At 37.3% G+C, this 72,089-nt stretch overlaps 3 protein-coding genes across 3 annotated transcripts; 2 read left to right on the top strand and 1 right to left on the bottom strand.

Annotated features, from left to right (window-relative positions):
- The first annotated feature begins 25,473 nt into the window (after positions 1-25,473).
- Positions 25,474-27,192, top strand: LOC147509159 (thaumatin-like protein 1). The gene is made up of 2 exons (XM_086601461.1): positions 25,474-25,634; positions 26,423-27,192. The coding sequence occupies exons 1-2, from the start codon at positions 25,583-25,585 to the stop codon at positions 27,094-27,096; spliced, it is 726 nt and encodes a 241-aa protein (XP_086457587.1). The 5' UTR covers positions 25,474-25,582; the 3' UTR covers positions 27,097-27,192.
- Positions 27,193-34,507: 7,315 nt separating this feature from the next.
- LOC147509158 (uncharacterized) lies at positions 34,508-34,966 on the bottom strand. The gene has a single exon (XM_086597727.1). The coding sequence runs from the start codon at positions 34,964-34,966 to the stop codon at positions 34,508-34,510; it is 459 nt and encodes a 152-aa protein (XP_086453853.1).
- A 7,678-nt stretch (positions 34,967-42,644) lies between these two features.
- LOC147509157 (uncharacterized) lies at positions 42,645-43,492 on the top strand. Its single transcript, XM_086597726.1, has 2 exons — positions 42,645-42,964; positions 43,186-43,492. Exons 1-2 carry the CDS (start codon positions 42,645-42,647, stop codon positions 43,490-43,492), a joined length of 627 nt encoding a protein of 208 aa, XP_086453852.1.
- Positions 43,493-72,089: the final 28,597 nt, after the last annotated feature.

Raw genomic sequence — 72,089 nt, 5'->3', positions numbered from 1 at the left:
TATCATTTGCGACACTATCGACCCACCAATAGTATTATTCGATCTTTCCGTGCAATGACTTGGCAAGGGTGGAGGATACAACCTCATCTGGTTGCACCCTACACCCCGTCAGACCAAGTGGCTCTTAATAGGTTAGCAATAATAGATGATAAATGGCGGGAAGCCTGACAAATTATCATGGCATGGCAGGACGCGAAGGAACCTCACTTCTTTATGGAAGAAGAGGATGAGGAAGATGATGAGTAATGCAGGGGGATAAGGTAAGTTTTCATTCTAGTTAGTGTCTGCGTATGTCCCAAGCAATTTCATTCTTGTTAACCCCATAATGGGTAGAACTCGTATAGAGTTGTGTCAGTTTTTATTTCCTATATTAGTACGTTCTAACCTTGTTTTACAGATGTTCCTGAATTTCACGCGCTTCAATGGTATTTTTCCTACCCTCTTTATTTAAATGCTTTGAGGACAAAGCATGCTACTTGTTTGGGGGGGTCATAGAAACACGTGTAATTAAGGCATCTGTTAGGATATAGATAGAGTTAATATGCATTTGTTTTCTAGTTAAAATTTTAAAAATTCAAAAATATAAATAAATAAGTTCATGCTATACACTTAGGAATAGTGGTATTGTTTTCCTTCTCTATGCTCTTAACAATCTAGAAGTCTCACGTAGCTTTTGTATTAGAATAATTGTTAGAAACTTAGGTTAATATGTAGGTAATAATCTTTGCATCTATCTATAAATATATTACATGAGTATCTATGATTGTTAGCAGTAAGTTTCTGAAATCTAGGCTAGAGTACTTATTCTACAAATCCTGTGAGAATATAGCCTAAAGCCTTATATGAAATAAACATTTGAGAAATGACACAAGGGAGAAGTAAAATCCGGATAGAGATATCCACACGCCCACTTGCTTGATCACTATGCCATATCCTAAGCGAGAATTTAGGCCCTCTTTGGATCGATATAGCCAGAAATTCAAACCTATGAATTATTTTCCGCTAGTCGCCCCTCTGAGCTTTTCTTTAGCCTTTCATAGACCACAATCCCTTTACCCTATTACAAAAAAAAACAAAATAAAAAAAAAACGAGAATTAACCCACGCCCAAAATCAAATCCCAACCCAAATCGACTCCAAACACCACCGGACTCTTTTCCTGATGAGCATCTGTATGCCATTTTTTCAGCACCATGGTATGCTGACATTGTAAATTATCTAGCGGCTGATGTTATGCCTTATAATTGGTCAAGAAATGAACGTAAGAAGTTTTGGCGAGTTAAGTTATACTACTGGGATGAGCCCTACCTTTTTAAGTATTGTGCGGATCAGATTATTCGTCGTTGTATTCCCCAGTGGGAATATAATGAAATTCTATCGTTCTGCCATGACAAAGAGTGTGGTGGACATTTTAGTGGGATGAAAACAGCCGCTAAAGTTCTGCAATGTGGATTTTATTGGCCTACCCTTTTTAAGGATGCCCAAGTGCATTGCAAGACGTGTATTCGTTGCCAACAACTTGGGCGAATTACGAAACGTAATATGATGCCATTAAATCCAATCTTGATCGTAGAAATTTTCGACGTTTGGGGCATTGATTTCATGGGTCCTTTCCCGGTTTCCCACGGTTTCATTTATATTCTAGTTGTCGTGGACTACGTGTCAAAATGGATAGAGGCCCTAGCTTGCCGTAGCAATGACCATAAGACCGTTGTATTTTTTATTAACGAATATATTTTTCTCGTCGTTTGGCATTCCTAAAGCCATCATTAGTGATGGTGGAACACATTTTTTGCAAATGAGTTGTTGCATCCCTAGTGAAAAAGTATGGAGTTACACACAAAGTAGCAACTCCTTATCATCCACAAACTAGCGGACAAGTAGAAGTTTCTAATAGGGAAATCAAAAAGATTTTAGAAACAATCAGAACCCCGATAGGAAAGATCGGTCAAAGCGTCTATCGGATGCCTTATGGGCGATAGAACTGCTTTCAAAACTCCTATAGGTATGTCTCCCTTTAGACTTGTATTTGGGAAACCATGTCATTTGCCCGTTGAATTAGAGCACCGTGCTCGTGGGCTATAAAAGCCTTAACTTCAATATTGATGAGGCAGGTGTCAAACGCAAGTTGCAATTGAATGAGCTTGAAGAAATCCGTGGCGATTAAATGCGATCTCGCGAAGGATTATAAAGCTAACATGAAACGTGTTCATGATAAGCATATCTTTGCAAAGAGTTTGTGGTCGGTCAAAAGGTTTTGCTTTACAACTCCCGCCTACATGTTTTCCTGTGCAAACTAAAACCCGTTGGTCCGGCCCTTTTCTAGTTTCTTGAAGTCACCCCTTACGGGACAATCACCTTGGTAAATCCAAATGACAACAATACCTTTCAAGTTAATGGTCAACGGTTAAAATATTTTCACGAACTTCACGTCCCCCCGATGTAGAGGAAGTCCTTTTACAGACCACGCCTATGAGGAGGGCCGACCCTTGTCATTTGGTGTACTTACTTTCATTTCCATATCTTGATAAGTACACCATTCAGTAACCGGGCCCTCCCTATTGAGTGTGTGGTCTGTAAATACCGATCCTAAGTCCACAGTTCACATAATTCACGTTTTCCACTTTTGCATGTTTTCTCGGTTTTTGAGTCATGTTCCTCTATGGAGTGAATTATGTATTTATTGTTTTTCGTGTTTCTTATAATAAACAAATAAAATTAAAATTAAAATTCTTAAAATCATAGAAATAGAAATCCAACAAGTCTAGGGAATCTGACTTTAAACGACCCACGTTGTAAACAAATTTTGTGTTTAAAAATTTGTTTGGGGGTGGGCAGTCGATCTTTCCATCAGGATTGCTCGAAATTTCCATTGGTTTTGTTTAGGCCCATTAGTTCAATTGGGTTGACGTAATCTAAACTTAGATTTCCTTCGTTCGCATAACTTACGTCCACACACGCGCGCCGAGGCGTTCTTCCACCCTCTTATACGTCACCCATGGTTGGAATTGAGTGTTTTATGGATCATTGGATTGGAAATTCTCTACTGATCATTTCCATAACTCATTCGCCAAAATCGGGCCAGTAACGAAGCGGCAAATTGAGTTTGAAATTGCACAAAAAATTAGAAAATTTCGCAATTCAAACTGGGCTTGGGCCCAAACCGCACGCACGTTGCGCGTCTCCTTCCTTCCCAACCCACACGCACAATGTTTCCACTTCAACCCCAAACCGCCGGTTACAAGTTTGGAAACCAAAATAAAAAAAATAATAATAATTATAGAGAGAGGGAAGAAAACCTAACTACACCTACAACAAGGAAATCAAATCCACCTTAAATCTTCTCTAAACAATCATCACCACCAACCCAACTTCGAAAAACACCCACCAATTACAGTTTCCACCACCACCACCACCACCACCACCAACACCGTTTTAGTAGTTTTCTTCAAACTCGCCTCCCCCACAGTCTACAAACCATTAGTAGTCTAAGAAATTTCAATGGCGCTACGACGTAGAATTTTGCCGAAAAACGTTTGTTTGCTTCCGCGATTTTGAGCCATTTTATGACGCGGAGATGTTCAAGAGACATTGGAACGGACTGTGGTACTCAACTGAGGAGTTCTATCACTATGATTTGGTAGAACAGTTTTATAAAAAGCGAGAATTGGAAGGGGATAGGATTTTCATAAAGTTAGGAGGAACGCGAGAGAAGAAATAACGCGGTTGTTAGTTTGGCGTTAGGAATTACACTTGAAAGCAACCTAGTAACGACAATTCGGGAACCCCATATCTTTGGAGTTCCCGCTTTGATGAAGGATACCGTCGTGGAGGGTGAATACAATCCGACATCCCATTCGTCCGCCGATCATTTCACGAGAACCAATCAACTGGCTGTAGCTCAGTGGATTGGTAGGAACGTCCTCGGGAAAGACAAAGTCAGTGATATCGGCCTGCAATGTCTGCACGTTCTCTGGATTTTGCAAACAAAGAAGTATAATTTCTGCATCCTTGATTTAATGTTTAATGTGATTCGAGGAGGGGAAGAGTTTAAGCGCCTCTTCGTATTGATCACTAAGATCATGCTCTCCTTTAGAGCTGTCGCAAGATCTGCTCCTATTAAGATCAAATTGCATTCTAATGCAAGTATCTATACGGATTGCATCCAAGAGACTTGGCCGTTGTCTGAAGAAAAAATGGATGAGTCGGAGGATGAAAGGGAAGATATGACATGGATGGATGAAGATGCATTAGAGAAGTGTAATTCTAATGTAGAACGCATGCAAGTGTTGCAAACTGCCTTTGGCGGTGCGTTTATGGTATTTGTGGAGATATCCCAAATAGGCGGATAGTAGTTCAAAAGAAGCAAGGGAACCTTCGGAGGAGATTTGAAATGCTCGAAGGGGTTCTCGACGATATCTTGTATAACATGGAGACTATCCACCAAAGAACAACAAACCCGGTTATCACGATTACTTCGATGCTTGAGATGGAAGCCTAACGCTTGTTCCGAATAGAGATGCTACGACGCATGCCACCCGTGGAGGACTCTGTTTCAGCCGAGTCCGACAGGCATGAGCGTCGTCGCTGAAAGACAGATGGTTCAAGCCATTCTCCATCCCAGAACCAATCTCCATCTCAGGGTCCATCATCATCATAAAACTAGGTGCTCACCCCAGTTGGAGTTCGCTGTTATTTCATAATTTCGTTTTATTAGAAGGATTTTAATTCAGTAGTTAAATTTAAATAGTAATGTGTTTATTTAATGTTGTTTGGATTTATATTTATTTTATTTTTAATATAATGGGTTATTTTCGAGTACTGCTTGTTTTATCATTTATCCCACCTTCCCGACTTGGTTGGGGGTGGAAATATTTAGACCGAGCATAAGTCGTTATATGATCATATATATGTTACGTTGTCTTGGAGGAAAGGTTGATAATTTGGCCGATATCGGCATATCTATGACTTGTGTGGTGGTAGCATGAAATCTAGGAGAGTTTAGAAGTTACTATTCTAAATCCAGTATGAAAGATACCAGGATTTTTAGGAAATCATGAAAATGGATTGTTTTCGTTTTCGGTTTTGGGAATTTTCCTATTTCCAGAAATTGCCTTCAAACAAATAGGGAACTTCCCGATTCATTTTGGAAGCTCATAACCTATTTAAACTCCCTACTTCCTACACTAACAAACCACAATACATTCCACCATCATCCCGCACCATCCACTCCAAGTTTTACTTTCTTTTTCATCTAAACTCCGGTTTCAGCGCTTACGAGCGCGCCTGCGCCCTTTACTTTTTTTTTGAAGAATTTTGTCAGAGCGCGACCGCCCTCATCTTGACTCATGGGACCTAGACCGACCCACCCCTCATACCAAAGCGACCAGCACCATAACACCGTATAATCGCATTTACACAAAGAGCGACGGCCTTCTACAGCACTCAGTTTTTTCGTGAACGGGGAAATTTCCAATTTTCAAACGGTCATTCCAGGATTTTTGTGGAACTATTCAAAGAGTTATTGTGATGACATCTCCTATAGTCATACCTGAACAGTCTTTCGAAGATGTGTTTGGGCACGAAACCTATGGACACCGGTTCCGACCACGGGATCCTGCCGATTAGGATGGCGTCATCTATCGGTAAGTGATGACGAGTCATATTCACCACAACTTACTGCTTATTTCTATGACCACGTTAAATTCTATTGTAATCGGGATGGAGATCAAGAATTCTCCGTCGTAGTCGATGACACGACACATGAATTCAATAAAAATTTGGTCGCCTTTAGTTTTAGGAATACCAATACGATCCCGTTCACACATGGGCATATATGACCGATAATGCATATCTTTATGATTACACATATTTCCATGATTATTATGGGGGAGGGTATTTGAAAGTAATGGACCGGGGCGATATAGCATTGCCCTTGGTAGCCTTTCCTTAAACGTAGGCACCACCATGTTATTTATCCCGATGAATATTTTGGGGAATGGCGGTTCACTTCGCAAAACGATCTTGGCTGGTGACATTTTCCTCGCTTTAGGCGAGGGGACGTCGCCACTATGACATTCCCGAAGTTTTGGTCACTAGTCTTAAGAGAGCCCAAACCATGAGGCATAAGTATCTTCTTATGCCTGTGTTGGTAAGCCGCATCATGCGTAGTTGTTTACCTGTATTCTATGCACAATTCACAGATTGGAAAAGGGTTGAAGTCATGAGACCCACCAATAGGTGGTTTGCTCATTCGCGAATAATGACTTGGCTGGGATGGCGGTGCGCACCTCATTTGGTCGCCCCGTTACATCCCATCGGATTATAATAACACTTAACAGGTTAGCATTAGTAGATGATAAATGGCGGCAAGCTTGGCAAGTTATAATGGATGGCGGGGATCTTGAAGGAACCTCATATCTTTAATGAGGAGGAGGATGCTTAAAGCGGGGAGATAAGGTAAGTTTTTAGTTTTTAGTGTGCGCTTATGTCCCAAGCAATTTTATTTTTGTTAACCCCATAATGGGTGGAACTTCGTTATAGAGTTCGTCGGTTTATTTCCTATAGTAGTATGCGTTCTAATTTTGTTTTGCGGATGTTCTGAATTTCACACGTTTCAATGGTATTTTCCTACCCTCTTTATTTACAATACTTTGAGGACAAAGCATGATTCTTGTTTGGGGGGCATAGAAACACGTGTAATTGAGGCATCTGTTAGGATATAGATATGTATAATATGCATTTGTTTTCTAGTTAAAATTTTTTAAAAAAAATTCAAAAATATAAATAAATAAGTTATGCTATACACTTAGGAATATTGGTATTGTTTTCTTTCTCCATGCTCTTAACAATCTAGAAGTCTCAATGTAGCTTTTGCATCGTAATAATTGTTAGAAACTTAGGTTAATATATAGGTAATAATCTTTGCATCTATCTATAAATATATTACATGAGTATCTATGATTGTTAGCGATAAGTTTAAAATCTAGGCTAGAGTACTTATTCTACAAATCCTGTGAGAATATAGCCTAAAAGCCTTATATGAGCGAAACATTTGAGAAATGACACAAGGAAGAAGTAAAATCCGGATAGAGATATCACACGTCCACTTGCTTGATCACTATGCCATATCCTAAGGGAGAATTTAGGCCCTCTTTGGATCGATATAGCCAGAAATTCAAACCTATGAATTATTTTCCGCTAGTCTCCCCTCTGAGCCTTTCTTTAGCCTTCCATAAACCACAATTCCTTTACCCTATTACAAAAACAAAAACAAAATAGAAAAAAATAAATCAACCTACCCAATTTAGAATAAGTCTGAGAATAGAATGAGTGAAGAAAGAAGAAGAGAAAAAAACATTATGAAACAAAAATTAGTTAGTTGCTTCAGAAAAGAAGTTTCCATCCAAGGAAAAGAAAAAAATATATAGAAATAAATAAAAACTCCAAAAATAGAATAAAAGGGAGTCAAAAGCCAAAGAAAAGAAAAAAAAAATATGGCTAAGGATGGAAACAAAGTATAGAAGCAAAAGAAAATAACAAAGTTTTCTCTAAGTTACATAATATGAAGAGTCTATTATCTCAGACTTGTCCTTTTGAATATCCATTTCCTTCCTTCTTAAACCATCTCCTAATCCCCAACACACCTAATAAAGACCTCTAGCTCAATTAGGAATAGGTTAGTGTGATAGTAAGTGGCGGATGTGTTTGATCGACCCGGCTTCCTTGTTGTCATTGAGATCGTGGGTAAAGTGTGCCCACTTTACACAATTGGAGTAGCGAAACTTGAGTGGAAAAATCAGAGTGGTTTTTGTCTTGACATTTATGTGAGGACCTACTTAAGGACGTTATTCCGAGTTTTCATAAACGAACCTGCTAGGCATTTCATAGTATTACTCATAGTATATATATTTGTATCATAGATGATTGATTATTTTGCATATATTAGCTTAGGTTTTTGACTTGGTTATTCTTATTCATTTGCTAGTGAGATGTATAGATAGTTGGGACATGAATGAGAAAACAATAGTTTTATTTCTTAGTCGTTGTAGTATAGTTGAAGTTTGTGAGTACCTTCACTGGAAAACTCTCACGAGGTTATAACTCGTCCACTAGGGAATTCCTAGTGGTTTAAGGCCTATTATGCATAGAGGTCAATGCAATCGTCACTCAATAAACGAGTAGATAGAACTCCATTTTTGGTCACTTATTTTAATTTCTTATCTTTGCTTGAGGACAAGCAAAATGCTGTTTGGGGGTGGTTTGATAAGAGCCCAAAACTGTAGTTTTAACCCTTTAACAGTCATACTTTTGGACCAATTATGTGAGTAATAATTAAGAGTTAACACTGATTACGTGTTTTTATGCATTTCAGGCTTCAAAGTCCATTATGTGCAGAAATGTGCCACTTTAGTGAGATAAAGGAGAAAAGGTCGGTTACTAAGGAGTTTCGTGATTAAAGGCCAAGATTCAAGAAGATAAAGTCTTCCTAAAGCCCGGTCAAAAGCTGAAAAGTCGACACGGGCTGAAACAGCACACAAGTCAGCAGAACTTTCGAAAGCCGTATGTGTGGACTCAGACTTCGGAATTGGGCCTACCTTATGTCAAAACGACCGGCTCGGAAAGTGCTTTCCAATGGTCTAAGCCTTGACCTAATCAGAGGAGCATAAGTGGACGAAAAGTCTGTGGAAGCCAACTGCAGCTGAAGTGGCCTTTTTGGACTGAAAGAATTGGGTTTTGGGCCTGATTCTCTGGCCCAAAACATGGCTCCAAGACCATGCACGATTTTTGGATCTGAAAGTATAAAAACAAAAGTTTAGCTCTTTGTTAATGGTAGCTAGTTAGACCTAAATTAATATAGATAATTCTAGATCTATTTTCATTAATTAAATTAAGCTTTAGTTCCATTTTCAATTCTTGTTTTAGATTAAGTATTTGAATCATTGTTCTTGATTGATTAGATAAATAAAATAGTTGTTTTCTCAATTTCGAATTGTGTTATTTCAATTTATAGATCTGATTTTAATTCTTGTTGATTATCATTCCGTAGTTTAAATAGATTGAACCATTGTTAGTTAATTTAGTTAAGTTAGAATTTGAATATGATGTGTAGTTATAATGAAATGGGAAATGATGGTTTGATGAATCAAGGCTAAAACCTCCATTAGAGGGGTTGATGAAGCCTTGATGAAAACTTAGTGGTATAGTGTAGAAACATTGTAGAATCTATTCCAATCTAGAAGGTCGTGATTAAGCCATGAGAATGGGTGGACGACCTCACATGCTAGTTAGTACTCGGTAGAAATGCCATGAACACTAGGGATTATAACTCAAATTTCTTGCCGTAAGAACGTAAGAATCGAGATACAAGAATCTATGTTAGGCTATTAAGTTGGATTCGAGGTGGATTCAATTCCCCTCTAATCCTTTATCTAGATTCAAGCACAATCATATTTTCATAGCATTAAGTAGTTAAAATCAAGTAATCAAATTCAGTAAGTATCGTAGCATATCACCTTCGTAAAGCTCTCATTGACTTAAGACCGACTAATTAGATTAGAAAACATTCCATGCTAGAGCACTAGGAGTGGAACGAACTTTCTACTCCACTATATCTCATAGGATTGAGAGTAGAGAAAACTTTGATAAATATAAGCATCATAAGATTAGTTTAGTTTACTTACGTTTTGAGTTCATCATTCATTTCGTAGGTAGACTGTTCAATTTTATCCACTATATCTCATGTAATATATTTATAGGTAGACTGAAGCAAAAGTAAATAACAAGGTTTTCTCTAGTTACATAATATGAAGACTCTATTATCTCAGACTTGTCCTTTTTGAATATCCATTTCCTTCCTTCTTAAACCATCTCCTAATCCCCGCAACACCTAATAAAGACCTCTAGCTCAATTAGGAATAGGCTAGTGTGATAGTAAGTGGCAGATGTGTTTGATCGACTCCGGCTTCCTTGTTGTCATTGAGATTGTAAGGTAAAGTGTGCCCATCACTTGTAGAGTAGTAAAAACTTGAGTGGAAAAATCGAGTGTTGTATCTTGACTATTATTGTGAAAACCTACTTAAGGACGCTATTCCGAGTTTCAGAAACGGACCTGCTAGACATTTCATAGTATTACTCATTGTATATATGTTTATTATAGATGATTGATTATTATGCATATATTAGTTTAGGTTTTTGACTTGGTTATTCTTGTTCATAGCTAGTGAGATGTATAGATAGTTTGGAGCATGAATAAGGAAACAATAGTTTTATTTCTTAGTCGTTGTAGTATAGATGAAGTTTGTGAGTACCTTCATTGGAAAATTCTCACGAGGCTATAACTCGTCCACTAGGGAATTCCTAGTGGTTTAAAGCGCCTTGTTGCGTATATGGTCAATGTCAATCGCTCAAATAAACGAGAGTAGTTAGGACTCCATTTTGGTCACTTATTCTAATTTCTCATCTTTGCTTGAGGACAAGCAAAATGCTGTTTGGGGGTGGTTTGATAAGAGCCCAAAACTGTAGTTTTAACCCTGTAATAGCATACTTTTAGACCAATTATGTGAGTAATAATTAAGAGTTAACACCGATTACGTGTTTTTATGCATTTCAGGCTTCAAAGTCTATTATGTGCAGAAATGTGCCACTTTAGCGAGATAAAGAAGCAAAGGTCGGTTACTAAGGAGTTCCGTGATTAAAGGCCAAGTTTCTAGAAGACAAAGCCTTTCCAAAAGCCCGGTCAAAAGCTGAAAAGTCGACGGGCGTAAAACAAAGACACAAAGTCGTGAGAACTTCCGAAGGCCATATCTTTGGACTCAGACCTCGGAATGGGGTCTACCTTATGTCAAAACGACCGGCTCGGAAAGAGCTTTCCAATGGTCTAAGCCATGATCCAATCAGAAGAGTAGAAGTGGACGAAAAGTCTGTTGAAGCCAACTGCAGCTGAAGAGGCCTTTTTGGACTGAAAGAATTGGGTTTTGGGCCTGATTCTCTGGCCCAAAACATGGCTCCAAGCCCATGCACGATTTTTGGATCTGAATGTATAAAAACAAAAGCTTAGCTCTTTGTTAATGGTAGATAGTTAATAGTAGATAGTTAGACCTAGAAATAGATTAGATTAGTAGCCTCCATTAATGAATTCTAGATCTAGTTTTTCATGTAGATTAATTAAGTTTAGTTCCATTTCAATTATTGTATTAGATTAAACCTTTGAATCTTGTTCTTCATTTTGATTAGATCAATAAAGTAGTATTTTTATCAATTTCGATTTTGTCATTTCCATTCCTAGATCTAATTTCAATTCTTTATATCATGTTTAGTTTAAATGTAATCGGAAATGATTGCGTAATGATTCTCGGCTAAACATCCATTAGAGGGGGTTGAGAAGCCTTGATGAAAGCTTGATTCCAAATATCGTATAATCGTCGTAATTTCCTTTCCAATCTAGAAACGATTAGTTCACCATGAGAATGGGTTTATCGTTCACATGCTAGTTATGAATTGGTAGGAATGCCATGTGTAATTAGGGATTAGGAAGAACCAATTGTTCTGCGGGCGATTCAATTCGGATTACGATTAAATCGTTAATAGGATTAAGTCGAGTTAAGGTGGAATCAAACCCCCTCTAACTCCTTATCATAGAATCAACGTAGCATTCCCTTAGTTATTTCCATCGTCGACTAGTTGCATTTCGTGGGTAGTTGCATTGTAGTCTAGTTGCCCTTTTCGTAAATCTCTCATTAGACATTAAGTAGATAATACAAACACGTGAGAACATAGCATGCGGAAGGACTAAGAGTGGAACGAATCACTCTACTCCACTATATCTCATAGACTTGAGAGTAGAATCTTTGATAAAACATAGACCCATAAGTTTAAGTTTAGTTTTACTTGCGTTTAGAGTTCATCGCTTTATTTCGTAGGTAAGACTATTCAAATTTTTACTTTTATCAGTGGGGTGTTGGTCTTTCCATTCTTGATCGCTTAACTTTCTATTCTTGTTGCTTATGCTGTTTAGTCGTATTTTGATTCGGGTTGACACTATCTATGAATTTAGATTTCATTTGTTCGCATATCTCATGTCATTCACGCACTTCAAGGCATTTTTCATCTTTTTATATGTCAACCATGGTTAGATATGAGTTTTTTTTTATAGATCATTGGATTGTACTCTCTATGCTGATCGTTTTCATAGCTCATTCGCAAAAATCGGACCATTAACGAATCGAGAATTTCAGTTTTAAGTTGGCATGCATAAGGACAGAATGGGCATTTTTTGAATTTGTTTGGGCTTGGGCCCAAAACCTCGCGGTCACGTGCCTCGCACGTGAGTCTCCAAAATAGCCAAAAATCCTTCGTGTTCATCTTCTTCGCGCCTCCATCAGTTCAAGCAAAACCGAACGAAAAAAAAAAAAATTGCGCGCCCACTGCACTCAAACCAAATTTCTATTTCTTGTGTCATTACCTCTGCCCCACCTTACCCTAACCCCATTTTCGAATTCAAAAACCTCAATATCTGCTCAAACCCGAACAATTCTTCCAGAACAAGCTTTCAAATCTGACCATTTTACACCATTTTATAGTGATGAGATGATTAGTAGGAGGTGGAAAGAGTTGTGGTATTCAACGAATGATTTCTACCACACCGATTTGGTATTGTATTTTTATAAGAAGAAGGAGATTGAGGGTAGGAAGATTTTTGTGAAGGTGAACAATTTGAAGAGAGAAATGTGTACAGGTGTGTTGTCTAGGATTTTGGGTGTTGAGCCAAACAACCACCCCATAGTTACATTGCAGGAATCTCAGTATGGTGGGATTGAGGCATTGATGAGAGAGACTGTATTGGAGGGACAATACAATGCGAAATCGAATTGTGTTCGACAGGCGTCTCTGAGAACCAACCAGCTGGCTGTAGCTCAGTGGCTTCGTGAGAACATCATTGGCACCTCGAAAGTCAGTGATATTAGTTTGAACTGTCAACACGTTCTCTGGATATTGCAGCAGAAGAGGTATGAGTTTTGCATCCTCAATTTTGTGTTAAATATGATTAGAGGCGTTGGAAAATGTACTGCATCGTTCCTTGTTTTGATTACTAAGATTATGCTGTATTTTGGAGCTAAACCGAAATCTGATCAGATTATGTTGAAGTACGTTGCATGCAAATGCAAGTATTTACACGCAATGTATTCAGAAGATATGGCGGTTGCTTGAGGATAGGGTTGTTGATTTGGATGATGATGATGAGGAAGATACGACATGTTTTGAGGTCGATGCCTTGGAAAAAGCTACTTCTGATATAGAATGCATGTCATTACTACATCGTGGCCTGCGTTCTCTTAATACCATTTGTGGGGATCTCCGGACTAGGCAGGTTAACATCCATCAGAATTTTGAGGAGCTCAGTGCTAGTAACCGGGAGCTCCAGGCTAACTTGGGGACCCTAGTCCAGTGTGATAAGGAGTGTTAGAAATTTATAGAGGAACAACGGAAGTTTCAAGTAGAAGTGCTACGACGCTTGCCACCTTATTAGGATTCTACTTTTGATGACACCGAGAGGCATGAGCGTCGTCGACGCAGGACTGATGACTCTGTCCCATCTTCATCTCGTGGCTAGTAGTTTAGTTGTGTTGTTTAGGAAATTTCCCTGTTTTTAGTAGAATTTTATTTTTTGTTGTTTAGTCAAGTAGCATGTTAAATTTGGATTATGTAATTGTTTTCGAATATTTAGTTGTTAGTTGAATTTTAAGTTTAATTAAAATTTTAGTTCAAACATGCTATTGTTTTTCATGAATCCCACATTCCCAACTTGTTTGGGGGTGGCATTAATTGTTTAGTATTGTTGTTTTACTCTATCCACCGTTTTGGAAGTTATCTTTGAAAAATTGTGAGAATATGATTATGTGGGCATGCTACTAAATTGGTGTCGCTAGAAATAGCTAATATAAGTTTGTGCAACCTCAAGGAATAGAAATTAGATGTTTTCTATTTTAGTTTCAGCCAAAAAGCTATTGGTTTGATTCTGGAATATGCATCTGGCCTGTTTCCGTTTTGGATTTAGAAATATTCTGTTTCCATCAAGTTGCCTTGACAATTTGGGCAACTTATGGAATTTAGATTAAAAATTAATCCTCTATAAATACAAGGTTCATTCTCAATTTCACATCACACCTCTCACTTTGCAACTCACACTTTTTTCTCTCACTTTTATTTTTCATCAGAACACTTCAGGGCACTCAAAGTACACAGAGCGTGCGCGCCCCCTAGTTGGCTTATTCCTAAGCACGCCCCGCCCTCAAGTACCTAGAAGTCGAGTCAAGCAGGAGCGCGCCCTGTGCCCAACTGCCTGGAAGTTGAGTAAGGCAAGAGCGCACCCCGCGCTCTTCATAGGCAATTCCTGAGCGCGCCCCGCGCCTTGCCCTCCACAGCCACTTCCGATTTTTTTTGTTTGTTTTGTTCTTCCAAGGCTGTTTCTAGCAGTACTAGAGTGTGTTGTTGTGATGACATCTCCTACAATCATACCGGAGCAGTCCTTCGAAGACTTGTTCTCGAGTGACTCGTATGGAGGATGGTTTTGCGACAAGATCGTGCGGTCAAGATGGCAGAATCTACTGGTAAGTCCTGATGACTCGTATTCACCTAAACTTACTGAATATTTCTATAATAATTCTAAGTTCTTTTATCAACCAAATGGAGAACAAGTGTTCTCTATCATAGTTAATGATACGACAATGGATTTCAACAAGTTTTTGGTTGCCTTTGCTATAGGAATGCCTATGCCTGCTCCTAAAACCTCATGGGGCTATCTGACTAATAATGTATACTTTTATAACTATGACTATTTTCACGAGACTTATAGGGGAGGGGTTTTTCGTGTAATGGACCAAGGGCAATATAACATTGCCCTTGGTTAGGGATGTCCAAATGGGTACCCGACCCGGCCCGAACCCGACTTTTCAAGTTTTGAACGGTATCGAGTTACCCGAACCCATACTGATTTTCCGTGGGTCGGGTATTTTGTTGAGAAGTGTGACCAAACTCTATCCTAATCCTATATTTCGGGTACCCATCAGGCTCGAGTTCGGGTTTCAGGTAGGATAAAGCCCGGTATAAATGAAGAAAGAAGACAATAAGAAACTTTATTTAAAATATATATCTACATTTTATTCGTTCTTCGGTTATTCACCAATCTTTCAAACAAAATAAAACTTCTAATGAACTTGAAAGTAATTATCACCTATACTCGGACATAATTATTTGATATGATTTAAAAATAGATGGACTCGGAATGAACTATAGGCACATGATCATGTACAATTACTGAAAAAATTGGAAATCCCGACATAAATTTTTTTATAATCCAATATATTAAATAACTCATCATTGTAAACATGAATGAGATCATAATCCAAATATTTATCTAACTCATCCTTTTATATGAGATTAGTAGTATGCAATTGAAACTGGATTTGGGGTTCGATTTCGGTCCGGGTTCAGTTTCGAGTTTTTAAGCCCTTTTAATGGGTTTAGGGTTCAATTATTGGGTCGGGCTCGGGTCGGTCCAAGTTTAGAGAGTGTGACCAAACCTTACCCTATGTATTTCGGTTTGGGTTTGGGTTTGGGTTCGGGTTTTGTCGGGTTCAGACATGGTTCGGTGCGGGTATTTTGTTCAGGTTTTGGGCAGGTTTCGGGTTTCGGGCAAGATGGACATCCCTACCCTTGGCAGCCTGTCCCTGAACGTAGGCACTACCATGCTCTTTGTAACGCCCGTATTTGAAATACGTATTTATCTATTTATTTATTTATTTATTTATTTATTTATTTATTTAAAATTTGATTGGATTGGATTTGGGATATGTGGGCCTGGTTTCTGGGCCCGAGTCTGTGTTTGGCTTGGGTTTCAAACCCAAGTATATATTCGTATTGTTATGGAGAATAGGGTTCTTAGATAATAAAATAATAAAAATGGAGGCGGCTTGTTTGCTTTCGGCTCGAGGCCGTGAATTACTTCGGACTCGGACTAGGAGGAATTCGAGTGTTAATTAATTAAGGTGAGTAGATATTTTATTGAATTTCTTTTATATAAAAAAATTCTCATTATTGGTCGATTTTACGATGTTGGAAAATGGTCTGTGTTGTGTTTTGATTTAGTATTGGTTTAGTTTTAGCACTGTATTCTATTTAGTGTTAACTGTGTTTATATTCGCTTTGATGGTTTGAAGAAAACACTGTCTCCGGAAATCTTGTCCCGACCCCTTGATAACAGGTGAGTACTCAATTGATTACAGGTCCACTGTTAATAGATTGGTAGGTCGATGTATAGATTATTGGTGGTCGCGATTTGGGGGAAGCTTATGCGCTGTTCATGGCGGCTAAAGCCCCACCGATAGTATTGTCTGTAAATTGTATTGAACTGTTGGAACGGTTCAAACTCTGGAGCTTTGTTAATGGAGGCGCAAGTCCCATGGATCGTACTGCCCTTTTATTATGTTGTTTGTATTGGTGGGTGTTGGAGTATTGGAGAGTTGGGTGGGCTGTTGAAGCTTGGTAAAAGCTTGAACAGCTATTAATGGCCGAGATCGCCAGTTAGGATTAGTAATATATATATTTTAAATCTTAATGTGTGAATTACGTTTTGATTAGTGATGGGTGATTGAATGATGGGTCGGATGGGGCAGTCGGAGGTTGTAGAAGCCATTAATGGCGGCCAGAAATTTCCCAGATCTAGTTTTGGTGAAGATTGGGAATTTAAGAATTGAAGTTTTTGCTTTTGTTAAAGTGGTTGGGGTTTTTCCCCTGCTCATTTTCGATTAGGTTTGGAATTTTGAGGGTGGCTGATTAGTGGTGGCTGGCGGTGGAGGAAGAGAGCTGGTGAGGGAGATGATCGGTTGGGCTTGGGCTTTGGGCCAAAGCCTTTTGGTTTTGTTAGTTGGGCCAGATTCATTCCTATTCCTATTGTTTTGGGCCTAAACATGAGTTAGTGGTTGGGCCAGATTCTATTATTTAGTTTTGGACCAGTTCAGTTTAAATTTTTTGGGCCGGTTTCAGTTCAATTTTTGGGCTGAACCCATTTGTGTTTTGGGCCAGTTCAATTTAAGTTTTTGGACCAGTTTCTAATATTGTTTGGGGCCAGTCCATAGGACTTAAAATAAAGATCCAAATGGGTCTTTCAACATTTAGACTTTTGGGTTCTAAGGTTTGGGTTTGGTCTTGGCTAGTTGGGTCCGAACCATTACTTTAGTCATGAGCCCATGAGCCATGCACCTTTGACCTTAGCCATGAACCATGGCTATGACCATAAACTTGTTGAACATGGAAATGACGTGTTGACTTTGATTTTGATCGTTGACCATTGACTGTTGACCGATGACTGTGGAATGTTGACTCTTTCCAGATTTTCACATCTTTAAGAATATGGACAAATGTAGTAATAAAATATTATCGAAAATTGTATAACTTTGTTTGTCATTATCTAATTAAGATTTGACGTGAGTAGTGTGTAAAGAATATAAGATTAGCACGTAACAAGAGGAGAATTCTTATAAGACTTAGATATATACGCTTTTATGAGAATTAAACTACATACGGACTTAGATTCATGGACTTTAGTATTAGGCTTTGAGGGTGACTTGAGTTCACATAAATATATTGAACGAATAGATTTCATGATTGATTATTATTATGAGTTGCTACTTAAATGAATTGTAGTATGTATGAAGGCTGAGATATTCCATATGGTGTAGTGCAATATATAATTAGCACGTGAAATAATAAGTTTCGAGATTTGATATAGAGATATTTGGATATCGTGCAATGAATAGTATTTGCACGTGATAATGTGGATTGTATTATAACGAGAAACGTTGAGCTTCAATACAATTAAATATACTGGCATGAGATAGAATAAGAATTATTCTGAGATATAAAGGTATGACACCTGAATAAATTATGTAACGAAAATCCTAGAACCTAGCTACCACAACTCATGTGATTTGCCTTTGTGATGGGCGTATGTGATATGATTGGCCCTTCTGGCGTTTCAGTGAATCTAAATGGCCCTTCGGGCGTAAGTAATGTGATTGGCCCTTCTGGCGTTTCAGTGAATCTGAATGGCCCTTCTAGCGTAGCTGAATGGTGGCTTGATTATTCCGTTCGCAAAATTAGAACAAGACGCGCGATATTTTATGCCGTATAATGGCAGTACTTACATAATGGCTTTCGTGTGAGGGTTACCTGGTGTGCGGCACCCCACTCAGGGTAGTTACGCACGGAGTGGTTCATTATGTAAAGGGAAGCATGTTGATGTACATGTTCGGCGTTGGGAAGTGATTGTGGTAGCCAGAAAAACTAGGTAAGACATAGATACGACGTGATTTTAGGGACACAGAAAGAAAGCCTTAATTCATATAATTATGGTAATATGTTGTTTAATGATATATCTTTAGATAGATGATCGTATATGGCTTTGCAGAAGGGTGGGTCAAACTAATTACTTGTGCAGAGAAGATCCACTCTGTAATTGAGCATGAAATGCGGTAAGTATAGTATAGAATATGTTTATCGGGTTATTAGTTTAGTTATAACCTAAAAACCCTCGTGGAGGAACTAAATGCCTTTTATTATCGTTATGGTTTGTTGTGGTGGTTAGTGGGAAGTTAAAGCCTCGAGGAACTACCGCCTGCCTTACTTATTGTAATTAAGAATGTCGTATTAGTTGTTGGGAGTTAAAGGCTTCGGTGGAGGAACTAACTGCCTTATGGATTGTATATGTATATGTATAAGTATATGTTGTATTCTAGAGCTACTCACACCAAAGATTTTTATAATCTTGACCGATTTGCATGTTTGCTTATCGGGTGTGTTCATTAAATGAACATAGTTGATAAGTCTTGACAGGTTTAGTGTTGAAGAAGGTTGGTTGCTGCTTGTGGTTTGCGTTAGCGTTGCATTTCAGGATATGTTTTGTTTTCCCTTGAGGTGATATAGATTTTCAGTCTAGACAATGTTTTTTGTATTTTCATTTGTAATTTTAATTAAATAGTTATTGAAATGAGAGTTGTAACCTAATCTTATTTGTGAAGTTTTGTAATGAAGAGGACTTTTGTTTAATGCTAAATTCTTATTGGTTTTTAATTTTCCGCATATTTAAACTGTTATGGGTTTTTGGAAGTTGAGAGTGCGTCACACCTCGAAAATCGAAGAGTCGGGAACAAATCTTGTTTTTCCGAATTTTGTCGAAATTCGGGGTGTGACACTCTTTATCATGATGAATTTCTTAGGGGAGTGGCGGTTAACTTCTGAAAATCATGCCGCTGGTGACGTTTTCCTTGCTTTAGCTAAGGGACGTTACTTATATGACATTCCCCAGGTTTTAGTGACTAGTCTAGCACGAGCCCAGAATATTTGTTACTATATTTAGTATTAGGAAGTATCTTGTGTATTTAGTAAGAGTATTATCTTCTCCCAAATCTCTGTATTCATGTATATATACTACTAGAAACATAAATAAACATTATCAGAAATATTCAGTAAAACATCTTTGACATGGTATCAAGAGCCAACTTCGATTTCCTTTCCATTACCCCATTACTATAGGAATCGGAGCCTTTTTTTGGTGTTTTGATTTTTTTTTTCTGGTCATATATTACAATCTGTTACACTATACCAGATTGTATTTATTACTCTCTTTATTCTTGTCTATTGATCTAGTTCATTGTTTGTGTTCTATATCATAATGATAAACTTACCTACCAATACTGATTCCGTTTCCAAAACGATTCCGCTGTCATGTCTTCTAACTCGAAGAGTCACTTCGTCACTGCTGCCGAATTTGTTGCTCAGTCAGGTATATCTAACTCTGCTCTTATTGCTTTTATTGGAAATAGTGATTGGATAATTGACACGGGTGCTACTAATCATATGACTTGCGATCGCTATAAATTTAACTATTTCTCCTCTAGATGTTCCAAATCATTCATTACTAATGCTAATGGTGTGTCATCTCCAATTGTTGGTATTGGCACTGTACCTATGTCCCTTTCTTTATCTATCCATGATGTTTTATTTGTTCCATCAATAAATTGTAACCTTCTCTCTGTTAACCAATTAACCAAATCTCATAATTGTGTTGCCTTGTTCTTTCCTACTCATTGTATTTTTCAGAACACCCTTACCAAGGAGAGGATTGGCAGTGGTAAACAAAGTGGAGGATTGTACTATCTAGAGGATGGTTTTCAACGGTCCAATCAAGGAGTCCACGCTCATGTTATGAGTGACGCTAAAGTTAATAAAAATAAATGTGAGATTTGGCTTTGGCATAGATGACTAGGACATCCCTCATTTGGTTATCTTAGGAGATTATTTCTATCTTTATTTAATGGTTGTAGTCTTTCTGATTTTGCTTGTTAAATCTGTGTAATGGCGAAAAGCCATCGTACTGTTTTCTCTTCGAGTGATAATAGAGCTGATGCTCCTTTTTCTTTAGTTCATTCAGATGTTTGGGGTCCTGCCCCACGTCCTACACATAACGAGATGAAATGGTTTATTACTTTTGTAGATGACTGCACTCGAATGACCTGGGTATATTTTTTAAAACATAAAAGTGATGTCTATACCATTTTTCCCCTTTTCCATCAGATGGTGCTCACACAGTTTGGCATCTCTGTAAATGTTGTTCGCTTTGATAATGAGAGTGAGTATTTTAAAAAGGAATTGACTGGCTTTATGCATTTGACTGGTATTCTATATCAAACCTTTTTCTCTTATTCCCCTCACCAAAATGGGGTTGTAGAACGAAAAAATAGACATTTTTTGGAGATCACTCGGCAAAATGGGGTTGCCTACAACAATATACTTGATTCTTACATCAGGAAAGAAGTTTCCTACATTTGTTTGAACCCACTGACTTGCAGCAGAGGGATCAGATAGTTTTGGAAGGTCTTCGTTGGGTACACCTAGCAAGAGTTCGATATTTGAACCCTTAAGAGCTTCTAAAACTTGTTGGTTGGGATCATAAATTCTCATTTTTCCTATGTTTCGTTGCCTATATAGCGCTACAACTTCTGCTGGTGGTGGTAAATCGGTACAACGCATTCCATAACAAACGCCAGTAGTTTGTGCACCTGCATCAAGAATTAGTTAACACCAAAACAAGTTTAACAAAAAGTTGAGAAAATAATTTGTTAAGGAAAATGACTCTTGAACAAATTTGGCTGCACGAGGGAGTGTCAATAGCAAAAGCTAGCATTTCAGTTGACTTTACTGCGACAATTCTGTCACTGGGATACTCGTGGTTCACTGACAATGACTTTGCCATAATGTAACTAATTTAGCTAAATACATCACCATTTTGGACTTTGCATTTCACTTAATTATTTACTAAAGCTTAAAAATAATATCCAAACTATGGTCTCCTGGCGAAGGAATGCCAGATTGACATGTTTAGGCCAACGGTACATAAAATGATTTTTTTTTCTTCGATATAGTTGACATAAAATGATTGGCACGACACTATCCGCACCTCCCATTCTCAGGTTGGGCTTGTGAATTTTACCAGAGAATACTATAATGAATTGCGTAATGTGATTAGAAATAATATTTCACATTATACAATCTCAAGACCAATATGTACTGTGGTATAATATCAAAAAAAAAGACCAATATGTGATAAACTCATAAACTGATACTATATATCATGAGCATAATATCAACCCAGTGACACAGGCTCAACCTTGTACGTGATACCTGTTATTGTTAGACTTGCTGTTACCAACACAACAAAGAGCATTATAAGAGCCATGGAGTGAGTGCTGTATATTTTAGAGATTGTAGCCATGAAAAAGAAGAGGAAGAAACTTGAAATATATGTGGTACTTAATCAGTAACATATAAAGTCCTTTATATAGAGAGAGATTGAGCTCCAATCCACAAAGACTAGATTGACTAACTATATATTAAGAGTACCATTTGAAAAAGTTTTGCCTAGAGATTTGTGATAAAGATTTTGGGTCACCAAATAATGGGTGGCGGTATTGACACAATGACACCAATACACCACACAAAATGGGGTTGGGACCCTTCTGTGTATATGTAAATTCATATGTAAATCTGTCTTGACATATGTATATTATTTATATTTACATAGTATATTTTGCTTAAAAAAGTTTATGAAAATTCATATTTGCAGATGTAAATTCCTATTTACACATGTCTATATTCATATTTATATGGGGGTGCTAACTCCATTTTATGGGGTGTCAATACCGCGCCCCCCAGATAAGGCAGGGTTCGAGCCCCAGACCTCTGGTATTATCACCTAAATGTTTTACCGACTTTGCTAGTACGTCGACGCCTACTTCTGAATAACTTACTCAACAATGAATACATTGTCGACTTCATGGAAGGCCGCCCTACTATGGTACGACGTCCCTTGGATTTATGACTTCTATCACATTGAAAAGTTGCGACTCTTTGCATTCTACCGTACCCTACCACGATATCATCATTTTGTGGCATTTTCCATGTTGAAAACAAATTAGATTTTGGATTTTATGACTTCTATCACATTGAAAAGTCTCAAGTTTTGTTTTTTGTTTTTTTTATTGTTTTTTATTTTTATTTTCCCTATAACATACAGATCAACATCTTATAATTTTGTGATAAAGTAACTCTCATATATGGTCTAAAAAAAAATCCAAAATCTAGGGTGCGCAAGATGTACATGTACGCAAGATTATGTGACCTAAAAAAACAAACTTATCATTTTGTGGCATTTTCCATATAAAAGACTAATAATTAAATGGATTTTCCCATATAACAAACACCTTAAACAAATTGGTTACAATTTGCTTTTTAGACTCATTAATAGAAAAACCCTGCCTTTGCTATATTTCTTTCGTACTCATCGATATAACAAAATATGGCTGTTTTTATAACCTACGACTGGAATTTCATCCTAAAGTGCGTGGTTGTTAGGACTGAATATTATGCCTCAATAGTTGTGTTGGAAGGAAATTGGATTTAGTCATGGTTTTATTAAATAGCACATTTTCCTTCGATTCAATAATGATTTCTCCATCCTTTTAGCTATTGAACTGTAAAATTTTCTTATCTTCATTGTGATAATAGTAGTCTTTACTGTTCATAGACGATCAGGTCATCAATACGCGTAACGAAAATGCGTTCATTACAAAGTATGTACCGCTTGTTGGAGTACATGTAACGCCCATATTTGTAATTTGTATTTATTAATTATTTATTTATTTAAAATTTGTTGGATTGGATTTGGGATATGTGGGCCTGATTTCTGGGCCCGAGTCTGTGTTGGGCTTAGGTTTCAAACCCAGGTATATATTCATATTTTTCCAGAGAATAGGGTTTTTAGATAAAAATAAAATAAAATGGAGGCGGCTTGATTGCTAGAGCGTTAGGGCGCGACGATTCGGACTAAGAGGGATTCGTGGAGCTTTTAATTTAGGTGAGTAGTTATGTTTTTCTTTTTCATCGAAACTAGAGTTTTACGTCTATGAATAAAAACCTTTACTGTTGAGTGCTTCCGGTCAGTTTTTGTTCTACTTATTTATGTCTCTCGATATCTTTTAATTTTATTGAAACTATTGAAATTCTTTATTGAACTGTTGGAACTCGGAAGAGGTCAGTTATAGCGGCGCGAGCCAAACCAACGTTTGTCCTGTATATTGTTTGGAACAGTTATACTGTTGTTGTGTTGGTTGATTAAGGGTGGATGTTTGGTCGATTGAGTGTTGGGTATGTTGAATTGGTGTTTGGGTGGGTGTTGTTGCAGGTGGAAGATGGCGTCAATGGCGTCGAGGGAGAGTTTTGGGAAAACTCGATTGGGTTGTTTTTGGTTTAATTAGAGTTGTAGGGCTTTTATCTAGATTAAAATCGATGGGTTCATAGTTGATTGTAGTATGTGTGTGGGCTGTAATGGTGCGGCTGAAGCTCCGAAGGTCGTTAATGGCGACGCGAGCTCAGGAATCATACTGTTTTCTTTAACTTACTTTTGTTGTTGTTTTGTTGGAGAATATGTTTGGCTGGTTATTAGTTTAGTTAGAACCTAAGGTGTCTCAGTGGAGGAACTAAATGCCTTTTTATTATGCGTATGGTTTGTTGTGTGGTTAGTGGAAAGTTAAAGCGCCTTACTAGAGGAACTAACTGCCTTACATGTTGTATGTACATATCGATATGATTATTTTTATTATTGGAGGTTAAGGCACCTCGGTGGAGGAACTAACTTCCTTATTTATTGTGTAAATATATGTATAAGTATATGTTGTATTTTAGGGTTACTCACACCAGCATTGTTTATAATGCTGACCCGATTTGCATGTTTGCTTATCGGGTGTGTTCATTAAATGAACATAGTTGATAAGTCTTGGCAGGATTATTGTTGAAGAAAGTTGGTTGTTGCTTGTGGTTTACATTAGCGTCGCATTCAGGATATGTTTTTTTTTCCCCCTTAAGGTGTAATAGATTTTAGTTGAGACAAATATTGTTTTGTATTTTCAGTTGTAATTATAATTAAAAAACTGTTGAAAGGAGATTTGTAATTTAATCATATTTGTGAGTTCTTGGGAAATGAAGAGGACTTTTGGTTATCTTAAATTTTTATTGGTTTTTAATTATCTGCGTATTTAAACTGATTATGGATTTTTGGGAGTTGAAATTGCATCACACCTCGAAAATCGAAGAGTCGGGAACAAATATTATTTTTCCGAATTCTGTCGAAATTCGGAGTGTGATAGTATATTCATTGGGCACTAAATCTATATATTATATTCAGACTCCCTTTAGGACCTTCGATCCATTCGTAAAGTCCCATCATTAATGACAACTTACCATATATGACACATCATCACCTATATAAAGTTATCCAGAACTACAAACGTTGGCTTGATCCTTGGTTAATTATCTGAAATTATCAGGGTACGTAGGCGTCTTCTCCCAAGAAGAGCAACCATTACCAAAACCTCCAAACCCCTATCTATTACTATGTAATTATGTATATAGGTATGTATTGGCATGGACTCAGACTCATAATCATCGATATATGCCATATTACCCACTTTAAGTGTTTCGTCTTATCAACGTTTGCCTTCTTTTTTGGTTAATCAAGTGAATTGAAAGGACTGCAGTTGTATTTTTGGAAGAGAAAACCCCAGAACTCTCACTTTCGCCATTATAATTAACGCTGAAATTTACGAATTCGGAGGCCATCTGAATGGTGAAAGATGAGTTTATCGTACACGTGAGGAATCTTTAAATTAGTTTCATACACGACTCTTCTTCTTCACCAAAAAACAATATATACGACTCTTCTTACGTTTGAAAATTGAGGTCATGTATCGTCTGTTGCGATTTGGTCATTGGTCGACTCGTCGTCCTTTTTCCAAAACGTGCCTGAACCCTACAAAAACCACCCCATCGATCACTTAGCAACTACACCTATATAAATCCCATCTTTGCAAGTCTTATATTACACAAACTAAGCTTCCATCTATATATTTGCGTGGAACATACATACATACAGTCTCAAGTCCTCACAAGCAAGCTTTCAGTCCTCAGTCCTCATGGAAACAAAATTTCTACTCATCCTTCTCTTGGCCTTCATCATGATTTCAGGTTTGTATATATTGGATTTCTTCCATTCTCGGAGAGCCATCACCAGTTTGTAACACAACCCTATATACACTATATATAATATAACGTTTTTGACTGATAAAAAAAAAAAAAAAAGTGTGATGACGCCAAGTTGCCAGAGAGAATTCCAAATGTGTCGAGACTGACAAAGTTCGAATAGAAATTTTGAAACAAGGATGAGAGTCTCATCAAACTTTACACATTTTGACAATATGGGACCAAACATTTTTTCCTCCAAACTGTTTGATTTTTACAATGTAGGAACTTCTGTCAAATTTCTCTAACACCGTTTATTGACAGCATGTCTTTTATTTTTCGAAAAAAAAAATTAATACAAATTAGAAATGGTGTCAGAGAAATTTGACGGAAGTTCCAAATTAGAAAAATCGAACATTTGGTATCCAAACTGTCAAGAAAATAAGTTTGGTCCCCATATTGTCAAAACGTGTAAAGTTTGATACCATTTTTAGTCGTTTTTTGGAAACAAAAAAAAAATGTAGATATGTTTTAACAATATTCTTCCACCAACATTTGCAGTTTTCCATATAAAGAATTCTCGCTCTCTTTACCGAACATTTAATCACTTCCAAATATTTGGTTCAAGTAGAGCGTGAATTTGATACTGATCTGAAACATGAAACAATGTTATTGGTAACAATCCCTGTTATTGGTCCTGGACCTAATGCATACTTACACGTTAATTAGCTTAGACAAAAATTCAAGTACAAAGAAAGGTGAACATGACAAAAAATTTTAATGTTGGATTACAGGTTCATTTTCTGCTACATTTACATTTCAAAACAACTGCCCATACACGGTATGGCCAGGCATACTGACCAATCCAAACGTTCCAACATTTCCTTCAACGGGGTTTGAACTTCAAACTGGAGCATCACAACCATTCGACGTCCAAGGATGGGCAGGTCGTTTTTGGGCTAGAACAGGTTGCACGAATAATGGAAGACTCACATGTGCTACTGCCGATTGTGCATCAGGTCAAGCTGCATGTAATGGAGCTGGTGCCGTTCCACCCGCGTCATTAGTTGAGATGACTCTGAATGGTGGTGATAACCGCAATACGGATTTTTATGACATTAGTCTTGTTGATGGGTTTAACTTACCCTTGTCAGTGACACCACAAGGGGGATCAGGCTGCCAGTCAGCTTCATGTGGAGCTGATGTGAATTCTGTGTGCCCGGCTGAATTGAGTGTGAAGGGTTCTGATGGGAATACCATTGCCTGCAAGAGTGCATGCCTTGCTCTCAATCAACCGCAATACTGTTGCACAGGCCAGTTTGGGACTGCAGAAACTTGCCCACCAACAGATTATTCGAGGATATTCAAGAATGCTTGTCCTCAAGCTTATAGCTATGCCTATGATGATAGGACCAGCACCTTTACTTGCCCTACTGGAGCCAACTATCTCATTACCTTCTGTCCGTAAAACTTTTCAGGTTTTTATAAGTAAGTAAATCGATTACCTCAAAAGTTATGTAACAATAAAGATCGGTTGAAGGAATAAAATTTAATATTTAAGCTAGCTGTTTAGTTCTGCATTTATTATATATATTGACGATGATGATGATTATGATGCAATGGTAAAATGCTGTAGTAATAGTAAGTTAGCGGAATTTAGTTCATGCCTGTTGACTGGTTAAGTACGGGTGGTGTTTTCAAATTTCAATGTAAAGTGAGTATTGACAGCTTTACCGAAAAAAAAAAGAAGCAACTCACCTAATTGGGTGAGTCATCAGCCAGATGAGAAAAACACCACGGTACCGATCCTTGGGCTCACACCATGCTATAAGCCCATTTACGAAGTCTCGGGCTCACACCATGCTATAAGCCCATTTACCAAGTCTCGAGCTCACAAAATTAGGCCCAGACACACAACCCAATTAATTACGGCTATCTTAATGGGAATCATGATTATTCCAATTTTTGTTATCTACATCAAGAATTTCTTGCAAAATTAGGCTCAATCTCACAAATTGAAGAATAATTATGGTTGTAGACTTGTAATACCGAGACTTGTAGTACCGAGTTACTTTTATTTATGGTTCCTGAACAAATTAATGGGGCCAGTGTTTCTAGGACACAAATTTCTATTTTTGTTTTATTTTTTTCCAATAATAACCTTCTCCTCCTATACATAATAGAAATTGAAAATTTTCGGACTTAACCCAATTTTCATGTGAGCAAACCCTTATTTCCCAAATCTCTATTCCACTTTTATTGATTAATTACTTATTCTCTCATGACAAACATCTACCTTCTTCTCCATCTAGAAAAAAAAAATCAACTATAAACTTGTAAATTTTTTTGAGATCTAGTTGTTTTCATGTTTGAGCTAGTTGATTTGTGTGTTGTGATCACTGTTCACGATTTCGAATGGAATGTCGGAATTCCGCCGGATATTTCAGTTTTTCAAAAAAAAAAAAAAAAATATAGGGTCAAAATATTGATGATTATGAAATTAGTCGAAATCAAAATTATAACATGGGTCGAAATATTGTCAATTTTGGTTTTCCAAAATTTTGAAATTTTGAAGATTCCGAAATCTCGAACTATGGTTGTGATTAGTGATTTAAGATGTGAGAAAACATCTTATTCTCTCATGACAAACACTCTTCTCACTTTGCAATCTACATTTTCACTTTTCAATTCTAGGTTATTGTTGATTGAAGAATAATTGGGTCGATTTTGACACCAGTTCGACAAGTAATTGAACAACAATTGAATTTTCTCTTCAAATCTTCAAATCTTATGTTAATCAATCGTGTGATTTATCTCGATTTCAATATTGTTGTCGTCGATGATATTTTTTAGTTGTGACTAAAGAGTAGTGTCACACCCCGAATTTCGACAGGATTCAGAAAAACAATATTTGTTCCCGACTCTTCGATCTTCGAGGTGTGACGCACTCTCAACTTCCAAAAACCCATAAACAGTTTTAAATATCTTTGATAATTAAAAACCAATAAAAATTTCAATTAAACAAAAGTCCTCTTCATTACAAAAATTCACAAATAAGATTAGGTTACAAATCTCTTTTCAATAACTCTTTATTTAAAATTACAAATGAAAATACAAATAACATTGTCTCAACTGAAAATCTATATCACCTCAAAGGAAAACAAAACCTATCTTGAAATGCAACGCTAACGCAAACCACAAGCAGCAACCAACCTTCTTCAACACTAAACCTGTCAAGACTTATCAACTATGTTCATTTAATGAACACACCCGATAAGCAAACATGCAAATCGGGTCAGCATTATAAAAATGTTGGTGTGAGTAGCCCTAAAATACAACATATACTTATACATATATTTACACAATAAATAAGGCAGTTAGTTCCTCCACCGAGGCGCCTTAACTTCCAATAACTAATACGACATCCTTAAGTACAATAAGTAAGGCAGATAGTTCCCCCACTGAGGCGCCTTAACTTCCCACTAACCACATAACAAACCATACGCATAATAAAAAGGCATTTAGTTCCTCTACGAGGCGCCTTAGGTTCTAACTAAACTAATAACCAGCCAAGCATATTCTATACTTACCTCATTTCATGCTCAATTACAGAGTGGGTCGTCTCTGCTCAAGTAATTAGTTTGACCCACCCTTCTGCAAAACCATATACAATAATATATTTAAAGATATATCCTTAACCAACATATTACCATAATTATATTAATTAAGGCTTTCTTTCCATGTCCTTAAAATCACGTCGTATCTATATCTTACATAATTTCCCTGGCTATCACAATTGCTTCCCAACGCCGAACATGTACATCCACATGCCTCCCCTTACATAATGAATCACTCCGTGCGTAACTACCCTGAGCGGGATGCCGCACACCAGGCAACCCTCACACAAAAGCCATTATGTAAGTATTGTCATTATACGGCATAAAATATCGCGCATCTCATTCTAATTTTGTGAACGGAATAATCAAGCCACTATTTGGCTACACCAGAAGGGCCATTCAGATTCACTGAAACGCTAGAAGGGCCAATCAAATTACTTACGCCCATAGGGCTATTCAGATTCACTGAAATGCTAGAAGGGCCAATCATATCACATACGCCCATCACTAAGGCCAAATCTCATGAGTTGTGGTAGCTAGGTTCTAGGATTTTCGTTACGTAATTTATTCAAGTGTCATAAATTCATGACTCATAATAATTTCACTATATCATGTGCATGCCAATTAATTATTGCACTAAGCCACACTATTTAGAAATATCTCAATACATCTCATAACACCTTTCATTCTTTCACGTGTCAATATATTATTGCACTAAGCCACAATCCCGTGGGAAAATATTCACTAATACTATACTACCTCATAGTAGCATCTCACATATATAAAATAATGGAGCGTTTATATATTTATTTTTCCAAAACTATTGCATTTAATATATATATCCCAACATATTATATAATGTCACAATTGCTTCAAACGTATCACATAACATTTTTATAGCGTTTTAGGAATATTATATCTCCTAAAGTTTCTATCTCGTCACGTGTCAAAATATACCCAATATCAATGTCAAATCTTTCCTAGATAATGACAACCAAATTTATACAAGCTTCGACAATATTTTATCACTACATTTGTCCATATTCTTAAATATGTGAAAAACTAGAAAAAGTCAACATTCCACAGTCAACGGTCAAAGGTCAAAGTCAACCGTCAGTGGTCAACGGTCAAAGTCTAAGTCTAAGTCAACACATCATTGTTAAAGTCAAACTGTCGTTTCCATGTTCAACAGGTTCAGGGTCATAGCCATGGTTCATGGCTAAGGGCAAAAGTGCATGGTTCATGGGCTCATGACTAAGGAAATGGTTCGGACCCAACTAGCCAAGCCCAAACCCAAACCTTAGAACCCGGCCCCAAAAGTCTAAGCCAACTTATTATTCAACCTAACCCAATTGGGGACATAAGGACCAACCCACATAAAATTAGAAACTGGCCCAAAGAAAATTAATTAGTTTTGGCCCAAACAACTTAAACTAAACCGGCCCAAAAACTTTGAACTGAAACCGGCCCAAAAACTTTAAACCAAACCGGCCCAAACAAAACAAATAGAACTGGCCCAAAACAGTTTAAACTAATATGGACCGGCCCAAGCAAAACAAAATAAGATCGGGCCCAAATAAACCAACCAAGGCACAAGCCCAAGCCGGTCATCTTCTCCATCAGTTACCACCACCACCAGCTCCTCAAGTCCGGCCACCACTCATCCTCCCCTTTCAACCCCACGGTTTCACTCCTAAACAAAAACCCTATAACTTTAATTCACTAAGAAACTCCAAATCTTAAGTTTCGAAAACACTCCCCCAACCATAGATCTGGATTCTCGACGCCATTGATGCATCTTCAACCTCCCAACAGCCCCCATTTGACAGCCCTCACACACTACACTACCCCACTACAACCAATCGTCCATCAACCAACACAATCAACCAAATAACAGTTCAAACCATTTTACAGAGGATATTTGGGCGAGCCACCATTAAAGCCATTTCCAAGCTTTAACAGCACCCCTTAACACTCCTTCACGCTTCCATAACCCCATTCAATCGACTAACAACCAAACAAATCTAATCTCACCACCAAAAAGTTCAAACCAACGAACAGGAGGATGGGCGACGCCATTAACGCCTGTCAAAGCTTCAAGCTTCCAACAGTACCCAAATCTAACCTTGACAACCAAACATCATCCCACCAATATTACAACATAAAACACATTATCTAGTTTCAATCAAAATAGTTCAAAGCATAAACTGGTGATTTCTAGGTTGTAGCTTTGGCCGCCATTAACGACCACTACAGAGCTCCAACAGTTCAATTAAGGATTTCAATGATTTAATGAATAACTATACTAACATCTAACCAGTCCCCAGGAATTCGCAGGATGAGAAAAATTAACCCGACATAGGAAAAAATAGAAATTGAGCGAGAACAAAAACTCTAACAGAAATGTTTTATTCTAAAACTCTAGTTTTTTATGAAAATGAAAAAAAAAAAATAACTACTCACCTGTATTAACAGCTCCTACGAATTCATCATAGTCCGAGTCGTCGCGCTCCAACGCTCGAGCAAACAAGCCGCCTTCATTTTTATTATTTTATTATCTCCGAACCCTATTCTCCAGAACAATACGAATATATACTTGGGTTTGAAACCCAAGCCCAACACAGACTCAGACCCAGAAATCAGGCCTACGTATCCCAAATCCAATCCAACCGATTTTTAAATAAATAATTTAATTAATAAATTAATAAATAAATACGTATTTTAAATACGGGCGTTACAAGTAGTGGTCCAATACACATCCAAATACCATTATGCATGTGTATACCAACATGCACACACAATTATGCATTTGTATAACAAACATGCAAACATCATTATCCATGTGTATAACATGCATGCAAACACTAATATGCATGTGTAAATATGCATGTGTATATCACACATGCATACACCATTATGCATATGTATAACACACGTGCAAACAGTATTATGCATAATGCATGTGTATTAAAACATGCATACACCTCTTTGCATGTAAATTCATTGCTAAAATCTAAATCGCTCATTCTTTGTATGTAATTAAATCTGATTCCTTAAAATTGGTGGAGGGAGATGAATAAAGAAAGAAAAGAGAAAAGCGGTCAAACAAAGTGGAGACATGTTTTTGCCCAAAATCATCAAGTGGAGGGCAGAAATGTCATTGAACAAAAAATGTCCTTGAGCCATAATTATATGCCAACACTAACTAAAACCAAAATTATAACTCAATATTGTCCTATGGGCCGGTTCTCTGATTTCAATCTGGCCCCGACAATGATCTAGGCATATTGCACACTGTAATAAGGAAGGAAATTGTTGCATGAGATGAAACTCGACTTGGAAATTTCATTGTTTGTTTCTACTGTAGTATTCTTCTTTTGATATTCCAAGAGTCATCCCTAGAAGTTGCACAATTTGCAAGTTACCAGCCATTTAGGCAATGGTGAGTGGTGGAAGCTTCTCCTTGGATGTGCAGAAACATTGCGGCCACAATTAGACACCAATTTTTTTTGCTAAAAGGTAATTGATTAACTTAAAAGAATAAAGGTTACAAGAAGAAAAAATAAGAACATTATGACATGACTGGACTAAGAAGGATAAAACAAACATGTACCCTTCTCAATACAAATTAACTTAGTGAGTAAATCTAAAGTACGTAGTATTGTGGTTCTCAAGATGTCTTACGAATGGAGGTCGAGTCTGCCACCATACACTTTGCCCTTTAGTTAGCCCTGCTCCATGTCTAGCACATCAATATGCTCCCAAATTAGTTTCCCTCCAGATTGAGTTGATATTAATCCATGTTTCTTGCACTTGTAATAGCTGCCATCGTGCCCTGACTCTCCAATGCATATTACCTTGTTGAAAAGCTTGGACTATCTTGAAAGAGTCCGATTCCACCCATATATGCCTCCATCCCATTTCTATAGCTTTTGTGACTCCTTCCACAATCGCGATATGTCTCCGCCATGTAGTTGGTAGAAACTCCCAATCCACTTCGCTTTGCAGCCCCAAGGAAAGCCCCATTATGATCTCTATAAACAAAGACCCCACCCCCGAGATGCCCGGATTACCCCTAGAACTTCCATCTGCATTCATCTTTAATATTCCAGGCGGGGGAAGATTCCAGTAACATTCAAAGATTTTTGGAGATTTTCGAAGTTTGTGGCTGAGTTTGAATGCTCGAAGTACCTTCAGATCTCTCATCGAGTTCTCCAAGTGTCCCGAGGACTTATGATAATCCCTTACTGTTGCCCTTCGAATCAAGAAACAGATTTCTCTGAAGTTGGAACTCTTGCTGTCATACATTACCTTGTTGCGATTCTTTCATAGACTCACTAGGCTAGTCAGGGAGCATGCCTTCCACATATCCAGAATTAATGAGCTGTAGTGCTTACCTTGTTGCTGAATATCGTTCAGAGATTCCATGCTCTGGGTGAGATCGAAGCACTGCCCTGCATACTGCCACACCCTCTTTGCCAGTTCGCATTGGAATAAAATGTGATCCAATGTTTCCTCTTGTTCCCTACAGATGCTACATCGCGAGGCCAGCTGGAATTTTCTTTTTTTTAGCTGTTCATCTGTTCTTGCGGCACCATGAGCCAACTTCTAAGCTATTCCTTGCGTCCTTGGTAGGATATGTGCACTCCATATGAAGTTACACCATACGGGCTTGTGGGCCTTGGCTCTTATGTCCTCATGCGCTGCCGAGACAGTGAATTGTCCATTATGCGTTGATATCCATATTCTTTCATCTTCTCGGGTGCTATGTGGTTGTTGAATTTCTGCCTCTTCCATGCCAATGTGATTTAGCACTTGAGCCATGTTGTTAGAAAAATGCCAATCCTCTCCATGTATGCAATCAGCCAGAGTTGCTTGAATCTTCATAATCTCCTTTCTGTCCTCCTGAAAGAAATCGCAGATAGGTTTCCTCAGTAGCCAGTTGTCCCTCCATATGTTTATATCCTTGCCATTGCCCACTATCCATCCATGAAAAGGAGCCATTTCCGTGAGGGCCCATCATATTCCCAGCCACACTGTTGATGACTTGTATTTGGACCATCCCCCAACTCTGTTAGTGTACTTGCCCTTCATAAATGATGACCAGTCACCGTCTTCTGTTAGTAGACACCAAGCTTGTTTCATGAGCATTGCAAGATTGATGTCTTGCAATCGTCTTATCCCCAGCCCGCCTTCCTCCACCGGTTTGCATGTCTTATCCCAAGATACTGTTATTGTTTTTCTCTCGGCTGGATTGCCGCTCTAGATGAAGTTTCTGATGATGCTCTCGTATTCCTTCAGGACTGATTTTGGCCATCTATAAATAGCCATGTTGTGGACAGGAATGCTGTTAAGCACATATCTTGCTAGAACCACTCTGCCCTGAAAAGATAGCATCTTTCCTGCCCACCCTGAAGCCTTTCTTCTTATTCTGTCCACTAGAGGTGCAAGAGCCACTTTAGTCACTCTTCCTGTAATGAGGGGGACACCAAGGTATTTTTCTGGCAAAGTACCTTCATTTATTCCCAGAGTCTCCTGTATTCGCACTCTCCTGCTTTGAGTCATAGGGCCTAAAAAGATTTTGCATTTGCCCTTGTTTACTAGCTGGCCAGAAGTGTCCTGATATCGGTTTAGAAGCTGCATATTAGCATTGCATAATAAGAAAATGTCATCCGCAAACATAAGGTGAGAAGGGCTACAGTACTTGGCATTGACCACCATATGCTAGATTTTTCCATCTTGAACCATTTTCGATATACCTCTGCTGAGACAGTCCTCTGCAAATGCGAAGAGCATAAGAGATAGAGGGTCGCCTTGCTTTAGACCTTTTTCTGCAGAAAAAAGCCCAATAGGGCCTCCATTGAGCATGATTGACATAGAATTGCTCGCAAAAGCTCTTTTTAGCCATGGTATCCATTTCTCACTGAAGCCGACCTGCTGTAACACTGCCCACAGAAAGTTCCAATCGATGGTATCGAAGGCCTGTGATATATCAAGCTTGATGCCAATGCTACCTTCATATCTGGGTGTTTGCACTTCGTTCACTAGTTCTGATGCTAGCCCAACGGCTTGCTGAGAGTTCCTGTTAGCTATGAATCTATATTGTTCCTTGCTGATGCTTCTTTCTGCAATCGGACTCAACCTCTTGGCCAAAATCTTGGTAATAACTTTGAACACAAAGTTAGATAAGCATATCGGTCTATACTTATTGAGCTGATTGACATTCTTTTCTTTCGGGATCAACACTATGAAATTGGCATTGAATCCGTTGGGCAATCTAGCTTTCAGAAAGAAATATAGCACTGCCCTTACTAAATCATGACCCACTATGTCCCAACAATGATGAAAGAAATATCCACTGAAGCCATCCGTTCCAGGAGAGCTGTCTGCCTTCAGGTGGAACACTGCTGCCTTGACTTCTTCTACAGTAGGGTGCTTTGATAAATTTGCATTTTCTTCCTCCGAGATCATATTAGGCATGCTCTGTATCAGTTCCCAGTCCATCTCGTGTTCCACCCTTTTGAATTTTTCTGAGTAATGCTTGACTATGTATCTGCCAATCTCTTCTTGCGAATCCAACTTGAAACCATCCTCATTTTTCATTTCTGAAATTAAGGATTTGCTCTTGTTTCTGTTAACCATAACATGAAAGAATTTTGTGCTGCGATCATTGTCATTGTCCCATTGAGTTTTTGATTTCTGTCTCCAAAACATCTATTCTTGTTGCAGAAGAAGTTCCACCTTCTTTTCCTGTTCCACCATCATCTCAATGAATTCCTCTGTCACTGTTTCCATCTCGAACTGGTTCTGCATGCGTTCCAGGTTCTTTGATTCCTTTTCTACTTTAGAAGTAATGTTTCCAAATACTTCTTTGTTCCATTTCTTCGGAGTAGCCTTCAATCTTTTCAGCTTCTGAGTCAGAATAAATATTGAGTGCCCCCAGATGGGAATTTCCCAACTTGCTTTCACAATGTCTTTGAAATTAGGATCGGTGCACCACCTATTGAAAAATTTGAAAGGCATGTTTCCGGGACTTGGAACATTGATGCCGCATCCCATAATCGGAGAGTGGTCTGAGCAGATTCTACTACCTACTTTGTAATTCCATCCCTGAAATTTAGAGCACCACTCCGCATTGCATAACATTCTATCTAGTTTCCCCATGATTTTGAATCTGCCAACTTGCTTGTTCCACCAAGTATATAAGAATCCCGTGTTTGGGATCTCCATAAGTTGAGATTCACTAATACAATCTCGAAAATCATTCAAAGCTGTGCCGTTGGCCGATTTCCTCCACATTTTTCCAAAATACTTAAATAGGCATTAAAGTCTCCTAGAACAAGCCATGGCAGATTGAATGAACTTATTTGCTTTATTTCATTCCACAGATGTCTTCTCTGAACATATATGCAGTGGGCATGTACTACTGTAATTAGACACCCCTCCACCTCTACTGTGATTTGTTGAGAAAACTGCTGTAGAAGAATGGGAGTGGATACTGTAGATTTTCAAAGAAGCCAGATGTTTGGAACACTATTCTGTCTATCATTGGAGTGAAAAGAAGCACTCATTCCCAAAGACTGGAGATAAGCACTTGAAATATCTCTGGGATTTATCTTAGGTTCAGCGATTCCAACTATGTCGGGATCCCATTTATTGATGAGCTTCGAGAGCCTGTTCTGTGTCTTGTCATTTGCAATTCCTCTAATATTCCAAAATATGCACCTCATTGAGAATATAGAAGTTTTATTGTGGGAAATGGTGAAGAACACCTTTATCAATTCTCCCTTCTTCCAGTCCGAGACCTTGATCTGGATCTGGTCGCTGGGGTTTTTGACTGTTGCAGCTGCCATTTTGGTTTACCATATTTCGAATCCTGGGAGTTTTCCTCTTGATCTTGTGAGCGGTCGCCATTTTGATCCTCCTCTGCCCATGCTACTATATCAGCCCATCTTGTAAAATTTGTCGATTCTGGATAAGGTGGTTTATCATCTTCGTCCCTAGCGTGTTGCTTGTGTGCCATAAGTTGCAACACTCTCCCTGCCTCTATTTCTGCCCTAGTATCTTCCACCTAGATTATAGGAACTGTAGGCACTGAATCTTTGTCCTGTGTAGTAGTATTTCTCAGAGTCCCTACTTCCACCTCTTGTGCATCCTCCTGAACTCCCTTTCTTGCAACATACTTCGCATTCCCTTGTTCATGGTTCTGTTCCCCCCTGTGCTTCCGCACTCATGTCGTCCTGATTTTCATGCCTAGTACTTTGCTCCTGTTCCTCGACATTGATAGGCTCCTGTTCCTTGACATCGATAGGTTCCTGTTCCTCTACATGGATTGGTTCATGCACTTCATTCATTCCCATGATTTCTACATCTCCTGTTGCTTCCTGATTCTCACCAAGCGCCATCTCATGGATTTCCTCCACTTCCTGCCCCGCAAATCTGTTTTGTACATGAGTTTTCGTAAGCTGTTCCGTCTATTTCGGCATCCAAATTGCTTCACCTTGCTTACTGGATTCTCCTTGTTTCTGTTGCCTCCCTCTTTTCCTTCGAGCTTTCGCCGCTCTATATTCCTTTGGGGAGTGGAGTCAGTTATCACCTCTTTGTCCTTATTCATAGCCCCTTTTAGTTTCCGACATTCTGTGACCAAGTGGCAAACTATCTTGCAATGTGTGCACATTTTGGGAAGCTTCCCAACCTCTACAGACTGCTAGAATTGCACCTTTTTGGTCTTAACATATATTTGGTCTGGTATTGCTTCTAATAGATCCACATCCACTAGGATTCGAGCATAATACCCGTATTCCCTGTTAAGAGTTCCCTCGTCTATTTGCATTGGGTATCCCATACCTCTAGCATTGGGTATCCCACAATTAGACACCAAGGTTAACTTCTTTGAGAGGTTAACTTTCCAGCATTCTTTTAGAGAAGCAAATATCTAAGCTTGGTGATTTTGTAGTAGAGCCAACTAGTGATCCAACTTGTTAATTTATTCCACCTGTAGAGTATAGATTGAGTGTTCTAGCTAGTGGAGGTGGACAGAGTTGGAACTTGATAAGTGCTCAAAAAGTGCTATTTAACCCTCGATTATGCCTCTTGTTTAGCCATCTTAGTGGTCTAATAGTGTTTATAAGTTGTGTTTTAAGATTCTACAGGTGAAAAAGAGAGTTTTGTAGAATATTAGAGAAAATGGGGTAAAACGAAGCAATTCGGAGCATTAAGGATCACATGGGAGGCCCGTGGACAATCATGGAGAAGGGCAAGGAATTGGAGCTGTTAAAGATGCGACTTGGACCTATTTTAAAGTCTATTTGGAAGCCCAAGGCCAAAGGATTCGTTGTTTGGACCAAAGCCCGCAAAAGAGGATAGAAGGATAGAAGCGAAGAGAGAGAAAAAAAATTATGCGTCCGGGACGATGTATCGAGCATCCGGGCGCATTGATTAAGTCCGACGATGAATAATGCGTCCGTGACGCATGAATCGACACTGTAGCCAATTCCTTCTCAGTTTTGAAGACGAAGTCGGACTCTGGAAGAAGTCTATTTGTATTAGGAAACAAATGACGGTTTGGAATGCTTCTAGAGCTCATTGTAACCCCTATAAATAGAGGACCTAAGTACCTCATGTAATTTGCCAATTCACTTATATTCTTGTCTCCTAAACTTGAGGCGCAGAGAGATTAATAATAAAAGATCGGTTTTAACTAGTCAGTCTTAATAAATTAGTCTTTCTAGTCTTATGTTCTTCAACTCTTCTTCTTCTTCTTGTTCTTCCTTCTTTATGGAAGGCTAATCTTCTCCTTCAAGGGAGAAGATGAAGCCAGAGCTTAAGGTTTAATGATTCTTCTGGTTCATGGTGTTCTTCAATCGGTTAGTTCTTTATGTTTGTAGTTATTAGTTCCATTGCCCACACCAGGGGATGGAAGTATAGAATAGGGTTTATGTTTTGCAATATTAATATCATGCTAGTGTTCTTTACTTTTCTTCTAGTAGTATAGTTCTTTAGAGTTAGGGAAGTATTCTTTGTATTGCCTTAGAAGGGGTAGCTCAGGGAGTGGCTGCCTAGGGGAAGTATTCTTTGTGTTTGCCTTAAGTGGTGATTCATTGAATGGCCGCCCTATTAGGAAATACTCCTTGATGTTGCTCTTGGTAATACATTGAATGGCTGCCCGAGCTTACATAAAAGGAAAAAAAGATATTAATAGCATAAACATATGAACAACCTTAAGTAGAGTTAATTGTTAACGATGTTTCGTCCAAGAGGGCATCGGCACTCGCTCGATTGCCTAATTGTAGTCTACTTGTAAGAACAACCATGAAGCAGAAGGTCATAGATCAAAAGTATTGGTGGATTCTAATCTCTTGAATTCCCTCTCTTATAAATTCTCAACAGTTTAGTTAGTTTAGCTTAGTTTAGCATTAGAATCTACAATCTCTACAATATTAGTTTTTAACCCCTCAAACCCCCTTTCCAGTCCTGTCCTTCACATAACATACACTTAAAAGTGGAACGATACCCTACTCATCCTTTACTTATTGAGGGATAATTATGTTTTGATACGCTTCTATTTGTTCAACGATCATCATCTATCTACATCACCCATCATCTCATCTACACACACAAAAAGAGGGAGTGTCAGAACTGTGTATCAAAAGTTTTGGATTAATAAAGATTATAGCACCCTAAGTTGTTAAGGCATTAAACTCAATAAGTTCTTTTCAAATAATGATTTTTCAACTAGTTAGTTACTTATAGTCTTATACTAGGTATTCTTTGCCCATAGTGTGAATCGGGGAAGAAGATCATGGCCTTTCTAGGTCTCTCCTTCAATCTATCCTCCCACCAAAATTTGTAAAGTAAATAAGTTCGTACTTATCCTATAATATTTGGAAAGCATAGTCATATCGAATAACCAACTCAATAGAGCTAACTGATCAGTTCAACCATTTTGAAACTTGACTTCATATCCAATGATTAAGAGCCATCCAGAGAAGAAATCTTGAAAGTTTTGGCGACTATTGTATGATAGCCCCCTTCCCCATTTTTAAAGTAGGTTAGTCCATACGGAAGGCCCTCATACCTATAGGATTAAAGGAGTCCGGTTTTGCTATCCTATAATACTGTGTCTTAGCTGTCCAGACTCAGTGTGTACCGTCGGTTTGCATTGAAATACACACGGACATTTGAGTGTAAATCTCGAGGCATTATATAAGCATTTGTGATCTATTTTGGATAGCAGGACAACAAACTTTGGGGCAACATAACTCAGTTCGGATTAAAGTGAGCAAGTCACTTGTTTTTCTTTTGCCCGAGACTTGTATTAAACTTCTAAGTTGAGAATCTAATATAACTTCTTTAAACTTGTCGGAGACTTGTGTTAGGAAGACTTCATATCTATAGTAGTTGTTCATGTGCTTCTACAATTCCTAATATCAGGTGGTATTGTTGGTGCTCGTTTTTGTCTTCAATGAGCACCTCATCTCTGTTAAGGATACACATGTGACATAGATCATGTGTATCATATTGTGTAATATATATGCAATATAGGGAAAAGGACAAAAAAATACATCGAACTTTGCAGTTGGTTTCAAAACAGACAACGTACTTTTTTTTTTAATAAACATTGTACTTTCAAAACATTTCAATTTAGTCATACCGTCTAATTAATTAGATGGAGTGCTGACGTGAGTCGTTAAAAATTTCCCCAAATCTAATTTGCCCATCTGGCATTAGTTTCAACCTTGAGCCATCCACATAACATTTTGACACACTAATTCCTAAAATGTCAACTGAAAATCCGATATTGTAGTGAAATCGAAATTTAAGATGTTTGAAATTGAAATTCGAAATAAAAGGCGAGATAAAAATAAAACCTGACACTTAACCAGAGAAACTCATCTTCCCTCTTTTTTAAAGAACTCCAGTCCTAAACCTTAAATTGGTTGGTGGTGAGTAGCCGAAAAATTTGGGAATTTCAAAGTGGATTGCGTTGGTTTCATTCTAGAGTAAGCTTTTTCTCTCCTTTTTTGTTTATGATGCACGAATTGTTTGAATAAAAAATTGTTTTGGTTGATTTGTTTGATTTCTAGGTTTGTTTGATTTATAAAGCAGATTCCTGTTTGTTTGTCTGTTTGAATTGCTTATAAAGCTTGAATTGTTTCTAAAGCATATATTTTTTATGAAAGCATTATCTCTGTTTAGGGGTTTATATTAAAATATTGACTCGATGCGTATGAAACAATATTTAAAGTCTCCAGAAACATTGTTTATAGTCTCTTTAAAGTATATTTTGAACTTGTTTGCAGTGATTCATGATACATATTCACTAGAGTTGCACCATGGTGGGGCTTTTGTGCATTGTCCTATTTTATTTTATGAAAATGGGAAGACTATGTATTATAACGACTTAGAGATTGATAAGTTATCATATTTTGAACTTGTTGGCATAGTTAAAGAGTTGGGTTATCATACATTCACTTCTCTATATTACAATGCTCCTTGGAAATCTTTGGAAAATGGTCTTAGACTAGTTTCCAATGATGTCGACACAAATTTGATGATTGACGAAATTAAAAAACAAGGAGCAATTGAAGTTTATGTTGAGAATAGCGTTAAAGAGGAAATTTTGAGGGATGTTTGTTCAGATCGAGACTGATAATGATGATGATGAGATTGATGACTATTACTCTGATGAGACTGAGTTAGAGATCGATTCATAGCATGGGGAATTGTAGTGATGCTGATGAGGTGCTGATTAATTATAGGAGATCCCAAATTGAAAAAAAAAATGCAGCTAAGAAGGCTGCTAAGAAGATACCTAAGAAGAAGGCACCTGAAGTAATTGTTGAAGAAGAAGATACCAAAAGAGAAGTCACTGATCATGTAGTAGTTGATGTAAATGAAAATTTTAATTCTGATGATTATGATAGTCTTACAAGTGATGAGGATGGTGTGCTTAAGAGGAATCGAGCAAGGTTTCCTATTTTCAATAAAAAGAATGACTCAATGAAGATGAAACCTATTCTTGGAATGAGATTTAGTAGTTGTGAAGAACTTAAGGAGTATCTTATTGATTATGGAGTGGCCAATCTTTGTCATCTTAGGTTCACTAGGAGCTCTACTAAATGGTTGTTTGTAGAGTGTGGTAAAAAGTGCAAGTGGAGGTTATGGGCCACTTATATGCAAGCTGAGAAGAGTTTTCAGATAAAGAGTTTGTACAATGAACATAAATGTATCAAGCATTTCAAGATAAAAATTGTAAACTCAAGGTGGTTGTGTAGAAAGTATGTTAGGAGAATTGTTGCTAATCCATGTTGGAAGCTGGAAGAGCAATTCAGGTAGTACTGTTAAAATTCAAGTTGAAAAGAGTCCTGATGGAACTAGAAAGGGTAGATTTCATAGAATGTATGTTTGTTTCCATGCATTGAAGAATGGGTGGAAGGAGGCATGCAGGAACATCATTGGCTTAGATGGGGCCTTCTTGAAAAGTTTTGTCAAGGGGGAAATATTATCTGCTATTGGAAGAGATGGGAATAACCAAATGTTTCCAATTGCTTGGGCAGTGGTTGAATGTGAGAACAATGACAGTTGGAGGTGGTTTTTACTGAACTTGGACAATGAATTGGATTTAGGTGATGGAACCAGAATCACTTTTAGTATTGATCAGCAGAAGGGTCTTGTGCACACCATAGCTAACTTATTCCCTTTTGCTGAGCACCGAATGTGTGCAAGACATATTTATTCTAACTTCAGGAAAACCTACCCTGGTGCATAACTGAAGTCTCTTTTCTGGGAGTCTACCAAGAGTTCCACACCTCAGGAATTTGACAAGGTGATGGCTAAAATGAATGCCATTGACTTCAGGGCTAGGGATCAAATAATGGGAAAGACTCCTCATGCATGGTCTAGAGCTTTCTTCAACTTCATGTCCTCTTGTGACTCAGGGAAAACAATTTATTAGAAAGTTTTAATTCCTCTATAGTAGATGCTAGATTCAAACCAATCATTGGGATGCTTGAAGAGATAAGGATGGATGTTATGAAAAGAATGCAGGAAAGAAGGGAGATAATGGCTTCATGGACTGATGAAATTTGTCCAATTATCAGAGAGAAGCTTGAAAAGAACAAGGATGATCATAGGTTTTGGTCACCATTTCACACTGGGCAACAAAAGTTTGAGGTGAAGTATAAAGAGGAAGGGTATGTTGTGGATTTGCATAAGAGAACATGTTCTTGTAGGATATGGGAATGAGTGGCATACCTTGCCCTCATGCTATCTCATGCATGTACACTTTTAATATGGACCCTGATGACTATGTGGAACACTGGTTTAAGGAGACAAACTTGAAGGTTTATGGACATTTCATGCAGCCCATTAATGGTGAATTGTTATGGCCAGTGGGTAGTGGTGAGAAGTTTTTACCTCCAAGACACAGAAGAATGCCCAGAAGGCCTAAGAAGCAAAGGAGAAGGGAAATACATGAACAACCCAACGGCCAGAAACCAGGAGCACCTAGACATGTTAAAGTTCAAGTAAGCAAGACCCATAGGGTTATGACTTGCACTCATTGCAGCAAGCCAGGACACAACAAAAAGAGATGCCCAAACACTGAAGAAGAACTAGTACTTAAAACTGTAAGATTTTATGTTATTCTATTCTATTCATTTAAGATTTTATGTCATTATATTCTATTTATTTGTTCTTCATTAAGTCATTATTTGGAGTAAGGGGTTGTTATGTTCCACATAAAAAGAGCACTAGAAAAACAAGAGGGAGACATATGCTAAATAAAGATAAAGAACAAGCCAAGAGTGGTAGAGGAAGGGGGATATAGGAGACCTAAAAAGAACAACAATGCACCATCAACAAGCAGGAGGGTTAGTTTATCATTTAGGATTGAAGCTCATCTCTTGGTTATGCAATTGTTTCCATTCTTTTGTAGAAATACAAGAGGAAGTAAGGTTTACCAAATGGAATTGGTGTGTTTGATGACCCCCAAACTGGGAATACTTACATGGTTAGTATTCTTTTATTTTTATTGGAAGTCAAATTTAAACATCTCTTTAAACATCTCACTATCTTGTTTCAATTTTGTTGTTTAAACAGATGTCAGGACAAAGACCACCTGTCAACATTGATGAACAACCTGGTGTCCAAACTACTACTAACATTGATCATACTCAAGTGGTTCAAGGTACGCAGGCTTCAACTACCATGTCATCTGCCCCAGGAGCTTCATCCTCAAGTAAAAGGAGTAGAGGTCAACCATCAACAAGGTCTACACCAAGAAGAAATACTGCTAATTCACCAACTAGGACTCCACCACCTAGAAGAGCTCAACCTAAGCCTCTTGAAGTAAGGTGTACACCATCCAGAGCTAGACCTCAACAACCATCTAACCCCTCAAGCTAGAAAGAGGTTACCAGCTTTGTTGATGGAGTCACCAGAAAAGGATAATGCAGCACCAATTGCAGCACCTGATGCCCAAGCAGCTAAACCTAAACCTAGGACTAAGACTTTGGGTTTGAAGAAGTCGACAGCTAAAACTAACAGTTAGGGCACCTTGGAAGTAATGTCGCTTGTTTGACATGTTGATCTCATTTTGTTATGACAATGTGTGATGTTTTGGACATATTTTGGATTTCTCTTATGTATTTGGAATATATATTTGGATTTGGATGATGTTTTGGATTATGGAACCTAAACTTTATGATTTTTTAGTCTGTGAAGTGTCAATGTTTTTTATTTTGTCAGTGTTGTTATCTTTATGACATTTGAAACAAGAGAACTTAATGGTATGACAGTGTTTTTATCTTTAGGATTTTTGGCAAACACAACTAATGCCAAATGCAACTATTAGTTTGCTAGCTGTCGTTAGCAACATATGACGTATTTCGTTATTTAGATGATGTCATATGTAATATATAATATATAATTTGACAGAGAATGATACATAACATATATCATTTTAATGGAGAGTTCGAAAAAATATTCTCCTAATCATGATGGATGATATATGACATGTATCATCCTTCTAACATGATGATACAAGACATGTAGCATACTAACAAAATAGTCCAGAAACATTCTTCTATAAATGATGGATATATGACATGTATCAGCCTTTTGACAGAGAATGATACATAACATACATCATTCTAATTGAGAGTTCGAAAAAACATTCTCCTAAAAATGATGGATGATATATGACATGTATCATCCTTAATTCTAACATGATGATACAAGACATGTAGCATACTAACAAAATAGTCTAGAAACATTCTTCTATAAATGATGGATATATGACATGTATCAGTTTTTTGACAAAGAATGATACATATCATATATCATCACAAAATAGAAATACGACATATATTGCTAACGACATCAAGCAAAGAGAAAATGGAGGGAAAAGTTGCACAAAATGGCAGGAAGAGTGATTAATAATTGGAGGGCAAAGTGTTAGACAATGTGCCGATGAAATATACACCTTATTGTTGTTGCTGAACTTTTATTTAATATATTTCAGTTGAAATGTTATGTGGATGCCACCTCAAGGTTGAAACTAATGCCACATATGCAAATTAGATTTGGGGAAAATTTTAACTGTCCACGTAAGCGGGACATCCAATTAATTGGACGACATGACTAAATTGAAACTTGTTGAAAGTACAATGTTTATTTGAATAAAAAAAAAAGTATGTTGTCTGTTTTGAAACCAAGTGCAAAGTTCGTTGTATTTTTGGGTCATAATCTCTCCAATATATTATTGTGATTTGTTTCCGTTTATACGTAGCTTGTATATCAAGATTTTCATGTATAAGTATTACCTCTGAAAGAGAAGAATACATCTAATTATCTTTCTCTACATGGTATCAGTTTAAGGTAGATTCTTCTTCGGCTGCAAAAACCCTAGCCGCCTCCTTTTCCGCTACGTACTTTTCTCTCTCTTAGCTTCTCCATTATCGGTCCAATCTCACTACTTAATCGGGTTTTCTCTCCACTCGACGAAGTTACTGTTGAAAGGAAAGATTTATTTTTCTTCTTTTCTAATCGGTGGCTGTGGAATACTGAATATTTGTTTATCTTTCACCTTTGATCTATCTTCTGGTAAAATTTCTTCACTTCAAATCGTAACTACAATAGACTACCGTTCATTAACTTGTGCTAACTTGCTTGAGTACTTAATTGCTTGCTTGCATTGCTTATTGTTGGCGGTTGGTTTGCTTTGAATATGTGTTTTGCTTGGTTCTTATTAGTTGTGCTTGGTTCGTTCTTGTTGACTTTTGGTTTACTAAAGACAAGGTTCAATTTTGATTAATATAATTTAACAAGAAATTGGTCCCAAGGCCCAATTTCGTTTTAAAACAACTCTAGAGGACATGGGTTTTTTATAATCACTCACAAACCCAATTTTCACGTTTAAATAGCCCACGAACCTAGTTTTTAAATTATAATAACCCTCAAGGACAAAATTAGTTGACCTGGTCTTTTTTATTTTATTTAAATCACACTTTTACCCTTCTCTGTTTTAATCAAACGAAATTACGAGAGAGAAAACCCAAAACCAAAAGTGAGAAATAGACGAAATTGTGCGAAACTTCAGTTATTTTAAAGAAGTTGAACAAAGATGGCAACCATTATCCAAAAAATCAAAGACATCGAAGATGAAGTACACACCCTTATCATTTTCTCTTTATTTTTATTTTTATTTTTATTTTATTTTATTAAAAGTTTTTTTTCTGTTTAATCTAAAAAAAACGTGAGAAGAAAAATGGGTTTTTGAGTTTACATTTTTGAAGAGTGAGCGTTAGATTGACTTATTGAGACAATTCTATTTTGCTTTGGACTATTAATACTTGGAAATTTTAAAGTTATTCACTTATTTGTAGTACTTGATTATGCAATTATGGTTGGTAATTAGTAGTATCTTATTTAGGGTCGTGTTTTGGTACTGAATCTAAAACTTATAGTATTTGGATGAGTAATTGATAATTTGATACTTTCATGTATTTTAACTTTCTTTCATTTGTATTATTATTATTTTTATTTTCTTTGCTTATTCTTTTTTCCACTCTTATAAAAAATCAAACTCCTTATTTATCGTATTCTTTATCATCGGTTTTTACCATTTCTTTTACGTATTATACGTTTTAAACTCGTTTTACCGTTTTAAACCTGTTTTTTATGCCCCACGTTTTTTTACATTTTTTTTCTATTTTTTTTTCCGAGACATTCCGTTTAAAACACGAACTAAGTTTTTTTCAAGTACACCGCTTTAAACCCGTACCGTATTTGGTGACAATGATTATACTTGCTAAAGGCACGTGCTGTGCACGAATTGAACTGTGCCTGTTGCTCAACTTTCTCACATGACGAGGAGACCCACCAATGAGGACAAATGGCAAAGTTTAGATATTCAAAAAAATTAAAGTTATAATTATACCCTTGTAGAATGACAAAGACTATCCTACCCCCATATGTCTAACTTTTCCAAACATAAGGGCCCACTATGATAAGAAATTAATCTAAAAAAATTGTAAATTAAGATTTTGCCCCTATAAAATAACCAAAAAAAATATGAATTTACCAAAATGCCCCTACGTCCACACACATTCACTATTCACTCGACCCCATATTTTTCTATATATTAAAGATTAGTGAGTGTTTATTGGTGTACAAACTGAACCAATTTAGCTTCAATTGTTCTTTATTCATAATAGAAGTTCATTAAACGAACTTACATATATATGGACATATGGTGGGGATATCTTATCCTTCAATGACATGAGCAACAGTCTTCTATAGTTACACTGCACTAATTTTTTAGCATGTTCAACGAACGGAGACCGTTTTCATATAATTGATTTGATTTTTTTTTAATATTTTATAAATTTAATTTTTGAATTATTATGTACCAAAAAAGTTTAACTATAGAATATTGCAATGATTAAAATTTTGATGAAACCTTTTTTATATAATTTGTTTCATTTTTGGTAATGTTTTATAATAAAAGTTTATGAATTAGTATTAGGAGTGACTTCAGATCGGATTGGATCAAGGGCATTCGGAAACATGTCCGTTTTTTTTTTTGGGTTTTTTCTTTTCTTTTCTGAATTCAGAAAAATTGGAATCGGATAAATCAAAAAGAAATTCGGGAAAATTGGAATTAGAAAATTGGATACTCTTTTTTGGGTAGTGAATTTTTACCTATTAAATGTTAATGCATTTTCAACAACCATTTCAAATTTGGTAATGTATACACCAACACAGTATTGTTTCATGTTAAATTATCTAAAACACGTAATTTGAATTAAGGGAGGGAGCGTGTAATATTCAACTAATAGGACTCCTCTGAGCTCATTTGGTTACATGGTTGCAATTGTATGTGAAATTGGTTCCTTCAATAGACTTGACTCGATCATATTCCCAATCAATTAAAGTGTAACCTATACTATTCACCTCAACAATGCTAATCCCAAATGTTATCTTATGTCCTTCATCATTTCATTTCATTTCATTTCATGTCATAGCTTATCCATTCTACAACTTCCCACCTCCTTCAAATGTCTTCTTATGTCCATAATTATATATCTCTAACATATTTGTTTTAGTCCATAAAAATTTTTGGTACATAATAATTCAAAATTAAATTTATAAAATATTTTAAAAAATCAAATAAATTATATGAACTTAATTAGATTTCCCGTTAGTTATTCTTTGAGGTTATTTCAATGCATTTGCATCCATCGATTTTCTATTAAATATTCTTTGAGGTTAGTTCGATGTATTTGCACTTAATATTTTTTGAGGTTAGTTCCATGCATTTGTACCCGGTTTCCTATTTCCTGTTAATATTCTTTGAAGTTAGTTCAATTCATTTTGCATCCAGTTTTTTAGTTCCCGTTAATTATTCTCTGAGGTTAGTTCAATACATTTGCATCCAGTTTCCAATATCCCGTTGATTATTCTTTGATGTTAGTTCTATTCATTGCATCCCGTTTTCTATTTCTCGTTAATTATTCTTTGAGGTTAGTTCAGTGCATTTGCATCCATTTTTCGAATTTCTGTTAATTGTTCTTTGAGGTTAGTTCCATTCATTTGCATCCAGTTTCCGATTTTCCGCTAATTATTCTTTTGGGTTAGTTTAATGCAATTGCATTTAGTTTCCGATTTCTCATTAATTATTCATTGAGGTTAGTTCAATGCAATTGCATCCCGTTGCTGATTTTTCATTAATTATTCTTTGAGGTTAGTTCAATTTCTGATTTCTCGTTAATTAATTCTTTGAGGTTTTAGTTTCTGATTTTCGGTTTATTATTTTTTAAATTTAGTTCGATGCATTTGCATACAATTTATGATTTTCCCATTAATTATTATTTGAGAGTAGTTCCATGCATTTGCATATTGTTTCTGATTTTCCATTAATTACTCTTGAGCTAGTTCAATGCATTTGCATCCAGTGTCCAATTTCTCATAAATTATTCTTTGAGGTTAGTTCGATCTAGTTTCCAATTTTTCATTTATTATTCTTTGAGGTTAGTTCAATGTAGTTGCATCTAGTTTCCAATTTTTCTATTAATTATTCTTTAAGGTTATAGTTTGATACATTTGCATCCAGTTTCCAATTGTCAATCTTTTATTTCCCGTTAATTATTATTTCAGGTTAGTTCAATGTAGTTGCATCCAGTTTCTGATGTCCCATTAAAAATTCTCTTAAGTTAGTTCAATGCATTTGCATACAGTTTCTGATTTTTTGTTAATTATTCTTTGAGGTTCGTTCAATGTATTTGCATCCAGTTTTTGATTTCCCGTTAATTATTCTTTAAGGTTAGTTCTATGCATTTGAGTTTTCATTTTGTCGTTAATTATTTTTGAGATTAGTTCGATGCATTTGAGTTTTCTGAGGTAAGTGAGATGCATATGCATTTGCATCTAGTTTTGATTTTTTGTTAATTATTCTTTGAGGTTAGCTCAATGCATTTGAGTTTCCTGAGGTTAGTGAGATGCATATGCATTTGCATCTAGTTTTGATTTTTTGTTAATTATTCTTTGAAGTTAGTTCGATGCATTTGGGTTTCTGATTTCCTGTTAATTATTCTTTGCGATCAGTTCAATGCATTTGCATTCACTTCCTGATTTCCCATTAGTTATTCTTTAAGGTTAGTTTAGTTTCAGATTTTCTGTTTATTATTCTTTGAGGTTAGTTCGATATAGTTGAATCCAGTTTCCGATTTCTAGTTAATTATTCTTTGATGTTAGTTTAATGCATTTGTATCCACTTTCTGATTTTCCGTTAATTATTTTTTGATGTTAGTTCAATGCATTTGCATCCAGTTTCTAATTTCCCATTAATTATTTTTTGAGGTTAGTTCAATACAGTTGCTTCAGTTTCTGATTTCTCGTTAATTATTCTTTAAGGTTAGTTCGATGTATTTGCATCCAGTTTCCGATTTCCGGTTACTTATTCTTTGGGTTTAGTTCAATGCATTCGCATCCAATTTTCGATTTCTGGTTAACTGTTCTTTGACGTTAGCTCAGGACATTTGTATCCAATTTCTAATTTTTCATTAATTATCTAAGGTGGTGTGTAATACCAACTTCTATTGATCCTTCTGTAGTGTCCTTGCAAACATGGCATAAATAAAAAATTATACATGATTCACTATGTGGGATTATCAAAGATTTCTTACTGCATTTTTATAAAAAAAAATATTGTAATTAAATGCTAAGAATAGAACTAAGAATTGACGGTATTACATATTTTTTTTTAATAGTTAAACAGGATAATTCTTACAATATACATAGTTTCATTTTTTCCTCAAAGTAAATAATAAATACATCAAATAGCAATGATGAATTTTTTAAGTTCCACGTAAAATCTAGACCAATTGAGACAGAGCACGGGATCATGAGTTTACGTTAGAGTGCAACTCAAAATAATGGCATGGTAAAATAGTGGAGTCAACTCTAAAGCAAGGGAAGTCCTAATTTCATATAAAAAAAAAAATGAGTAATTATGGATAGGACCTTGGTGGATTTGAACCACCATCTCTTGAGATGTATATACACACTTAAATGCTCTTCCATTGAGCTAAAGATCCACTCTAGGACACTCGGAATGGTATGAATTTGCCTGCCAATATGCACACACATCTTCTTATAGCCAAGCCCAAAGAGCATTTGAAGCTGCCAAAGCAATTCATGATCTGAATGGTATAGCAAGTATTTTAGGATACCACTACCCTTACCATATAGAGTTCCTAATAACAATTGCAAAAGTTTTGGAATTTTCCGAAGAACATCAATCCACCATTGATGCCATTACAAAGTGTCTATATGCTTTGGAGTGTGTGTGGCATCCAATGTTATGCCCCGCGCATGGAAGTTGGCAATTGAAAAATAGCCATGACGCAAATACGTGTAGGAACTATTATGGCTGCATCGAATGACTACGAACCGCGAAACACCATGCACAGCGGAATAAAGGTGTTCACAGTGTGGTTAGAATTTCATACCTTTAGATCGGCTGTGATTTTTCTGAGAATCCAAGATCTACGAAATCAGCAACCGCTTGATCTTCTGTTGTATTCTTATCCTTAAAATGGACGTTGTGTGGGCAACAATCTCCTAGCCCTTTCTCTCTTTCTTTGCCTCTCTTTCTCAAGCAGTGAATAGTGAATTCGGCCAAGAAGAAAAAGGGTTTCTATTTATAGGCTATAACAGGGACCATGAGGAAAAATTAGGGTTGGGCCTCCTGATGGGCTTCGGCTTCGGCTTCCCATGTTTGCCCAGAACACACGGCCCAAGTCCGTCAACAAATGGCTTATTTCACTAAAGGCCATTGTTGCACTACCGCTCTAATCCCAAATTACATGTTACGTTTATGGGATCCATATTATTTGCTTGTTGATCTCTCCGTGTTTAAGATATCGAATGCCCGTTGATTAAGTCAAGTTACTGACAACTACATTAATTAACTTCTTATGTCCTTGAGTAGTACCACTCAACCTCATTGTCATGTCGGATTAAATCCACCTGCAGGGTTTACATGACAATCCTTATGAGCTCCTCAAGGGGACATCATCAGCCCGACTTCTTGTGGGTCACGGATTCTTTCTATAATCAACAACACACCTTACATACAATGTCATTACCCAATCCATCGAGTTTGTTGATTCACAAATGAATCTCACTCATTGATGATTTAAAGCAATGTACAATGCACGTAAGTGCCCGTTATTATATCCGGATTAAGAGGACAAACATCCATAATAACAGAGGTGTTTGTTCTCTTATATAGTCAGTATAAAGAGAAATAGCCTCACTTGGTCATGTTCAATACACACAAAGTGTACTAGTGTAATCCTGTAGTCAAGATAGACTAATACCAGATTATACTACAACCGTACCAATGGTTTGTCCAAATCTATCTAGGTTGTGAACGTTTACTTATACTTTATAAGGTACTGATGATATGATCTTCTGTGTGTCACCACACACCATATCATCTACAACATAAAATATTAGACGCATGCATATAACTAATAACATATATAATATCCATAACATTTGCCCATATGATTCTCATTCAAAATATAAAGAATTAGAGTTAATACAAAAGTAATGCTTTTAGTAAATAACCCTATCAATACACACATGCAGAACATGGCTGGACAGGCATGCAAGGCTATCCAATTCGCTAAGGGAAGCAAAAGTGAGGAGAATACTTACCTGTTGAATTTCTCTAACAGAGAATGTGAATCCCTTGTGAAATTGGCATGTCAAATGGGGAGTGTTGAGTGATCGATACGTCAAATACTAATGACGTTACCTTTCCAAATCAGTTGGCAGTAAACCTCTTAAGAACCATTTTCCATCAACGCCTGGATGCTTGAGGAGTACATGAAACTCCTAAAGATCCAGTTTGAGATACATATATAAGCATAACATGCAATATAAATAATAGGGGTTTCCTTTAATTGAAAAAAGTGTTTAAAAAATCTTGGATAAATAAGAAGGTGGCCACCAGCCACCAAGTCATGGTTTCTTGCTCTAGCACATAGAAAACTACATAATAAAAGAACCCACACAACTGCTTTAAAGCACATGAAAACAATTCTACGTTGATTTTAACCAATTGACATTTTCAAGCACAAGTTCAAAACTCAAGTTTATACCAAACTCAAGTTAACAATACTACTCTCTCTTGTTGAAGCAATTGAATTGAGTTATGAATATATGCAAGTATCAAGTACCTTGATGGCCATAGGATGTCATTAGGTCTTCCATTGAAGGTACTTGAAGTCTCACCACTATCTGTGTAGATCTGTAGCAAGCAGAAAATAGTAGATCATAAACTTTGGCATAACAATAATTATAGATCTTCACTTGACATGCCTAAAGTTCTCAACCTAAAAATAGTTCTAGGCATCCACATATGACATTGTCAGTATCTTGGACCACCTGACACACCTTCTGCACTTGAAGGATCAATAAATATATTCCCATTGAAGCTTTCTAGCTAGTGTTTTCAAGGATCAATAAGTCTTCTATTGCTTCAAAAACTTATAAACAAATTATACAAATCTAATAAATGAATCAAATTCAAACAAAAATAAAGATTTGGGCAGTCAAAAATCTCACCTCCCTACCAAGATAACCACCAATTAAGTTCTGAACATATTCGATAACTGCTTTCATATATATATATATATATAAGGCGTGTTTTTTCGAGAAAATAGGTGCCTAAGTTTGATTTTTACATATTGTCATTCCAAGACACTAAATCAGGTGAAAATGATATACACATGCAAATCTGGCTCACTCAATTTTTTTTTTAAAAAGTAGTTGTCGGAGCACAAACCACCTCTTGGGTATCCCGACTGTTTGTCACAGGCTTGTTATTGTTGTTTTCAAGAGTAATGTGCTTCAACAAACTGTTGGTACATCCTTTACAATGTGCCACTTGATAGGGAAGCATCCATTCCACTTATCTTGATACCAGTACTCACGCCTCATGTTAAAATCAATTGGACCCACTATCTCTGCGAGACCCACAAATTGCCCACTGGTGTTTACTTGAAAATTGGAGAAGAGACCTAATTAAACCAAAATGTTGAACAGGGAACGTAGAAAGCTGTCCTTAGAATATGAAGCACAAAACTTATAGAGAACAGCATGAACACGGCAATCACCCGACTTTTCCTGAGCCTCCTGGTATCCAGCATTCAATTTCTTGTTTCCATTGGGAGTGCTGGCCCACAAACTGTACTTGATGCTCTTGTGCACATCATCTTCACTATAAGATTTTATAATGAATTTTTTTGCATCTGTGTACTTAACAGGAAATTCTTCATTGTTGTTGTATGAACTCAATTCATACCCCTTAACCTCCTATATCTCCCTCCTCAGTCTCTCCTCTAAGATGAGACATCCTCACCTATTGAACTCATCACCTGAACCCATTTGGCTGCCTACGTACCCCCAAGCCCTTCTCGGAGGATCAAGTCGGGCCGTAGTTCTCCTCCTCCCTTTCCGCCATAAACAACAACAGCACCGCTGTACAAATCAACCAACCCGTTACTGCCGAGAGATCCTCCGCTTCCCATTTGCTTCATGACCTCGTTGAGAACCAGATATACACCATACATCAGCTGACCTGTCTCCCCTCCAAGTTGTGGCACTTCGACAGCTTGTTGCTGGATAACAATAGTGCTGCGATATGCAACCGGCATGTGGTTTAGTTTGGAAAGCAGTTCAATTCCATCCCTGATTCGATGAGAGATAGCAGAACTTCATGGATGCGGGTCAAAGCAACAGAGGGATATTGCAACGCATAAATAGCATCATCGCTGTGCGGGAGGTTGACAATATCAATATCAGGTTGTGATTCGTGGATGGACTTATACGCCTCAGTGATCAGCTCCATCAGACCAACAAAACATTACATAACTAATTCTATAAAATTATCAATAGCCAGGTAAGCAACACCGCCATTGTCGTGATAAAGCCGATAATCCGCATCCAACAAGTGTGGCTTCTCCTCCCTAAGTTTCGCTCCCACTGGCTGACCACCGAACCTCTTAGCCCTCTCTCTCTCCTCTCTTTTTAGCCGCCTCCTCCCTCTTTTAGGTTAAAGTCCTTCCCCTTTTCTCTTGGGCCCATTTCCTCGGCCTAATTTTACATGAGGCCCACTTGTAATCTTTGGGCCAATTTCTTGGGCCCAATACCATCTGAAACCCATTCGTCTCTCTATCACTCCTCTTACCTGTGATGTCCGTAGTCAGGATTCTGGCTCATACAGTTGTACTGTCTGGCGTCGCACTCAAATTATCCTTGTTCTCACCAGTAGCATTTGAAGAGAGTTTGTCCCTTAATAGCTAATGTGCCAATAGTAACCCCCTTTTGATCGGATCTTTCGGAATACATGAAGGCAACCCAGTTGGCTACACAGGTGGGAGAGCCTACTTCAGTACATCGAAGATTTTCTTAACTTGTATAACTATTGTACTGATGCTTTGAAAAATTGGGACAGAAGTATACTTGTTACCCTCCCTAATATTATGATCCTTCTCCTTTATAGGTTTGGTTACTAGTCAGCCCACTTCATGCAACAAACATTATGCTTCAGGCCCATCTCGTATGAAACTTGTGACTGTCTTAAGCCAGTCAGGCCATAATTGGTGCTTACCTTTTGATTCAAATCCCTACGCTATACTACTGTTTCATGCAGTGTGCAATCTGGGACTTCTTTCCCCCGGCCCGTGGAAAACTCTAATATGCATCCGACATGCATTATTCAAAATGATGTAAAGATAACTGCTACTCAGCTAGTATATGCATGGCTTTAGTGTTAATGGTAATTACAGGTACAAAGCATAAAAAGCAAGCAAACTACAGGTGCAAAACAGAACCCAAAAAGAAAGAAAAGAAAGACAAACTCAGGTACTCTCCACCAGCTCAATGGGTATCATGATTTCGTTAGTCCTCAAAGGAGGCAATGCCCAAGGTATACCTTGCTATCAAATAGTCTCCAATCACTTTGTACCCATCTTTTTCCAAGCTCTTCATCAGTTTCTCAACCCTTCTCTTCTACTACAGCTTCTGTTGCCACACCTGAAAAACTTATCACACCATGAATTCTCCCTCCTCCCTCCTTTATAACCACCCTCTCATCAATCGGTTTTGGTGTTTCTTCAAACTCTCACCAATTAATTAATCCGATGAACTAAAAGTCATGGAAAGATAAATAAAAAAATAATAAATTGGAGTGATGTAACAATGCCAAATCTATTGCCCAAATCATGAGACTGCATGCAAGAGAGGTACATGGAAAAATCATATATATATATATATATATATATATATATATATATATATATATATATATATATATATATATATATATATATATATATATATATATATAATGGGCAATGCTCAATAACCCCACATAACAACTCAGCTATTCACATAAGAGCTAGATTTTGATTAAAACAATTTTAACATTCATTCAAGGTTAAATTGATACCTTGATTTCTTTCCCATTATGCTAGCGTTCCATGCTACAAACAATTAGAATCCTTCAAGGCCTTAGTAGTCGGGAATCAAAAAGATAATAGGGGCAAAAAGATGAAATCTAAACCTCATGTAATGAATTGTTCACAAATCAAATTCGATATTTTGGAATTTGGATATATATCACCTCACAAAACAGTATAATATATCAGCATGCAAATCAAAATGCCAAGTACCAAGATAACCCTGTAACTATCCAAGAAAAGATAACCTTCACCGGAGAACGTCTTGAGTAAAAGAAGCTTGAGTCATCAAAAATGGATTCTTTGGAATCAATATTCATTTGATAGAATCAATATTAATTATTATTTGGAATGTCCCAACCAATTCCAACCCAATAAATCACGACATACACTTTATAATTTGGCATAAAACAATAAACTTACATTTACAACTGTAGGAAGAATACATGCATGAGCATCCTTTGCAAGTCACATGCAATTTGTTTCTCAACCTTGCTCAAGTCCATTAGTTGTTCACTTATTCCATCAATGAACCGAGGAGAAAATAGTTAAGAGCTCAAAACAGATAGGGTTGTGAACCATGGATAGAAAATAATTATAAAATGACCCCGCGTTGTTGAACAGGCAAAATAATCAAGTTGAGCATCATGCACATATTATATATATTCAACATTGAAAAGGCCTAATACATGGGTTATTCTTCTTGTTGTTAGGAGGTTATATAAAAACTCATGGAACTTACGTACTGGCCCCGTGACTTCTTCCCCTTCTAAACTGAAGTAGGAAGCTTCATAGTTCTCATATTTAGTTTTTGCTTAACATCCTTACAAATGCACAACTTCAAACCGTCCATTTCATCTTTAAATTAGTCAAAACTTTATGTTTCAATGATAAATGCAATAATAAGTGACCATATCAAACTAAGTTTGCCTTTTTGAGAATTAAACCCACCACACTAAGTCTAGGTAAATATTTTTCTCAAGCCGATATATCTGAATTTCGTGTGGCCCCCCTTAAACTGGGTGATACCTGGTTGTTTGAGCAAGAATGTGACAGGTAATTTTTGAATACCTATTCTACTTTTAAAAGCTAATATTAGATTTCACTAACACACAGCCCAAAGAAATGCATTTTCATTGAGGAATAAACCACCTACAATGATGTCCACAACATTACGAATATCAAAATGCATACAGTATAAGTCACCCATTTATTAGTGTTTTCACCTATAATTCTCTGATATAAGTTACTTTGATCCTTATTAAGTAGCTTCCTGATATGGATACTAAAGATTCAAACAGACCCATAGTTAAGAAACACATGAGCTAAGAGGATTAACCTATATCATCAATGAGTTGGACTAAGCAACCAAAATTGTAGGTTGTAGTTAACTCATTCACACCTGACTTGTTGAAAAGTTTGGATTCTAAAAAAATGTAAGAAAATAATGATTGAAAAGTAATTGCTAGTGGATGCCAAAATGAATAGTAAGAGAAACTTACTACGACGATGCTGAGCATTGATATTCACCTTTTTGCTATATTAGAGATTTGAATCTCTTCTTTGGCCAAAGTGCGAATTCAAAGATATTTTTCCTTACTCACGATCTTCGTGTTCATATTGTTTGGAGTAGGGATTCGAACCAACCTAAATTCAAAGACCACTTACAACTTGGTTTTACTCTTTTAGGAAACTAGTGAGTAAGTTTAGCTATGATTGTATAAATACTAAATACTTGGTTTCTTTACTACACAAAAATTTAAAACATTAAGTTACGTAAACATGCAACTAAGACAAGATAAAATTTTAATAAAACAAAAGTGGAGAGTTAATTCTCCTCATGTGAAGATAACTTTTGTTATTTGATTTTAGTAAGTGCATCTAATCTTTCTAGAACTCTTAGACAAGTCCTAATAAAAGAAAACTTCATCCCTAACATATATGACTCATCTTTAAGCTCATACATGTTAGCATGTAGAACCAAAGCAATGGCTTATCTCTAAGTTCATCACTTTGATCACTAACTAGACACTACACCAACTATCATTTTGGGATAGGATGTAGGTCTAGTTGTTCTTCCTAAACAACTTACTAAACCAAATAACAAAGAATTTCCCTCACATGAGTATTATTAACTCCCCACAAAGGGGAGGTTTAGCTCATGGTCCTTGGGCTAAAAGATAACTAATGTAGAATGTAAAAAGAGGGAGAGAGAACAAAAAGAAGAAACTAACTATAAAAACTCACTACCATTTAGATTTTATTTTCACTAGAAGAAAATAAAGTTTCCTCCATTAAAACTATTACAAGCTTTTGTTCCAAAACCAAAAACTAAAAAACTATCCAAAACTAAGGAACTAAAATAATACATGGTAAAGGAAAAGAAGTCAAGGGAGTAAATGGATTGTCCCCCCCCCTTGTTTTGTTTTCTTCTCCATTTGAGAGAAATCTCATTTCCTCCCACGTGAAACACCAAACCACATTTACTTTATTTTTATCCACCACATTAAAACAAAGTGACACCTTGCCTTTTTTTTCACTATTAACACCTAATCTAATTAATTACATGCAAGGTGTCAACTTTGCACCAATAATTTGGCATTTTTGTCTTGACATGCTCCATAATTGATGACTCATCAAATTTTGTGGGCCCACATAGTGGGTCCACGTGCAGTCCAGTGGCAGTCCGGTCGTTTGGCAATTTTACAACTTCCCGCCTATGCGTAGAGTTCATTGCCCTGATTGTCTGAGCAGCTCACTTGTCGCATTCGGAGTCCTGATTCAAGAGGTAAGAGCTTCGGAAGTTTGATGCTTCTTTGCGGATTTGTTGGGCTTTACATGGCTGATTTGGAAGAATTCATATATACGTCGTTCCCCGCGCTTTAACGCAGGTTTAACCAATATTTTCATGTTTATCAAGAATACCGCAAAAGTACGAAAATATATTTATTTCATGATTATTAAACACATAATTAACTAAATTTATATGTCTCAATGGGGTTTCATATTACAGTTTTGGGTGCTTATCACACTACCCCCAAACAGCACTTTGCTTGTCCTCAAGCAAAGAAGAGACATTAAAACAGATAAGTGGCCAAAATGTGTAGTCCTAACTAATTCTCGTTTCACAGAGTGCGGTTGCATTGACCATATGCAACAAGGCCTTAAACCACTAGGAATTCCCTAGTGGACGAGTTATAGCCTCGTGAAAGTTTTCCAGAGAAGATACTCACAAACTTCATTTATACTACAACGACTCAGTGACAAAAACTCGTTTCCTAAATTAATCTCAGATATCCATACATCTCCTTAGCAGGGAACGAGGATTGATTTCTTTGAAACTCAAGTTAATATGCATTCAATAATTAAAACATCTACATATGATCATGCATGTAGTGAACTTTTCATTGAAATGTACTAGCAGGGTTGTTTCTGGATCCTTTGGAGAGCGTCCCTAAATGGGTTCTCACAGGTCTGTGTCGAAACACAAATTCACTCAAAAAATTTCCACTCAGGTTTCGTTAACTCCAGTGTGTAGTGGGCACACGTCTCCTCACATCTCAATGACAGTTAGAGGAGCCGAGGTCGATCAATCACGTCTACTACTTATTATCACACCTTCCTACTCCTAAATGAGCTAGAGGTCTTTATTAGGTATTGTGGGGCTTAGGTGATGGTGTATAAGAAAATGGAAATGGATAATCAAAATTTATAATATGAGAGAATAGGGTCTTCAACATATTTATACTAGAGAAATTCTTGTTTTCTTTCCTTCTTCTAACTGCATTTTCCAACCTTGTTCTTAAGCCTCTAGATACTGATGGTTGTTGTTGTTGTTGTTTTTTTTTTTTTTTAACTATAAAAACTCAAGAACATGATTCTATTTTTCTTTCTTGAAGCAAAGTAACTGACTTTTATTTTGGACAAGTCTTTCTCTTTATTTTTCCACATTTTATCCTATTTCTCATACTCATCACTTAGGTAGGTTCTTTTATTTGGTTTAATAGATGGGTAAGGAATTTTTGGTGAAAGTGAAAGGTTTGATGAAAGGTTCAATGGAGTGACTAGCGGTAAAATTTGTAACAGCTAAGAATTTTTTTTTTTAGCTATGTTGATCCAAAGAAGGCCTAAATTCTCGCCTAGGGTTCGGGTGGTAATCAAGTAAGTAGACGCGTGATTTTCTCTAATCGGAAAAACTACTCCTCTATGTCATTACTCACATATCACACATATCGAGGCTTTTTGGTTAGATTCTCACAGGATTGATTGTTTAAGTAACTAACCGTTGGTTCCAGAAACTTACTGCTATGTACACTCGATGATACTCAGTACATGAATGTTCATGAAAAGATGTATAAAATATTGCATACGTATTATCTTAAGTTTCTTAAAAACGAATCCTAATTCAGATACTAATGTGAGATTTCTAGACAATTTTCATCATTGAAAAAGAAACAAGACTTTGTCACTAAGTACAATTATTAACCAGAAAATAAAAACTATATACAGGCAACAAGTTGCCTAATTTTTGCTACAGGTTAAAAGCACCCCCAAACAAAATGATCCTTAGTCCTCGAAGTATCTATAAATAAAGAGAGAAATTACCTGAGATCCGTGAGCAAAATTAGGGCTAGATTGCTGGAACAAAAAGGTTGGAGAACATAATATATTATACAAAAAGGAATAATGAAATATATAATAGCACACGAAATAATGAAAGACAATAGCACACGAAACATAATTTTTAGCTAGATATATGTACAATGGCAAGCTCAAATTTACCATCCAGCAGGATGTGTAGATCTAGCATCCTCAATAAGGAAATGCATTTCCTTAGCATAGCGCCAAAAGATAATAGTCTGCCAAATTTCTGCCCATTCTTTGTCTCCGGATTTGTTCAAATGTTTCTTCATATTTTCATCATTCAGGTAACAACGAATATGCATCAGGTACCGAGCGGGACGTTTCCATTGCCTAAACTTTAATGAGGGAATGATTTTGTTAGCTGGGCACATAGAATCTACCTTGACCCATTCATGAAAAGTAGCTACAAACTGTGGGAAATGTGTCTTCATGATTTGGCAAGCGGTTACAGGTAAAAGAATATACTGATCCTGAAAAGTGCGAGCTCGTTTCAGGTTGGAAATAACACAACCTAAGATGTTAAATAATGTATGACCTTGAGCCAGTGCACTGAATACTACGCAGGCAGCCTCATTGGCAGTAGAAAAATGTCAATCTCCCATGATGTTCAGGAGTATAAACAACATCACAGTCCCCATGTTCATGGTCATGCTTGCTAAAGGAATGGTGATGTCGCGCCATGGTACATGGCCATCTCCTTCTCGTTTAATCTTAAGGCCATCACTGTAAGTTTCGTGAAACACTTGCCACTGAAAGGAACGATAAGAATTATGATAGATGTAGTGCCATGATGCGGCCGGTTCGTGATATGGAAGATCCAAAGTTAGGGCAAGTTGTTGTTCAGAAAAAAATATGATGTGTGTCACCAACTAGGATTGTGAACCCGTATAAGTAGAAGCCATGTGCATGATTGAATGCTGGTGTGTCCTCCATATTAACATAAAAGTATGCGGCCAAACTTGGAGAATAAGTTTGGTCAGGTTGAAGAACTAGGGAAGACCACCCAATGTAGTCACGGAAGAGATGGCCATAAGTATTGGAATCCATCATAGACTGAAAGGATTGCTCAGGAATGAGTTTTGGAGGTGTCATGTTTGATGAAGATGTCATAGTGGATGAAGTAAAGAAATGGGCAATGAGAAAGGCAACTGGATGGATAAATGAGTATGGAAGAAAATAAACCCTCCTGTAATGACATTGCAAATCACATGTTAAAATTAGTTAGTCACAACGTAAATGATTCTAGCAAGCATTTCTTACAAAAGAAGACACAAAGATAAGAACAAAATTAATAATACGACGAAAAACGTAATAATATATACGATTATTTATTTATTCACTTAGTATTATTATTCCATTTTTATTCAATAAGAAAATCATGGATTATTATGATGCTACTGGAGTAGCATATCGTGCACCACAGTGTTTAGTTCTTCAATTTGTTGTCTGAGCTGCATCTGAATGTCCCCTTGGCTGGCAGAGAGTGTAGTTTGATTCTCCATTAGGAGAGCGTGATTTTGCAAGCACTGAGAATGATTTTCCAAGATTTCCTCCTGTTCAACATCATGCATTGCTTGACGTTCTTGGAATTCCTTAAGAGTTGTAATGATGATATTCTGGCGAGCGTATAGTTCCCGCATGTCGTGATGAAGAAATTGAATGCCTTCCATGGGATTAAAAATGTTTATCATGGCATTTTCATCAAATAAAAGTTCAGAGTTTGAGCTTGGGTCGTTCTGTTCATCTGTTAGAGTGTTAGGAGTCCAAAAACCAATGGAGTAGTCTGTTTGGAGCACATTAATATTTGCTCTTTGAAGGGGTGTCTCTGGAGAAATTATTGGATAACCCCAACGCATCATAATCTGCGTGACTAAAGTAAGTAGAGGTGCTGACCTTTTTGTTTTCCTGGTGATCGCGTTCCAGAGGTGTTGGATTAGACAAAAATCATCCCTTTGAGTCTGCAAAACCAAAAGTAGGTGAAGTTAAGACTTTGTGACTTCTGATTGGTGTGATGTACCTACCACATTGTGTCCCAACCAGTGGAGCACAACTCGTTGATTCTATTTCAAAGAGCATTAAAGAACAACGTGATGTCTATTTCCGACTTCGCCATGAGATACGGTAGCTCGTAGTAAAGTTTTGACGGAATCAAATGATGACTCTGGAAAAAGGAACTCCTGGGTATTTATTGGGATTTGAAGTATGTCGGAGATAATTTCCCTAGTCAATTCCAATTGTCGTCCATAGGCATTGAAATAGCATTTTCCATTTTCAGTTCTGCTAAATTAGCAGAACATCATAACCAATTCTTAGGAATAACCAGCTGCTGAATGATATATAAGAGGCGTCCATCCTCGACGTACAATTTCAGTGTCAAAATAAGGAGAAAACCGGCCATCTTCAAAAAAATTCAGGTAGTCTTTCTCAGGCATTATTTTTCTTGGTTGATCCATTTGGAAGTATTACGGAGGGAAGTATAGTGAAGAATGCTTGAAAGAGAATGGCTGAAAAGAAAAGATTTATAGGCAATCTATGAGTCAGTACCAAACAGGATTCCAAGTTTAGTTAAATCCAAAATTAATATATGAAAACACAAGTGACTCATGTGTTGTTGTGACACCGACTTTTATGAACAGCAACAATCGGTATCCATTGTAACTCTTTTCATGTCAAATTTCCACAAACAATTAATGAGATGTTAAAATGATAGAAAGTATGGGGGAAGGTTTCACATGGTAGTTAGACCTACCTATAATTTCAGAATTTATGATCATGCCTCAGTAATAGAATATGGATAGAATAATCGAGCTGCGTGTGTGACAAATGTTATGCGTACCGTGTAGCGTGCGCGATCTTCTCTGAACACCATGAGTAGAGATAGAATTATTTTGGTGATATTTAGATGGTAATTTCTTTGTTATGGTTTTCTTAGTTGTTGATTTTTTTTTAATAGGTAAAAATACAACTAATACACACAAATATTTAATACAGAACTTCTCCATTTAATACCTAACCCGTACAAATGGTGGATAATTATTTAACACACCATGGTAATATACAAAGAGACAAAGGGAAAGAAAGATGTCGGTTACATAGATCTAGATATTCTAGAGCATGTTATGCATGAGCGACAGTAGAACAATGATAAACACGGTTATCACGAATACTGTGACAGCCCATTCGCGTTGCTCCTTTTCCCATCGCTCAAGTTGATTCATTATGTTGAAGAAAATGAGAATTTGTGAAGAGGAATTTGTGAAGAGTGAGAGAAAGGGATGAGTGAAAGTGGAAGAGGAGAGTTGGATTTATAATTAGAAATCTGACCGTTTGGATCAGTCCGTTGGGTTTTGACCGTTGGGCTTTGAGAGTAGGCCCAGTGCATCAAGGAACAACTAATATATTACGAAGTACAATAATTTCATATCATAAACAATTTCTCATTCAAACCGTCTGGAGATACAAAATTATGAGAAATCAAACGATATATAATTTTTGTTTATCACTAGAAAAATAAAAATGCAATGCATAAGGGAAATAAATGACATAGTCATTTCTAAACCAAGGAAAATAAACAACTACTAGGAATCCTCAGGGTTAGCAGAGGATGAACCAGGGGAGTTCTACTTAAATCGACCACTACGGCTCCCTCTGGCGAAATGGTGGTTGGTTTGGAATGTGGCCCAAAGATCAGAATAGATTGATCTTGGAATTGTTGCTGATTTGCCATCATCATTCTCTGGAAACGGCATTGGCGATTACCCATTTCTTGCTGGAAGTCATTTTGGGAAGTAAGCATCTCTTCCTGACGAAGAAACATCCTACGCATGCTAGTGTTCATGTGTCTCAAAGCTTCCATGGGAGTGCTGATTCAGCACATGGTATCCTCAATAAAACAGTTGGGTGGTGAAGGAGGAGGAGGAGGTACGTTATCACGCTCGATATCATCTCTCGCTATAGGGTCCCAGTGATCCATGACACAAGTCTCGAAAATCACAAAATTTTCAAAAGACCTTGTTGGAGTTAAAGGACTAGCGGACTGGAACCCTAAGCTAAGCATAAGCTAAGTAACAAGGACAGCAAGAGGAGCTGACCTAGTTGACGCAGACGTAAGAACATGGCCCAAGAAATGGACTATATAGAAGGTATCCTTCTTCTCCTGGAGGATCCACAGCAGGTGTAAGAATGTCTTGTTCACGTCAGACGTTTTTGAGGTTCCAATGACGTTGTAAGCCAACCACTAAATAACGACTAGTTGGTTACGTCTGAGCAAGTGCTGGTACACGCAGTACGAGGTAGCATTGTATTCGCCCTCGAGAAGCGTGTCAAACATCAACTTTATTGTATTTGGATACTCCGAAATCAGTAGTGTCGCACTATCAGAGTTGATTGGAATATTCGTCGTTGTCGAAATCAATTCCAACGTGAGTTGACGTTCCAACCCATCCGCAGTAATCCAAAACTCATTCCCCCGAAAACCTCCATTGTTATAGAACTTCAACACTAAATCTTCGGAATAATGAGCTGGAATTTGATGCAAAATATATTCCCACTCTCTACTAGCAATTTCCCCATCGAAAAAGGGATGAAACATCCCGGAATTATAGAGATTAGAAAATTTTCTCTCAATTGCGATTCTCCGATTTCCAGCCATAGAGGGATCGAGATGAATTTTTGAGGGTGTATATTGGTTGCGCGGAGTGAGGGGATGTTGGTGTTAAAAAATTAGATGAATCAGTGGTGTAGTGCCCGTGTGCGCAGGGCAAAAATTGGAGCTGTGATGCCGTGTGCGCGAAGGAGTATTAGGGGGACCAAGATCTGGATTTTGGGGGTGAAGAAAAGTGAGAGGCTGATGCGTGGTTTGGCCTGCAGGTTGGGTTTTGTGACCGGATCCGTGATTTTTTGTCAGGTCCAATTTTTGGCCCAAGCCTAAATGATTTCCATAAATTTCCCTTATGTCCCGAAATTTCAAATGTGGAATTTCGATTCGTTTTAACTCCAAATTAAACGAATAAGATATCAAAACGATCGGCATTAAAAATTGCATCCACTGGAAAATGACAAAATCACATTCAAACCTTTTTATTTTTATTTGGGGGGTTTGAATCTTGTAAAAACAGAACGCAAACCCCCACTTTTTTTTTAAGGAAGTTTATTTATTTACAAATTTTATATACAAATGTACAAGGAGAGATGAACATGTTAACAACCCGGATTTCAAGAAGAAAATCATTACTATAAAATCAGGCAACTATCATGTCGGCTCTGGGGAGAACCCAATCCAGCCAGACTGTGGCTTAACCTTTATGTTTTGGGGGCCAAGGGTTCATGATGGTACCATCCCTGACCAATGTGCAATGGTCTAATAATAATATTACCCTTAGTACATATGGTATAGCCTCAAACCGCCCCGAACTGTCATCAAATAGAAAACTATTCGGGGTTGGCCTGGTGAAATCCATTGCCCATGCGAACGAGGGACCATCCGATGTTGCCTATCACGTCTCTCTTTGTGCACAACACTTAGTGCAAAGGTGAAAATAAGAGACACGAGTATAAACAAGTTGAGTCTTTTAACGTCAGATCCTCAAGACGAATGTGAGTCTTTTAACGTCAGATCCTCAAGACGAATCCCAACCTATGGGAGCAACGGGACGATGATGAAGTTTATCCTGCTGAGCTGGTGTCAGACAATAATATACCTTATATCGGCTCATATCGGATAGTAGATCAAGACCTGGATAGAAAGGTGTTTGACAATTCATACACCACCCCATCCTTTTCGCCCGTTGCTTTCGAGCAAAAGTACTACGACCATTACCTATTCGAGATGGGTGAGATTTACACCAAATGATGAGCTAAAGTTCTCGAGGAAGAGAATAGAAAAGGGAAGAGAAGGAAGGAGTTGAATTTTTTGGTACCCATTGTTTACCAGAAAGCACGTTTGCTCGATTAACAAAAGACATTTATACTCAATTCTGAAGTAGAGTTTTTGTGGACTAAGGTTCCGGCGCTTGCAACCACACACTCTAGGGATTTTTAGAAAAGAAAATAGAAGAGGGCCCGGCTACCCTAATGGCATACTTTCCCTGTTTATATCACATGGAAAGAAGTACACCAGTGAATCTATTAGTCTGTGTAGACTGGATCTTTGAGAAGAGTCTCTTCGACATCTGGAGAACACAACTCATGATAATGTTTAACGCGTTGGCCATTTACTTGAAATTCACTGTCATCATTTACGTTTTTCAAAGATATAGCCCCATAAGGGGTGACAGCAGAGACAATGAAAGGACCAGACCATCGAGTTTTTAATTTTCCTGGAAAAATGTGTAATCTTGAGTTGTACAACAAAACTTTTTGACCAACTTTGAAATCTTTTCTCAATATGTGCTTGTCATGCACCCTTTTCATGTTGGTTTTATAAGATTTCGAGAGATCATAGGCATCACTCCGAATTTCCTTAAGCTCATTTAACTGCAATTTTCTCTTTGCGCCTGCCGCATTAGTATTACAATTGAGGCTTTTGATGGCCCATAGAGCACGATGCTCAAGTTCAACCGGCATATGACAAAGTTTTCCAAAAACGAGGCGATAAGGAGACATCCCTATAGGTGTCTTAAAAGTTGTTCTGTATGCCCACAAGGCATCAGATAATCATAGAGACCAGTCTTTTCTAGATGGATTAACAGTTTTTTCCAAAATGGATTTGATCTCTCTATTAGAAATTTCTACTTGGCCACTGGTTTGAGGATGATACGGAGTTGCCACTTTGTGCGTGACTCCATATTTCTTTACTAATGATTCAAAATATTTATTACAAAAATATTTTCCCCCATCACTAATAATAGCTTTTGGAACGCCAAATCGAGAGAAAATATTTTCTTTTACGAAAAAAAATGACAGTTTTATGATCATTAGCATGACATGCCAATGCCTCAATCCATTTTGACACGTAGTCAACTGCTACCAGTATGTAAAGGAAACCATGAGAATTTGGAAAGGGACCCATGAAGTCGATGCCCCATACATCAAAGATTTCCACAATTAAAATGGGATTTAAGGGCATCATATTGCGTTAAGTAATGCGTCCTAGCTGCTGGCAGTGGTTGCATGCTTTGCAATGCTCATGTGCATCTCTAAACAATGTTGGCCAATAAAATCCACATTGTAGAACCTTGGCCTGTTTTTTTTACCACTAAAATGACCACCACAAGATTGTTCATGGCAGAAGGATAACACGTCATTGTGTTCCCAGTCGGGAATGCAACGACGGATTAGTTGGTCGGAACAATACTTGAAGAGATAAGGATCATCCCAGAAATAAAATTTCACAGTGGATAAGAACTTTTTTCGGTCATTACGAGACCAAGATGAAGGGACTTCCTCGGTAACTAAGTAATTTACTATGTCAGCGTACCAGGGGGACGAAAAAATGGAATATAAGTGTTCATTCGGAAAGGAATCACAGATATGTTCGGTATCAGTATCAATATCACTGACAAGTCTTGATAAATAGTCTGCAACCACATTTTCGCAACCTTTTTTATCTCTAATTTCTAGAGTAAATTCTTGCAATAGGAGAATCTAGCGGATCAACCTCTGTTTTGCATCTTTTTTCGCTAATAGGTAACGAAGCGCCACATGGTCAGTGTAGACAATTGTGGAAGAACCCACTAGGTAAGGACGAAACTTATCCAAGGCATATACAATGGCGAGAAATTCTTTCTCAGTGATGGTATAGTTACGTTGAGCTTCATTAAGGGTTTTACTCGCGTAGTAAATGACAATTGGCTTATCTTCTCGGCGTTGCCCTAGTACAACTCTAATAGCATAGTCATTTGCGTCACACATTAATTCAAAAGGTTTAGACCAATCAGGTGGTTGAATTATGGGAGCGGTAGTTAAGGCAGATTTTAAAGTCTCAAAAGCTTGTTTGCAATTGAAACTGAAGTAAAAAATGGTATCTTTAAGCAAGAGATTGGTTAAAGGTCGAGCAACCTTTGAGAAATCTTGAATAAATCTCCTATAGAAACTTGCGTGTCCTAAAAATGCGCAAATGTCGCGAACTGTTTTTGGTATAGGAAGTGAAGCAATTTTTTCTATCTTAGCTTTGTCGACTTCGATTCCGTCTTTTGAAACGATATGTCCTAAAACTATTCCTTTTTTAACCATGAAATGACATTTTTTCCAATTAAGAACAAGGTTTTTCTCTTCACAACGTGTAAAGACCTTTTCAAGATTTGATAGACAGCTATCGAAAGAATCTCCATATATTGAGAAGTCGTCCATGAATACTTTCATAAAACGTTCAACCATATCATTGAAAATGTCAAGCATGCAACGTTGGAAAGTACCCGGTGCATTGCCAAGGCCGAAAGGCATTCGTTTATATGCAAATGTACCAAAAGGACAGGTGAACGTAGTCTTTTCTTGATCAGCAGGATCTATGACTATCTGAAAATATCCTGAATAACCATCAAGAAAACAGTAATACGCATGACCGGCTAACCGTTCAAGCATCTGATCGATGAAGGGTAGTGGAAAGTGATCCTTACGAGTGACTGCATTAAGTTTGCGATAGTCAATGCATATTCGCCATTTCATTGGAATACGAGCAGAGATGCATTCATCTTTATCAATGCGCACAACTGTAATGCCAGATTTCTTTGGAACAACGTGTACTGGACTCACCCAAATACTATCGGATATAGGGTAAATAATACCTGCATCGAGTAATCTTAAAACTTCCTCTCGTACCACATCTTTCATGGTTGGGTTTAGACGACGCTGCGGTTCACGCGACGTCTTAGCATTTTCTTCAAGATGTATGCGATGGGTGCATACATTAGGGTCAATGCCCTTAATGTCATCGAGGGACCATCCAATAGCAGAGCGGTGTTGTTGAATGACATCTATTAAACGGGATTCTTGATCATCAGTCAATTAAGATGATATAATAATTGGATGACTACCATCTGGATCAAGATGTACGTATTTTAATTCCGAAGGAAGAGGTTTTAAGTCAGGGGCGGGTGGAGTGGGTATTAAAGATTCTTGAGGAAAGTCATTGTCCATAGAGTAAACATATTGATGTTCATCCAAATCGCTAGACATCACGGTCGTAGGGTCAAATAATGGTATTGACTCTAATAACTCGTTTACTTCTTGTGTATAATCATCGTCCTCAAATTTAGAATTGCTAAAGGAAATAAATTGGTATACTTCATCTTCAGGAAAAGTGTTTGTTAAATACTCTTGCACAATGCTATCAACCCTGTTCACCTCACCATCAATGTCAGGCTCTGGAATTTGTTTCATCATCTTGAACACATTTACCTCGACCGAAAGATTTTCGAAGGACATGGTCATGGAACCATCTAAGGGTGGAATTCGAGCTAAACAAGCCGAGCTTTACCATGCTCAAGCTCAGCTCGCTAATTACACGAGCTTTAAATTGAGCTCGAGCTCGGCTCATATAGTAAACGAGCGAGCTCGAGCCGAGCTTAAACGAGCCAAGCCCAAGCCGAGCTCCGAGCCCTCGGTTATTTTACACTATAAATATGCTATTTGAACTAAATGAGCGAAGCTTCATCAAGCTCATTTGTTACACGAGCTTTTATTTGAGCTCGAGCTCGGCTCATATAGTAAACAAGCGAGCTCGAGCCGAGCTTAAACGAGCCAAGCCCAAGCCGAGCTCCGAGCCCTCGGCTCAAATTCCACCCTTATGACAACCATCCCTACAGCTAATAAGAGCATTAGTAGTTACTAGGAACGGACGTCCTAAGATGATAGGAATGGAATCACATGCAACTTCTGTATCCAAAATAACAAAGTCTACAGGATAGAAAAAGTCTTGGACTTTTACAAGGACGTTTTCCACAATTCCTTTTGGATAATTAATGGAACGATCGGCTAACTGTAAAGTCATGGTGGTAGGTTTTAGCTCATGAAGACCTAGTTGTTTAAATAAGTAATATGGAAGTAAGTTCACACTAGCTCCTAGGTCTAGTAAATAAGAAAGAGTCGTGATATTTGTCACCTAAGGTGCATGGAACCATTGGTCTACCAGGGTCCTTGTATTTGACTAGACCATTGTGTTCGGTGATGGATGGAAACTATTTGGTGAGGAACGCTTGTTGAGGAACATTAGTTCTCCTTTTTGTGGTGCACATATCTTTCAGAAATTTTGCATGTTTTGGCAATAGCTTTAAGGCATCGAGAAAAGGTAAGTTGATTGTCAAATTCTGAAAAGTCTCTTGAATTTCATCAAAATTCTCATCAGGTTTATTCTTTGCCAAGCGTGCAGGAAACGGTGCCTTAGGGCGGAATTTGGCAAAGGGGTCTGCGTGCTTGTTTCCTAAATTCTGAGATGTTGACTTTGTTGTATTTGGTGAATCCTCTGTAGGTTCATTATTGGGAATAGATTCATTTGAACCGTCGGATTCCTTTGGTTGATCATCTGGCATACGTATTTGATTGTTTACAGTTTTTCCAGATTGAAGAGTAGTGATTGCGTGCACCTCACCTTGGTTAGGAGTACTTGTACCAGGTGCATTGGTGAGTTCAAAGGCAATGTTTGCTGGCTTAGGGTTTGGAACTGCTTGTCCGAGAAAACACCTTTTCTCGACTCTTTGTTGCGCTAATTGTTGAAGTGATTGTTG

Source organism: Coptis chinensis, chromosome 3, assembly GCF_015680905.1.
Source record: "Coptis chinensis isolate HL-2020 chromosome 3, ASM1568090v1, whole genome shotgun sequence".
In the NCBI taxonomy this organism is placed as follows: Eukaryota; Viridiplantae; Streptophyta; class Magnoliopsida; order Ranunculales; family Ranunculaceae; genus Coptis; species Coptis chinensis.
Note: the sequence above shows the minus strand (reverse complement) of the source record. Positions and strands in the feature narration are given on the sequence as shown.

Excerpts from the sequence above, each read along its gene's own strand:
- LOC147509157 (XM_086597726.1), top strand. The coding sequence starts at position 42,645 with ATGTATGTTTGTTTCCATGCATTGAAGAATGGGTGGAAGGAGGCATGC. Across the intron at positions 42,965-43,185 it reads CCTTTTGCTGAGCACCGAAT|GGAAAACAATTTATTAGAAA; the intron begins GTGTGCAAGACA and ends CTTGTGACTCAG.
- LOC147509159 (XM_086601461.1), top strand. The coding sequence starts at position 25,583 with ATGGAAACAAAATTTCTACTCATCCTTCTCTTGGCCTTCATCATGATT. Across the intron at positions 25,635-26,422 it reads GGCCTTCATCATGATTTCAG|GTTCATTTTCTGCTACATTT; the intron begins GTTTGTATATAT and ends GTTGGATTACAG.
- LOC147509158 (XM_086597727.1), bottom strand. The coding sequence starts at position 34,966 with ATGGTGGTCAATGCCAAGTACTGTAGCCCTTCTCACCTTATGTTTGCG.